Here is a 72,089-nt window from a genome sequence, read left to right on the forward strand (position 1 = left end):
TGGGTGATGGGTATTGAGGAGGGCACCTGTTGGGATGACCACTGGGTGTTGTATGGAAACCAATTTAACAATAAATTTCATATTAAAAAAAAAAGAAAGAAAAAAATTCCTTTAACCCCTTAAAACTCTCAAGAGAGAATTATCTGCTAAACAGAGGAAATTACTAAAGTTTTCTCCAAGTGGTTAACCTTTTTCTGTCCTTAATCAACTTCATAGGACATTCTCCACCACTCCATTGAATCCTCTCTGTCAAGGACAAAAAAAAGACTATTAATTTCCCTATCACACCATACTCCCCTGGGTGTTCTACCTCTTTTCTATTCCCTTATTATCACCACTTCTTCCACGGCTTGGCATTTATCCATTGAAATATTTTGACCTATTATTTAGTTCTTTCTTTTGTATGTATTCAGTCCCTCCCTAGTTGATCTCCTAATCATTATGTACCATCTGCTTATCAATGACTCCTAAAATCTATGTTCACACTTAACTCAAATGATATACAAACTAAAATATCTAGCTTCTTTTCTGAAATTTCCACTTATACATTCAATAGATATTTCAAACTTAATATTTCAACTTCACTGTCCAGTCTTCTGAATACACCTTCCCCATTTCAGCACACCTGTTATTCTGCCTACCTGGAAGCCTCTTTACCTGGATTTTCCAATGCCTGGCTCTTTTAATGCCCAAATAGAGTCTCCCCTTAAAGGGAGAGAGTCTCCTTAAAGGAAGAGAATAGTCTCCTTAAAGGAAGGAAAGTCCTTCCTTAAACATGGTAGCTTCAGTAGTCCTCCACTGATGTCCATTATCACACTGTGTTATTGTATTTCTTGTCTACACTTCATTATATCACGTTATATTTTCTGAGTTTTAAGACATAATTGACATATAGCATTGTATTAGTTTAAGGTGTACAACACAATGAGCTAGAACTTTGCCCTTGTTAAAATGGCTGTCATCAAAAAGACAGGAGATAACAAGTGTTGTCAAGGGCACCCTTGTGCAGTATTTGGAGAATGTAAACTGGTTCAGCCACTGTAGAAAACAAGATAAATTTCCTCAAAAATTAATACAATAATATTTCCATTTCCACTTCTGGAAACATATCTGAAGGAAACAAAATCACTGATGTGGAAAAGAGCCCTGTATCTCCATGTTTATTGAAACATTGGTCACAAAACCAAGGCATGGAAGCAATTTAAGCGGTCATTGATGGATTAACGGATAAAGAAAATATGATATATATTTAATATGACTTATATTTTAACTTTTTTGAATATTTATTTATTTTTATTTAATTTATATCCAAGTTAGTTAGCATATAGTGCAACAATGATTTCAGGAATAGATTTCTTAATGCCCCTTACCCATTTAGCTTATCTCCCCTCCAACAACCCCTCCAGTAACCCTCTGTTTGTTCTCCATATTTAAGGGTCTTATGTTTTTGCCTTCTTCCCTGTTTTTATATTATTTTTGCTTCCCTTCCTTTACATTCATCTGTTTTTATCTTAAATTCCTCATGTGAATGAAGTCATATATTTGTCTTTCTCTGACTGATGAATTTCGCTTAGCATAATGCCCTTTAGTTCCATCCACGTAGTTGCCAATGGCAAGATTTCATTCTTTTTTTCTTTTTTGAGATATATTTTTATTTATTTTATTTTAATTTTTAAATTTACATAAAAATAGTTAGCATATAGTGCAACAATGATTTCAGGAGGAGTAGATTTCTTAGTGCCCCTTACCCATTTAGCCCATCCCCTCTCCCACAACCCCTCTAGTAACCCTGTTTGTTCTCCATATTTTTGAGTCTCTTATGTTTTGTCTTCCTCCCTGTTTTTATATTATTTTTGTTTCCCTTCCCTTAAGTTCATATGTTTTTTCTCTTAAAGTCCTCATATGAATGAAGTCATATGATATTTATTTTTCTCTGACTGACTAATTTCACTTCACATAATACTTTCCAGTTCCATCCACGTAGTTGCAAATGGCAAGATTTCTTTCTTTTTGATTGCCAAGTAATACTCAATAGTGTGTGTGTGTATATATATATATACATACATATACATATATATATACATACATACATGTGTATATATATACATACATACATATATATACACACACAAAAGTATATATATATATATATATATATATATATATATATATGATGTGGTGTGTGTGTGTGGGTGTGTGTATATGTATATATATCTATATCTATCTATCTATCTATATATATATATATATATCACATCTTCTTTATCCATTCATCCATTGATGGATATTTTAGCTCTTTCCATACTTGGCTATTGTTGATAGTGCTGCTATAAACATGGGGGGGTGCATGTGTCTCTTCAAAACAACACACCTGTATCCCTTGGATAAATACTTAGTAGTGCAATTGCTGGGTCATAGGGTAGTTCTATTTTTAGTTTTTTGAGGAACCTCCATATTGTTTTACAGAGTGGATGCACCAACTTGCATTGCCACCAACAATATAAAAGGTATCCTCGTTCTCCGCATCCTTGCCAACATCTGTTGTTGCCTGAGTTGTTAATGTTAGCCATCCTGACAGGTGTAAGGTGGTATCTCATTGTGGTCTTGATTTGTATTTCCTTGATGATGAGTGATGTCGATAATTTTTTCATGTGTCAGTTGGCCATCTGGATGTCTTCCTTGGATAAGTGTCTATGCATGTCTTTTGCCCATTTCTTCACTGGATTATTTGTTTTTGGGGGTGTTGAGTTTGATAAGTTCTTTATAGATTTTGGATACTAGCCCTTTATCTGATACGTCATTTACAAATATCTTCTCGCATTCTGTCCATTGCCTTTTAGTTTTGCTGATTGTTTCCTTCACTGTGCAGAAACCTTTTGTTGTGATGAGATCCCAGAAGTTCATTTTTGCTTTTGTTTCCCTTGCCTCCAGAGACGTGTTGAATAAGAAATTGCTGCAGCCATGATCAAAGAGGTTTTTGCCTGCTTTCTCTTCGAGGATTTTGATGGCTTCCTGTCTTTCATCCGTTTTGAGTTTATTTTTGTGTATGGTGTAAGAAAGTGGTCCAGTTTCATTCTTCTGCATGTTGCTGTCGTTTTCCCAGCACCACTTGCTGAAGAGACTGTCTCATTCCATTGGATGTTCTTTCCTGCTTTGTCAAATATTACTTGGCCATACGTTTGTAGGTCCATTTCTGGGTTCTCTATTCTGTTGCATTGATCTGAGTGTCTGTTCTTGTGCTGGTACCACACTGTACCAGCTTTGTAGTATAGCTTGAAGTCTAAGATTGTGATGCCTCCTGCTTTGGTTTTCTTTTTCAAGATTGTTTTGGCTATTCAGGGTCTTTTCTGGTTCCATACAAATTTTAGGATTATTTGTTCTAGCTCTGTGAAGAATGCTGGTCTTATTGTGATAGGGATTTCATTGAATATGTAGATTGCTTTGGGTAGTATCGAAATTTAACAATATTTGTTCTTCCTATCCAGGAGCATGGAATATTTTTTTTTCTATTTTGAATGTGTCTTCTTCAGTTTCTTTCATCAGCTTTCTATAGTTTTCAGTGTATAAATTTTTCATCTCTTTGGTTAGATTTATTTCTAGGTATTTTATGGTTTTTGTGCAACTGCAAATGGGATTGATTCCTTGATTTCTTTTACTGTGGCTTCATTTTTGGTGTATAGGAATGCAACCGATTTCTGTGTGTTGATTTTATATCCTGATTTTGTATGTGGTGTATATATGTATATACCCCATATACATATATACATAACATCTTCTTTATCCATTCACCCATCTATAGATATTTGAGCTCTTTCCATACTTTGGCTATTGTTTATTGTGCTGCTGTAAACATTGGGGTGCATGTGCCCCTTCGAAACAGCACACTTGTATCTCTTGGAAAAATACCTAGTAGTGCATTTGCTGGGTCACAGTGTAATTCTATTTTTAATATTTTGAAGAACCTCCATACTGTTTTCTGGAGTGACTGTACCAGTTTGCATTCCTACCAGCAGTGCAAAAGAAATCCTCCCCCCACCCCCACCGCATCCTCGCCAACATCTGTTGTTCCTGAGTTGTTAATGCTAGCCATTCTTACAGGTGTGATGTGATATCTCATTGTGGTTTTGAGTTGTATTTCCCTGATGATGAGTGAAGTTGAGCATTTTTTCATGTGTTGGTTAGCCATCTGGATGTCTTCTTTGGAGAAGTGTCTCTTCATGTCTTTTGCCCATTTCTTTACTGGATTATTTGAGTTTGATAAGTTCTTTATAGACTTAGGGTGAAAGATCTCAATATTTCCTCATTAAAGATAATATTAGTATTGGGTTGTCATATATGGCTTTATGATTGTGATGTATCATCCTTCTATCTCTACTTTCTTAAGGGTTTTTATCAAGAAAGGATGATGTATTTTCTCAAAAGCTTTCTCTGTATCTATTGAGAGGATCATGTGGTTCTTGTACTTTATTTTATTCGTGTGATGAATCACATTGATTATTTTATAGATATTCAAACAGTTCTGTATCCCAGATGTAAGTCCTAGTTGGTCATGGTGAATAATTCTTTTAACATATTGTTGGATTTTGTTGTCTAATATCTTGTTGAGGATTATTGCATTCATGTTCATCAGGGAAATTGTTTTATAGTTCTCCTTTCTAGTGTTTTTTTTTTTTTGGTCTTGTTTAGGAATCAAGGTAATTCTGGCTTCATAGAAAAGATTTGGAAGTTTTCCTTCCATTTCTATTTTTTTGGAACAGCTTCAAGAGAATAGGTGTTAACTCTTCCTTACATGCTTGATAGAATTCCTCTGGAAAGCCATCTGGTTCTGGACTTTTGTTTTGGGGAAATTTTTTCATTACTAATTCTATTTCTTTACTTGTAATGGGTGTGTTCAAATTTTATATTTCTGTTTCAATTTTGGTATTTTATATGTTTCTAGGAATTTGTCCACTTTTTTCAGATTGCCCATTTTATTGGTGTATAACTGCTCACAATATTCTCCTATTGTTGTTTTTATTTCTATCCTGTTGGTTGTGTTCTCTCCTCTTTCATTCTTGATTTTATTTATTTGAGTCCTTTCTTTTTTCTTTTTGATCAAACTGGCTAGTGGTTTATCAATTTTATTAATTGTTTCAAAGAACCAGCTTCTGGTTTCATTGATCTGTTCTACGGCTGCTTTATGTTTGTTTGTTTGTTTTTGTTTTTGTTTCAATAGCATTGGTTTCTGCTCTAATCTTTATTATTTTGTGTATTCTGATGGCTTTTGGTTTTATTTGTTGTTCTTTTTCCAGATCTTTGAGGTGTAAGGTTACGTTGTGTATTTGAGACATTTGTTCCTTCCTTAGGAAGGCCTGGATTGCTATATGCATCCCTCTTATAACCGCCTTTCCTGAGTCCCAGAGGTTTTGGGCTTTGGTTTTATCATTTTCACTGGGTTCCATGTACTTTTTAATTTCCTCCTTAACTTCCTGGTTAACCCATTCATTCTTTAGTTGATGTTCTTTATTCTCCAAGTATTTGTTACCTTTACAATTTTTTTCTTGGGGCTGATATCGCTTTCATAGAGTTGTGGTTTGAAAACATGTGTGGTATGATCTTGATAATTTTTTACTTGTTGAAGGCTGATTTCTGTCTCAGTAGGTGACCTATTCTGGAGAACTTTCCATGTGCACTGAGAAGAATGTATATTCTGCTGCTTTATGAGGAAATGTTATGAATATATCTGTTAAGTCCATCTGGTCCAGTGTGTCATTCAAAACCATTGTTTCCTTGTTGATTTTCTGTTTAGATGATCTGTCCATTGCTATAAGTGGGGTGTTGAAGTCCTCTACTATTACGGTATTACTATCAAGGAGTTTCTTTATGTCTGTGATTAATCGATTTATATATTTTGGTGTTTTCACGTTTGGAGCTTAAATGTTTGCAATTGTTATGTCTTCTTGGTGGATAGACCACTTATATGATAAAATGCCCTTCCTCATTTCTTATTACAGTCTTTATTTTAAAGTCTAGATTGTTTGATATATGTATGGCTACTCCAGCATTCTTTTGTCGACCATTAGCATGAGAGATGGTTCTCCATCCCTTTACTTTCAATCTAAAGATGTCTTTGGGTCTAAAGTGGGTCTCTTATAAACAGCATATAGATGGATCTTATTTTCTTATCCATTCTGTTACCCTATGTTTTTGATTGGAGCATTTGTCATTGACATTTCAAGTGAGTACTAAAAGGTATGAGTTTATTGCTATTATGTTTCTTGTAGAGTTGGAGTTTCTGGTGGTGCTCTCTGGCCCTTTCTAGTCTTTGTTGCTATTGTTTTTATGTGTTTTTTTTTTCTCCCCTCAGAGAGTCCCCCTTAAAATTTCTTGCAGGGCTGCTTTAGTGGTCATGAACTCCTTTAATTTATCTTTGTCTGGGAAACTTTTAATCTTTCTTTCTATTTTGGATGACAGCCTTGCTCAATAAAGAATTCTTGGCTGTATATTTTTCTGATTCAGCACATTGACTATTCTGCCATTCCTTTCTGGCCTGCCAAATTTCTGTGGATAGGTTTTGCCACAAACCTGATCTGTCTTCCCTTGTAGGTTAGGGACTGTTTTTTCCTTGCTGCTTTCATGATTCTCTCCTTGCCTGAGTATTTTGTGAACTTGATTATGATATGCCCTGTTGATGGTTGATTTTTGTTCAATCGAGTGGGGGTCCTCTGTGCTTCCTGGATTTTGATATCTGTGTCTTTCCCCAGGTTAGGAAAGTTTTATGCTATGATTTTCTCACATAACGCTTCTATCCTCATTTCTCTCTCTTCCTCTTCTGGGACCCCTATGATTCTGATGTTGTTCCTTTTAATGAGTCACTGATTTCTCTAATTCTTAAATCACGCTTTTTTGCCTTCATCTCCCTCTTTTTTTCTGCTTCATTGTTCTCCATAATTTTGTCCTCTATATCACTGATTTTCTGCTCTGTCTCATCTATCCTTGCCACCATGGCATCAATTCGAGATTGCAGCTCAGTTATAACATTTTTTATTTCATCTTGACTAGTTTTACTTCTTTTATCTCCTGAGAAAGGGATTCTAATATATTTTTGACTCCACCTAGTAGTATTCTTATCGTGATTCTAAATTCTGGTTCAGATTTCTTGCTTGTATCGGTGTTGTTGAAGTCCCTGGCTTTCGTTTCTTCCTACTCTTTCTTTTGGGGTGAATTCCTGTTTCATTATTTTGAAGGAAGAAGAGAAATTGATAAGGTAAAAATATAAAATTAAATTAAAAATTAAAAACAACACACACACACACACACACACACACACACACACACAGTCAAATAAATGATGCCAGATTCTAGATGGGTCTGTGTCTGGTTATTGAAAGGAGTTTGATAGATTAGAGAAAAAGGGGAAAAAAGGAAAACATTTGAAAATTTGTGAAAATGAATGCAATGAACTAGAATAAAATAAAATGTTGGACGTAAAACAGAACTTGAAAAATTTACAAAAAATAAAAAATATAGTAGAAAAAATAAAGAAAAATGTTTTGAATAAAAATTGAAAATAAAAATAATTTTCCTCTTTCTGTATTCAAGAAGAAAAGAAACAATAAAGAAAAAAAATGAATAGATGAACTAGCTAAAAGACTGAAATACAATTGAAATTATGTCAGGTTTATTGTATGTCACAATTTATTTATCTATGTCACCACCAGTGAGCTTTTGAATAGCTTCTATTTTTTTTTTCTGTTACTATATATCTTTTGGTAAAGATTATGAATACATGTTTGTTAGAAATTCACCTGAGTGTATTTATTCTGTGGTGCAGAGAACAGATATGTTCAGCTTTAGTCACTGTTGCTTCATACCATGTGGTAGGGATTCAAGCTGTTTGCTTGATTGCTTGTTTGTGTTTTACTTTTATTGCTTTCCCCCATTGGAATGTAAACTTTTTTGAGTATAGGTGCTTTATCTATCTTGCTCACAGCTATGATGAACAAATGAATGCCTGGACAAATGAGTGAGAAAGCTATATCTGAAAGATATAGTGTTCAATCAACCACACTTCTTTTTTGCAATCCAGTGAACTAATTTAAAATGTTACCATACAGAAGTCCCTCACTTCCCTGAAACTCACTGTTATCATCTGTAATTACAACTCTTAGTATGTGCTTTATTTTTATGAAGTTATTAGATGATGATGAATGTATGTGAATTTTTAAGTTTTAGAGAGATTAGTATGATTGATTATGATTATTAATAATTTCATAAAGTAACCCCTATGATACTTAAGCAAACTTCTTATATAATCAAATGCAACATTGAACATGATTTGCTATACACTTATTGTCCTCAATTCTTGGATCATGGGGAGCATGAATATGGAATATAAACAAACTTCTACTATCCAACTGTTGTATGGTTAACCCTGATGACATTGTGACATATTTGAAAATTCACTTTAGTATCCTCCCAAACCATACTCCTGTATGTTTAGTAAATGTTTAGGCATATAATATCCTCATGTTGCCTTTTTTGGGCGAGGTTCTTTGCTCTCATCCATGAATGTTAACTTATCTGACAAATAGTTTTCACTTATGTGTTGCAAATAAAAGTTAAATACTACATTTCTACTTAAAGTAAAACATGCCTAATTATTGCAGGAGTATAATGGCTATTAAAAAAAAACTATATTCAGTGACTCTTCCTACCAACTGAAAAACTGGAACAAACAGAGCTTCACAACTATCTTCCTAAAGGCTATGTCAGGTATTAGTCTTCAAAATAGAGAAGATAATATTTCTCTTATACTTAGATGGTAAGTATAATTATACAGGATTATCACATATACAGAAATTACCATCTTGCCTCCTGCACTCTTCAACACAATTCATGCAATTTAAAATTGCATGCAATTTATTTTTATCTCTAAAACGTAAAAACTTCAAGCAAGATTTTTTTTATTTCTTAAAAACACTGGGCATTTATTTTGAATGCAAGTGAACAGGTCATAATAAATGGAAGATAAGAAAGGAAAGAAGAGATGAAGGAATGAAGACTAAGAGGATACATTTCTTATATTGCTCTTTTTCTTTTCCTTTTTCTTCTTCTGCACAATTAAATCTTCCCTCCAGGTTAATCCTTCATTAAGAGCATGGCCACAATGTCCACAAAGGCTCCTATTTGTCATCCACATGAGAAGAAGACATTGTCAAAACACATCTCCTGACACTTTTTGTGTACATTTGAACCTGCCCATTGCCCTCTTCAGAGCTCCAGTCACATCCTTGTTCCTCAGACTGTAGATGAGTGGATTCAGCATTGGTGTAAGGATTGTGTAGAACACAGAGAAGACTGTATCCTGGGCTGGGCTATGGTAAGAGTGTGGCAGCATGTAGGTGTACATGGCAGCCCCATAGAACAAGGTCACTACTGTCATGTGAGATGAACAGGTGGCAAATGCCTTCTTTCTTCCCTCAACTGAACTCATGTGGTGGACTGTGGTCAGGATTTGGGCATAAGAAGCAATCACCACAGAGAAAGGAATCAGCAACATCAGGACACAGCACACATACATTACTGTTTCATAGAGGGCTGTGTCTGCACATGCCAAACTCAAGACTGCAGGTGCCTCACAAAAGAAATGGTTAATTTCCCGGGAGTTGCAGAAAGGAAAGGTCATGGTTATGGGAGTTAGAAGGAAGCCATCCAAAAAGCCTCCAAACCAGGAACCTGCTATGATCATCCAACAGACCTGGCGACTCATAAGGACAGGGTAGCGAAGGGGGTTACAGATGGCCACATAGCGGTCATAGGCCATGAGGCCCAGTAGGAAGAACTCAGCTCCCACAAGGGTGAGGTAGAGGAAGTGCTGAGCTGTGCACCCCATAAAGGATATGGTTCTTTGACCCAGCAGATAATCAACCAGCATCTTGGGCACAATGGTGGAGATGTACATCATGTCAATGAAGGAGAGATGGCTGAGAAGGAAGTACATAGGAGTGTGCAGTCGAGAATCAGTGTGGATCAGGAAGATCATAATCCCATTGGCCATCAATGCAGTGAAAAAGATGATAGAGACAATGGCAAAGAGAAGGCCTGAGATGTCCTTCTTGTTGAACAGTCCCATCAAGGTGAAGTCTGTAGAGGATGTGTTGTACACTTCCATGGATCCCATGATGGTGCTGCTGTGACCTAGAATCTTCCAAATAAAATGAGAATATTCGCAGGGAATTAATATAAGGACATATAGGTTGATTGTTAAGCAAAAACTTGTAAAAGTCTGAAGAAAATACCTAAAAATATTTCCTTACAATTTTGATGCTGGTATCTATCATTTAATCTATTATAGAATGTTTTTACATAAAATTGATCACCTTAAATCAATAATTCTTTAAATACATTTGACAAGATTATGTCAACAGATGCTATTGTACTATAGTGATACATATAACAACACATAGTGTATAAACCATATTGTTATTCTGTTAAACATACCCTAGTCTGGTGTGTGCATGTGTATGTGTGTGCGTGTGTGTGTGTGTGTGTGTGTGTGTGTGTAACTACTATGTTAGTTTAAATCGGCGTCCTTATTAAATGAATCTTTTTTTTAAGTTTATTTATTTATTTTGAGAGAAAGGGAGAGAGAGAGAGTGAGCAAGGGAGGGGCAGAGAGAGAAGTTGAGAGAGAATCCCAAGCAGGCTCCACATTGTGCAGTGCCTAATGCATGGCTCCATCCCACAAACCATGAGATCATGACCGGAGCCCAAATCAGGAGTCAGACCTTCAACTGACTGAACCACCCGAGTGCCCCAAAGGAATCATTATCATAATCAACAATACCACCATCTTAAAAATATCCCAGCACTGACGATAAGTAGTCTATCTCTGCCATTTAGCTACAAATGAGTGATTGTCAATGTGGACTGTGAGAATTTGAGAATTATGAGTATTCTTTTGATACCATTTCATCTGTGTTGCAGACAAAATTGTATGGGAGAAAATGGGAAATAGAAACCACTCTTGCAAACTCAGAAAAAAAAAGAGGCAATCACTCTTATAGAATTATTTTTGTTTATTTTTAAGAAATAAATTTAAATTTAGGATGATGAAGAATTGGCATTAGGATTATGTACTAGCATCAGCATTTGCTATTTATTAGTATTTAGTATTTGCAATTAGGATTCAGAGGAAATAACACAGGGACATACATGGTTAGCCATAAACCACCTGCTATTTTTGGAGATTGAATTTTTTTCATATAGATTGGTAATTAAAAATACTGATCATATTTTACTTAATTTCAAGTGGTGATAAAAGAAAAAATCTACAAGCTTTTTTGAAAGTTAATTATTATTTTTCATATGTTTAACATTAAGTATGTCAAGGTAAGATATATTTTACCAATGTGTTTTAAGGTAGATTGACCAAACTAATCCATTCCTGTAAATATTATGCAAATATGAGCATTTGAATTAATTGCACAGAAAAGAAAATGCTATTAAGAATAATTACAGGGGCACCCGGGTGGCTTAGTCAGTTGAATGTCTGACTCTTGATTTTTGGCTCAAATCATGATCCAAGGGTGGTGGAATCAAGCCCCACATCGGACTCCATACTGAGTATGGAGAGAGATTCTCTCTCTCTCTCTCTCTCTCTCTGCTCCTCTTCCCTGTTGTGCACACTCTCTCTACCTATTCTATCTTATTTAAAAATTTAAAAAGAATAATTAGAACAACACTGTGAAGAGTTTACTTTGTGCCAAGTGCTTTATTTCGATTGACTTGTTGAGCTTCACAATAAACCTAAGAAGTGAGGAACTATAACCCTCATATCACTGATGGCAGAATTGTGAATAATGTTCTTCTGGTCACACATACTCTTAATATCAGGGATGTTTGGACCAGGCAGCCTCAAATCATTCTGTGCTCTTACCTACAATCAAAAAATTAGGCATTTACATTATCTGTCAAATTAAATGTGCCAACAATGTAAATTTGTGAATTTTTTAACTATATGCAATAATTAATATTGCTAATGAAAATATGTCATAATTGAGAACATACCACACAAATTATTATACTCAAGACTGCTGTTTTTAATAGAATAAACTCCATTTTTTCTCTTTTATCTTTTTATGTGTATGAATTTCAAACTATTTGAAACTCATTTTATAAATTTCCCTGACACCATATACCATGTCATCATCATTTCCAATCGGCCTCATTTCCTTTACCTTTCTAATTAAAATATATATCTAAAGGGAAACTGCTGTCAAGTTTATGGAATAGCCTAAATATAAGTTGTATTCTGTTTCCACACCTTTCACATTTTCAGTCTAACTCTTATGATGCACGAAATTCCCAGTAACAGAGGCAAAATTATGTATTCCTTTACAAGGTCAAGTAGTTTTCCCTGTTCATCATTCACATGCATTCCAAAATATTTTAAAAATATCTATCTTTTTGTTTTTTTTTTTCTCTATCTCATCCTATAGTCCTAGCATAACAAAGGCAAACTCTAAAGTCTTCTCTATTTTGCATCTGGCTGGCCTTACTCTCCTTTTTGCACGTAAAAGTTCTAAATGGTCAGAGAGCAAGTCCTGTTTGGTTAAATCTGCTATTTTACTATGAGGAAATATGATGAGAAGGACCCATACTTATTAAATTTCTGCTGAGAACAGATTGTATTACTTTGTTATGGTTAGTACAAATGAAAATAATCAGAAAATGTCTAGAATAATTATGTGACCTTATACAGGAATTTCCTTCTGCAATATTATAGTAGACATAGAGTAAAGCAAAATTTAGAATCAGATGAATTGAGTTCTTCTACTCATGTTAATGCTGTTACCTTGGATTCTCTCCCCCAAACACTCTGAGCCTCAGTTTCCATTTATATTAGATTTATTTTTTTTAATTTTTTAATGTTTATTTATTTTCAGAGAGAGAGAGGGAGAGAGTGAGGAGACAGAGTGAGTGAGGGAGGAGCAAAGAGAGAGGGAGACACTAAATCTGAAACAGGCTTCAGGCTCTGATGTCAGCAAAGAGCCCGATGTGGGGCTCAAACTCAGGAACCATGAGATCATGACCTGAGTTGAAGTGGGACACTTAAATGACTGAGCCACCCAGATGCCCCTAGATTTAGATAATATAATATACAGGGCTACTCTATGGATCAAATGAGAAATTCTTAGATGATAATATTTTATACAATGCAAAGTAAAATGCCAATGTTTTACCCATATATGTTAGTTATTTCAAAACTATTGGTATGTGAGAATCTCCAATTTCTAATTTAAGTAGTCCACATATTCAACTAAAATACATGGATTTGAATTGCAAAATAGTCTTTGAATTCAATTGTATGGGCTCTGGAATTCCTGGAAAAACTATTTCAGCCATTAAATTCTATATTTTTTCTCTAATTATGTCTTCACTTGAAGGAAATCTCCTTTAGCATAAATTCTCAGAAATATGTACATCACATTTAAGCCTGAAGAGAATCTGAACATCTATGAAAAGCGTATATATGCTTGGGCTGGAAATTATGAGAACATAAGAAAAAAGTTATTAAGTAGCACCAGAGTGGCTCAGTAAGTTAAGCATCTGACTCTTGACTTCAGCTCAGGTCATGATCTCATGGTCCATGGGTTCCAGCCTTGCATCGGGCTCCATACTGATAGTATGGAGCCTGCTTGGGATTCTCTCTCCTCTCTCTGCCTCTCTCTCTCTTTCTTTCTCTTTCTCTCTTTCAAAATAAATAAATAAATAAAATTGAAAAAAAATATTAAATGAAATTGACATGACTTTATTGGATGAAATTGTCTTCAGAACTTACTTAAATTATATTTGTTACACTATATCACAAATTTTTAAAAAATGTAATACATTTATTTTATCTTGACATTTGCAAATATTCCCTTATTTTGTAAGGAGTACACATTTGATTGAGTAGAGATGTTTGAAATTACTTCTCCTACCTAACTTGAAGTCAGGATATGATTCTTGCTCAGGCCTGGGATGATCACTAAGCCCATCCTTTTAATAAAATTGCAATGGAATCTCTAAGTTGTAAGTTGCAGCCTTTCCCTGATTCTATATGACCACTGGTGAACTTTCTGCCAAATGAAAGAACATACTTCATGTTCTTTCAGTGCAACAGGTCCATTGCTAGGAAGCTCTGTGCTCACTTGCATTAAGAATTGCCTCATGAAACTTCCATCTTTGGCTTCTAGATCTGCTCAGAAGCAGCTTCTTCCTTTTTTAACTTTCAGCCTTTCATAATGTGAATATGGTTATAATCTTTCTTCATGCTTTTCTGTGTCAAGCTTCCTGATTACCATATGAATGCACTCATGAAGACCTTGCCAAAATGCTCAAGTTTCAGACACTAACTTGAGATGGTCTTTGACAATGTCCATTTTAAAACGCAATATCTCAATTTCAGCGACTACTTCATGTGAAGCTTTTCTGATGCAGAATACACTAAGAATATTACTTTTATATTTTTATATCAGATTAATCACACTGTTGACACATTATGTACACATTAAAACTCTTCTGGTTGAATTATTATATGAGAGTTCCCCAGCCAGGTCAATTCTTAGTTGTGCAGTTTTTTTTTTTTTTAATGTTTATTTATTTTTGAGAAAGAGAGAGAGAGACAGACAGAATGCGAGTGAGGGCAGGGCAGAGAGAGAGAGAGAGAGAGAGAGAGTATCTGAAACAGGCTTCAGGCTCTGAGCTGTCAGACACGGAGCCTGATGTGGGGCTCAAATCCATGAGCTGTGAGATCATGACCTCAGCCCAAGTCAGATGCTTAACTGAATGAGCCATCCAGGAACCCTCATACTTGTGAAGTTTTTAAAATAAATGCAAAACCTTACATTTAACCCTGAATCTTCTTTATATTTCTAAATTCTGAAAAAATTGTAATCATCCATAATCAAATCAAATTGAATAAGAAAGACATAATTATTAGACAGTAAAATGTCAATGTAATCAGACAATTTTACCAAGTGTCTATTATTGTTTACAACATCAATCCAAGAAGTGACTTAGAACTATATTCCTTTGTTGACCATGTAGTCCTCCTGCCAGAACCTCTAAAGAGATCACACACTTGGATAACCATTGGATAACCATAATTAGAGAGACCCACTCTTTCTGATTAAAGTTTATTCCATGGTATGGTGGACATTTATAAAAATGTTTCGGAACCACTATCAGAGTGGAACTGAAATATACAAGTATCTGTACAACCTTTAAAATCATTATGGAAGAGTGATATGTAAAATGTTTGCATTACTGACAATGCAAGAGCTCTGGGCTTGAAGTCAGAGGACCTACAACTGAAATATACAGTTGCCTGTATGACCTTTAAAATCATTATGGAAGAGTGATATGTAAAATGTTTGCATCACTGACAAGGCAAGAGCTCTGAGCTTGAAGTCAGAGGACCTACAGGAGTCTGTCTATGTGTCATTAAGGCAAGTACCTCCATCTTCCAAACTTCAGTTTTCTTTTCTGTAAAAAGAGTGCAAGGATACAAAGGCAATCATGCCAGTGCTGGTGGTGATGGGAGCTCCAGCAGGGAATTAGGAAGACTTTTCATAATTGATGCCCTATAAACTAAGACTAAATGCAACTTTTTCATTTAAATTTTCTGTGTCTTTCCAATAATATTGCCCTTTTCCCATCCAATTAATAAGGTCAATTTTTGCTTAAGTCATTAAAAAAGAAAAAAAAGAGAAAAGGAAAGATTTTGCTAAGATCATGTACACACAGACATAAACAGGTATTATTAGGAAAGAATATTCTTTGCACTGTTCCACTCAATAGCACCATTACAACTGTATATTTGAAATGCATTCTCTAGATAATTTCCAGAAATAATTAAACAAGCAGTCTGCTTCTCAATGTATTTGAGGTGGGGGACGTGGGGCAGTCATCACATCACTAAGTTTCCACCTGAGATTTGCATCCCGTGAGTTGTAGACAGCCCTGTCTCCATTTCCTTAAATTTAACTTGCATAAGTCTTTGATTTATTGAGACCCTTAAAAAATGTTGTGGAAGCTCATTTATTTCCTTATTCAACAAATATTTAAAGTGTCATTTGAAGAGCCAGGCTATGTGCTCATCAGCATTTGATTAGTCACCTGTGATCTTGGTGGACACCTTCAATAGACCTGGATTTTCATTAAAGAAATAGGAATTAACAATAAACAGAGTTGGTCTAGTATTTCAGCAGCCCCTAGATAATCACTAAATTGCTTAACTTTAATAATGAATTTTGCATTGTGCAGAAAAACTTCAAACTATTTAATCCAACCATTTAATTTCCAAAGAGCTTCAAAATGATTTATTCATTTACCCAATATCTTCCCATTTTAACCCCATCAATTTACAATCCTCGATACTTTTCTCAGGCATGCAATTTGACTGCTATGTATTAAAAGCAGCTTGCTACACACATTTCTTGGTATGCATAAAAGAAGGGAATGCACATCATCAATATAAAAAATCACCTGATGCCTAAGTTTATACTAAACTTAGGTTCAACTAAGATAATCTCTGTCACTTACTTAGAGGTGAATCCTCTCCACACAGTCATTCAGAGTAGGGTGCGTTGTTCAAAGGTAAAGACGGTTATACAAAATTTGTTAAAAATGAATGAATGAATAAATGAATGAATGAATGAATACATAAGTACAAAAAAAAAACTCAGCAGGAAAGCATAAGAACTTTATATAACTAAGAAAGAAATGGGAATTGAACAAAGACTTCAGAAAACAGAAAGTGATCTGTTACTAGAAGAGAAATTATTGTTTAATGGATTTGATTTATCCTCTAGTTTATGTTAACAAATTAAAAACACAAAGCTATTCACAGTCATAGGTATCCATGGTAGGAGAGATTTCAAGATCTGGCCAGTCGGTATGCCCAGATGTCTGCTGCATGAAAATCCAGCACACAGAGGTTTTTAATTTGTATTTATGAACTTGCATTTTCTGAACTATAGACTAAAAGTATCCTTAGCAACTGGTGATGGAATTAGCACAAAGAGATATGCACAGCAAGTTATCAAGAGCTATTTTGCAATATAACTCTGCAGAAGGAAGTATCATTAAAAGAAAATTTCCATACTAAAACTCCTGAGACATTTTGCAATGCCAGGACAAATCATACAAATTTTCCATTCTTCTATAAAGGTGTGTTAATTCTTGCATTCTATCTTTACAAGAAAATAGCTAGAAACCAAAAAGAGACAATTATGAAAGATTAAGAAGGAAGAAAGCTGCAGACCATTAAAGAATGCTAAATCATCTCTGGGTGTTCTGTGTTTGGATTCCCTAGCACAAAGGGGAGCACCCAGAGTGAAAAGAGGCAGGAATGTAAATAGTTTTATGACAATGACAGAAAATGAGGTGCTCTTAAAAAGAGCACATCTCATCCCTATGGATTTCAGTATATATTAATGAGACAGATTTGTCACAGCTAATTAGAATTGTATTCATGGGGTGGAAGAGAGTGAGCCCTAAAGTCATATTGGGCTTTGAAAAAATGTTTCCAACACTTGGTTCCCAAGTGCAAGTCCCTGATATTCTGACCATTTCATCATAAATTTCCTCCAGCATCTTTTCCTACTAGAGAAATGTGGGAATTACCATGAAAAACAATAAAAAATATTAAAAATAGCCTAATTCATGCTATTTTTTAACATTTTATTGATGTAATCATAATTATTACATCTGTGTATTATGGCAATACATACCTTGAGGAAAATATGAATTGTTTAAAAATTTAGAATATTCCTTAATATCCAGAGATAGTTGCCAGAAACATATCATATAGAAAGTTATCTGTACAGGGGCACCTGTGTGGCTCAGTTGGTTGGGCTTTGTGGGTTCGAACCCTGCATCCGGCTCTGTGCTGACAGCTCAAAGTCTGGAACCTGCTTCGGATTCTGTCTCCTTCTCTTTCTGCTCCTACCCCACTCATTCTCTCTCTCTCTCTCTCTCTCTCTCTCTCTCTCTGTCTTTCTTTCTCTCAAAAATAAGTAAACATATTAAAAAAAAGATTATCTGGGGGCTCCTAGGTGGCTCAGTCATTTGGGCGTCCAGCTTCGTCTCAGGTCTTGGTCTCCCAGTTCATGAATTTGAGCCCTGTGTCAGACTCTGTGCTTACACCTCAGAGCCTGGAGCCCGTTTCAGATTCTGTGTCTCCCTCTCTCTCTGACCCTCCCCCATTCATGCTCTGTCTCTCTCTGTCTCAAAAATAAACATTAAAAAAATTATAAAAAAAATAAAAAAAGATTATCTGTACAAAATTGCATTTCCATTGTGTGTATACATACATGCATAAGTACAGTGTATGTGTGCATACACACACATACTGTATAATATTTATATACTAACACATATATATGCATGGGTATGTTTATGTATTACATATAGTTTGGCAATTTATATTGTTCACGAACTACTTCTTAAGAAGTGTCCTTCATGTGAAATACTCTTCCAAATGTAACAGTCAATGTCCACAGGATATTCTATCTTATGGATATACTCCATTATATTTAACCAATATTTCAATTTTGATGCACACATTGTTTTAACAGTGGCAGTAATAAATCATGTAATGATAAAAATTCTTATACTTAATTTTGAGTGTGGATCCTTGAGTGTTTTTTTTCACAACGTTTTCTTCCATCAGAACTATTTAATCATTTTGTGTAAATATATTTAAAGTTTTTATTTATTTTTTTAAGTTTGTATTTATTTTGAGATTGTATATATATGTATGCATATATATGTATATATATATACATACGTATGTATATATATATACATATATATGAGAGAGAGCACGCGAGAGAGAGAGCTAGTAGGGGAAGGGCAAAGAGAGAGGGAGAGAGAGAATCCCAAGCAGATTCTGCGCCGTTAGCTCAGAACCTCATGTGGGGCTGGATCACGTAACTGTGATGTCATGACCTGATCCAAAATCAAGAGTTGGATGTTTAACTTACTGAGACACCCAGGTGCCTCTTTATTTCACTTTTAAGTTTCATTTTTACAATTTCCCACTTTACTTTTCTACTGCCTATCAGTTCCCATTTCCCTGATGCATTCTCATAACACTGTAAAATTAAATAAACACACAAATTTACATGTCTGGTAATTCTGGCATAAGATGACTTAATATAATTATTTTTAAATTTTTTGAGTAAGGTTAAAACTTTGAATATCTGTCCATTTGTTTTTATTTATTATAAATGCTATTTTTTTAACTTTCTCTTTGAATATTTAAGTATGAATATGTGTCTTCCCTGTATGTCTCAAGTATTGCTTGCATTTTCTTGTTTTTTTTAAATTTTGTTATTGTTCATAGATTTTTTTTGTTAATCAATAATATTTTTTTAATTATGGAGTAAAAGTCATCATTACATCTGTAGTTTCTTCTGCTGATTCTATACTTTGAAATCCTTGAATAGCTTCATTGTGAGAAACTTGTTTTTTAACTTTTATCAGTTTTCATTTGTCTGTATGTGGGGATGTTTTACACTTAATTCTTCAAAGTCTAGAAATTGGAGATATGAATATGAAGCAGAGATTTACTGTATTGTCTCTGAAAATTATGTATTTGTCTTAAAATCAACTATTGATAATTTATTCCTTTATCTAGTCAGTTTCAATGTCATTTTTTTTCATATACTAAATCTTTATAATTTTCAGGAACTTAACTCTTCTAATTCTTAAAACTGTAACTAAAAACTAACATTTTATCAGATATGTCATTTGAAATATTTTTCCCCATTCTGAAGGCTGCCTTTTAGTTTTTTTATTGTTTCCTTTGCTGTGCAGAGATTTTTATTTTGATAAAGTCCCAATAGTTCATTTTTGGTTTTGTTTTCCTTGCCTCAGGAGACACATCTACAAAGAAGTTACAAGGCTGATGTTCTCCTCTAGGATTTTGTTTCAAGTCTTACATTTAGGTCATCAATCCATTTTGAATTTATTTTTCTGTATGGTATAAGAAAGTGGTCCAGTTTCATTTTTCTGCATGTTCCTATCATGTATGTTGGTTTTCCCAACATCATTCGTTGAAAAGACTGTCTTTTTCCCATTAAATATTATTTCCTGCTTTGTCAAAGATGAGTTGACTATATAGTTGTGGGTCTATTTCTGGGTTTTCTATTCTGTTCCATTAGCATGTGTGTTTATATTTGTGTTTGTACCCTGGTGTATGATCATTACAGATTTTTAATATAACTTGAACTCTGTTACATTGATCCATGTGTCTGTTTTTGCCTAAAGAAAGCAGAAGAAATAATATAATAAAGATTAGAGCAGAAATAAATACTTTTTTAGAAAAAAAATAAGTAATTGTATTAAAAAAAAACTAAGAGCTGGTTCTTTGAAAGACTTAACAAATTGATAAACCCTTAGCCAGACTCATCAAAAGAAAAAGAAACAGATAAAATCACAAATTAAAAAGGAGAGATCACAACCATCACCACAAAATGCAATTATAATAGCATACTACGAAAAATTATATGCCAACAAACTAGGCAATCTGGGTAAATGGACAAAATCCTAGAAACTCACTATTATTACTGAAACAGGAAGAATTAGAAAATTTGAACTGATCCATAACCATCACAGACATTGAATCTGTAATCAACAATCTCCCAACAAACAAGACTCCTGGATCTGATGGTTTCCCAGGGGAATTCAACCAGACATTAAAGGAGAGTTAATACCTGTTCTTCTCAAACTGTTCCAAAATATATAAATAGAAGGAAAAAGTCCAAGCTCTTTCTATGAAGCCAACATTACATTGATTCCAAAACCAAAGACCCCACTACACAGGATAACTGTAGGCCAATGTTCTTGATGAGCTTGGGTGCAAAAATTCTCAACAATTCAACAGTACATTAAGAGAATTATCCACCATGATTAAGTGGGATCTCTCCTGGGCTCTAGGGCTGGTTCAATATTCACAAATCAATCAATGTAGTACACCACATTAATAAAAGAAAAGATAATAACCTTATGATCTTGTCAAGAGATGCAGAAAAAGCATTTGACAAAATACAGCATTCATTCTTGATTAAAAAAAAAAAAACCTCAACAAAGTAGGGACACATAGAACATATCTTAACATCATAAAGACCATATATGAAAAACCCACAGCTAACATCAGTCTTAGCAAAAACTGAAAGACTTTCCCGGGTCAGGAATAAGACAGGGATGTCCACTCTTACCATTACTATTTAAGATAGCACTGGAAGTGCTAGCCTAAGCATCAGACAACAAAAAGAAATAAAAGGCATCCAAATCGGCAAGGAAGAAGTAAAAATTTCACTATTTGTGGAGGTCATGATACTCTATGGAGAAAAACCTGTAAGACTCCACCAAAAAATTGTAGAAGTAATACATGAATTCAGCAAAATCATAGATATAAAATCAATGTGCAGAAATCTGTTGCATTTCCATACACCAATAACGAAGCAGCAGAAATAGGAATCAAGGAATCAATTCCAATTGCAATTGCACTAAAAACAGTAAAATACCTACGAATAAACCTCACTAAAAAGGTGAAAGGTTTGTATTCCGAAAAGGATAGAACATTTATGAAAGAAACTGAAGAGGACATAAAGAAATGGAAAAGCATTCCATGCTCATGGATTAGAAGAACAAACATTGTTACAATGTCTATACTATCCAAAATAATTTACACATTTAATGCAGTCTCTATCAAAATACCACAAGCATTTTTCACAGAGTTAGAACAAGCAATCCCAAAATTTGTATGGAACCCGAAAAGACCCCAAATATCCAAAACAATACTGAAAAATAAAAACAAAACTGGAAACACCAAAATTCTAGATTTCAAGCTATATTACAAAGCTGTCGATGCACAGTACGATACTTGCCCAACAGATTTTTGTGTGTTGATTTGTATCCTTTGTGTTTACTGAATTCATTTACCAGTTCTTGCAGCTTTTTGGTGGAGTCTCAGATTTTCTATATAGAGTGTCATATGATCTGCAAATAGTGAAAGTTTAACTTCTTGTATTGGCCACCATTCTTTACAAACTATGTGTGTGTGTGTGTGTGTGTGTGTGTGCGCGTGCGCGCGCATGCAAGCGAATGCAAGTATGCGTGCACACGGGTGTGAATTCTCCTGAGCCTCAGAAAACACAAAATTTTATTTTTTTTCAATTGTTACTGAGTTTTCTCATCAACAAAAAAATGGTTCTATAGATAAAAACATTCGATGCAAGAGATCTGAATTTTTTGCCAATGCTGCTCTTGACAGCAGATTGTGTAACCCAGTATAGCTTGCTGGAACTCTGTTTCCTTATCTTTAGAATAATCATTTTGAACAAATCAGTAATAACAAATACAGGGTATTTGTGCCTGGCAACTACACCCTGGCACTCACCCCCAGGAGCACGCCTGTATCCATCCTGGTTGATGAGATTATACCACTCTTCTTACAAACCTTAACTCTGGCCTTGTCCTTGATGAAATTCTCAACACAGAAATCCAAGAAGCCACTGTCAATTGTTGAAATCAGCACATGTCATAAACCCATTGATCAGTCATTGTACTTACTCCCTTGAACTTTCTTCCTGTATGAAAGATTCCTCACATTTCCTTTGGACATCATCTACACAGTGCTTGCTGATTGTCAGGCCCTTGGCAGGTCCTGGAAGACCACTGGATTCCTTGTCTCACCACAGTGTTCAATTCACCTGTACTCCTTCCCATGGATGGTCTTGTTCTTCTTAGGGACACCAATTAATGCCAAAAATCACTCTATCTGCTATATACAGGTGAATTATTTTTAAGCAAATCATGTGTTCATGATGTTCTAAACATCAGAATAGAAACCACAGTTTAAAACTTTGGTCATATACTTCCTGAAGTTGCTGAAAGGGCCGGTGCACTACTCAAACTATTGTCAAGTGTTTTTTTTGAAATAATTAGCAATTATATCTGCAGGAATATTACCCATTTCATTTACGAAGAAGCAGGCTGAGATGGCAGAGTCATATAAGTGACAGCATGAGTGATTAGCAGGACTAAAAGTCAAATTAATCACTGTTCTAGGCATTACTAATTCTTCTACGAATACAAGTTATGTATTTTCCTTATAGGTTTCCACCAGAGGAAGCACAAATTCCTGACCTTATCCATTGGCTCTAGCACTGATGTTCAACCTGATTTTTCTGCTCCACGCCTGAACAGCTCACAAGTGGAGAAATGACTACATACTCCTTTAAAGGACTTAAAAAATTTGCACTATATTTGCACAGCTATTATGGTCTGAGCTACATAACTTTTAGTATTTGAAACTTGTATTGAATGATAAAATACTCTCTGAGAAGAAAACCATTCCACTCACTCTAATGAAGACTTTTCCTTGCAGTAACAACTTTCATTTGAGATTGTTTTCTCCTAGTGTGGAGAAGACAGAGATCAGGGAAATATTGACCATTTATTTCTCCTCCACACACAGATTCTGCATTACCAGTACCCTCTTACATATTCAGGAGGGGGAAGGAATGCTGACTTGAATTGTGGAATGCTAAGGAAATGTTACCTACCATATGCACAAGTGAAACTAAATGACATTTGGTCCAAGTTCTACTAATTATTCTTTCTAAAAAATATTATCCTCATTGCTACCCACTCCCAAAATGCACACAGCCAAATCCTAAAAGTAAGGCTAATAAAATTAACAAACTTTTATTATTTAATGCCCATCCCCACCCCACTTTTACCAGCTCCATTATATCTTGTGACAGCTTCTAGTGATTTCTTGAGTGAAATACAGTATCAGAGGGTTACATGGGTTTTAAGAAGGTTTTTATTAATAAAGTTTAAATCTTACTTTTTTTGGTTCACAGAAAGTTCAGCAGATGGTTCAGTGAGTTACCATATATTGCTTCTCTTTCTCCTATTATTTATATCCTGTATTAGTGTGGTTCATATATTATAATTGATGCGCTAATTTTCATACATTATTATTAGTTACGATCTATAGTTTATATCAGGATTCACTCATCCTGTTCTATGAATTTGGACAAATGCATGTCATGTAACTTCCACTACAGCATCATACAGAATAGTTTAACTGCCCCAAATCCTGCGTGTTCTCCCTATTCATCCTTTCCTCTCCCTAAGCCCTTGGCAGTCCTAATCTTTTTATTATTTCTATAGAGCTTCTTTTTCTAGGATGTCATATAGCTGGAATCATATAGTATGTAGCTTTTTCAGATTATCTTCTTTCACTTTGTCCTATACGTTGAAGATTCCTTCATGTCTTTCCATGGTTTGATAGCTCAATTCTTTTTATTGCTGTATCATATTCTATTGTCTAAATGTACTGTAGTTTGTCCATTCACCTACTAAAGATAACTTGATTAATTTTAAGTTTTGGGTGATTATGAAAAAAAATTCTATAAACATCCACTTGCAGGTTTTTGTATAAACATAAGTTTCCGAATCAGTTGGGTAAATCATGAGAAACACAATTTCCAGGTCATATGGTACGGCTATGTTTCATTTTGTAATAAACTACCAAACTGTCTCTTCAAGTAGATGTACGATTTTGCATCCCCACCAGCAATGAATGTGAATTCTTGTATTTTAGAATTTTGGTATTGCCAGCAGTTTGAATTACAGCCATTCTAAAATTTTTTTTAACGTTTATTTATTTTTGAGACAGAGAGAGACAGAGCATGAACGGGGGAGGGTCAGAGAGAGGGAGACACAGAATCCGAAACAAGCTCCAGGCTGTCAGCACAGAGCCCGACGTTGGGCTCGAACTCACGGACTGCAAGATCCGTGACCTGAGCCAAAGTCGGCCGCTCAACCGACTGAGCCACCCAGGTGCCCCAAATTATAGCCATTCTAGTAGGAGTGTGATTCAATATAATTGTAGTTTTAATTATTATATTTTGAAAGTATGCTTATTTATCCTTTTTCTAATCATTCTAATAACATTTACTTTCAATTCCTGTAGTTGGGATATTAAATTTACCTATTATCAATCCTTTGTACCTTAGTATAATTAACAAGGGAGTATGATTATGTAAGCTAAGGATAGAAAAAGGAAAATGGGGGAAGTAAGAAAAAAAAGCACGGATATTATGAAGATGAAAAGCAATTACATTTGTTAAAAATAGCTAAAATAATACTAACATTAATTACATTTTTCATATTTGATCTTTAAAATCTTATAAAGAAAAATATATATTAGCTAAAATGTCACAGGAAAGGAAATTTGGTTCCATTGATATTAAGTGATGGGCAGAGTTTCTTGAAAAAAATGGACCTGAAATTAATGCTCAGTTTTCAGGATCAGTCCCCTCTTTCTTTTCTGTTTTATGTATTGTGTTTCTTGTACTTCACCATCTTTGAGTTGGAAAGAAACTCCCTAATATCTAACACATGATGCTCCCCAAGCCAGTCTGAAAAGATCGAAGGATATGAGATCTTCCAGAAAGAAAGACTCAAAAAGATTAACTCTGGTTTGCAACTGATAGCCTTGCTGAATTAGATGCAAGCAGGTCTGTTTTCCTGATTAACTGGTAGTCCAATCCACAGTGTTCCAACATGTACTGTTTCATTGGTTAAATATTTTGTCTACCACTCAACAGCTTTTATAGTGCAGTAGAAGGCTTGGGTGTATTTACCTCACCCACCACAACAAGTGCCTGTCAGCAGCAAAACATCACTGAACCCAGTCAGGATTTTTTCAGACTGGTAAGAACACAAAGCCTGGCATAGCACCATGCAGAAATGGCCCAAGAGGTCTGGGATATGGTTCAAGTTCTTCAACTGGGTCTACAATTAAACCTAAACACATGCATTCTCTGGATTTCAGCTTCCTAAAGAAATTGTACTAAGTCATTTCCAAAGAATTTGCCAGCTCTAGCTTTCAAATGAAAAACTACTTCTTTTCTTCCATTTTGAAATGTTATCCAATGGAAAACCAAATGTTGCAACAAAGAAAAAGTGGGCTATTCACTTTTTCTTTGAAAGAGAAAGATTTATAAAAACATCCCCACACAACTTACATCTAGAGAGACATTCCAGAAATCTAATAATTTTAATGAATTGAAGACACTTAAAATGGATTAGTGAATTTGTGAATTAACTGAGCACTTTTTTCTCTCTTATCTCTCAATGTCTTCTGATGTAATAATTAATTACCATTTAACAAATATAACATCATAGAATTGACCTACAGAGGATTAGTCTGCATTTCTGCAATAATATATGATTCATTTTCTCCAGCTCTAAATTTACATAAAGGAAGAATGTTTTCAGTTGCTAATCAAAGAAAGATGTCTGGGTTTCTAAATACTGATTTGTGTGTACTTAAGTATTCCCTTTGAAGTGTTCTGACACTTTAGTCTCTTTCAAATGTATACACCTCTAACCCTTTCATAAACCCCATCAATATGCTTTTAAACAATGTAATAAACATCACTAATTTTTATGAGAACACTGACAGTGATCAGACTATGTAATATTAACCAGACATTTGGGAGCATTTATATAAATTAATTACAATCAGAGGAGTGGTGTGAGATAAGAATTGGAGTTGTATAGTTTGTTGTCACCTTGGTTTCCATACAACACCTAGTGCTCATCCCAACAAGTGCCCTCCTCCCCGCCCACCACCCACTTTCCCCTCTTCTCCAACCCCCCATCTACCCTCAGTTTGTTCTCAGTCCTTAAGAGTCTCTTATGGTTTGCCCCCCTCTCTCTCTGTAACTTTTTTCCCCTTCCCCTCCTCCATGGTCTTCTGTTAAGTTTCTCAAGATCCACATATGAGTGAAAACATATGATGTCTGTTTTTCTCTGCCTGGCTTATTTCATTTAGCATAATACCCTCCAGTTCCATTCACATTGCTACAAATAGCCAGATTTCATTCTTTCTCATTTCCAGGTAGTTTTCCATCGTATATATAAGCCACATCTTCTTTATCCATTCATCAGTTGATGGACACTTAGGCTCTTTCCATAATTTGGCTATTGTTGAAAGTGCTGCTATAAACATTGGGGTACATGTGCCCCTATTCATCAGCACACATATTTATTTCTATCAATGATCAAAGCAATAGAAAAGTAAAACAACAATTAAAAAAAAAAGAACTGGAATCGTAACCAGCATAGAGGGTTGCTCCAGGTGGTATGTAAAGTTTTTTCTATAAGATGTTTTTCAGGAACCCAACTCAGAAGACCCACATGAAAAGGCAAAGCACCAAGACCTTTAGAACAGGACATGATATGTGCAGACATGGGATTTAACACAGAACTATTTTGAGCCAGATCAGAGCTGAAGCATGTGCAGAATTCCCCTGAACTTCTCTACCTTTAACTTTAGAGGATTACAACACTAAAATCTGCTCTGGAGGCAGATCCTAGGCAATTTTTTGAACTTGAGACATATGCACTATCATGTAAATGTGGTAAGTATGCCTAAGTAATAGAATATGTATAAGTTCCCTAGTGTATATGCAAGCTTCTGGCCTCTGCCCCATCTGCATACTAAATAAAAGCTAATTGCACTATCCCCAAAGAGATACAATGCTTTAGGAAATATCCCCAGTATTCTCCTTAGTTACTGCAAGGAAATAAAAGCTTCCATACCAGACTGACTGTATGCCTTGTATGTGCTACTGGCTTGCATTCACCAAGCAAAGGGACCCATTGCGTCCAGTAACAGAATGGGAGGACATGGAGAAATAATAAACACCAGCGGTATTTAGGCACTCTGGCATTATTCATGTTACAAGGTTTCACATTTTTGACAAAATTAGTGCTGATGCACTTTTCAGCATAACTGGCATTAGCAGTTGCTGAATACATTAGTAATATTACCTATGGTATAACCCCAAGTAACAGCACCCATGCACCCCTGAGCAGATGTGGATGATTTAGACTGTCAGAATCCTTCCCGTGTCACACCATGAACTCCTTGACATCTTGCCAAGACCCTTTTAAAGGCCCCAGTTACATCTGTGTTTCTCAAGCTGTAAATGAGAGGATTTAACAAAGGAGTGAGAATGGTGTAAAAGGCGGAGAAGACCTTGTCTTTGATCGGTGTGTGGTAGGATTGGGGAAGCATATATGTATACAGGGCGGCCCCATAAAACAAGGTCACCACCATTATGTGTGATGAGCAGGTGGCAAAAGCCTTCTTCTTCCCTTCTGCTGACTTCATCTGGTGCACTGTGATGAGAATTCGGGCATAGGAAGCAATTATCACAGAGAAGGGGATCAGCAGCATCATGACACAGCAAACATACATTACCATTTCATAGGCAGCTTTGTCACCACAGGCCAGCCTCAGCATGGTAGGTGCTTCACAGAAGAAGTGATTGATCTTGCGGGAACTGCAGAATGGGAGACTCATGGTGATCGGAGTGAGGAGGAAGCTGTCCAAAGCACCACCAAACCAAGAGCTGGCCAAGATCATCCAACAGACCCGGTGGCTCATAAGAACAGGATAGCGAAGCGGGTTGCAGATGGCCACATAGCGGTCATAAGCCATGAGTCCTAGCAGGAAAAATTCAGCCCCCACAAAGCCCATGTAGAGAAAGTGCTGGGCTGTACAGGCAGCGAAGGAGATAGTCCCCTTGCCCACAAGATAATTGACCAGCATCTTGGGCACAATGGTAGAGATGTACATCATGTCAATGAAGGAGAGGTGGCTGAGCAGGAAGTACATGGGGGTATGGAGGTAAGGGTCTATATGGATCAGGAAGATCATGACCCCATTAACTATCATGGCCATGAAGAATACAGCACAAATTATGCTGAAAAGGAAGCCTGAGGTTGCACCATGAGTGAAGAGCCCTATGAGGGTGAAGTCACTGGAACAGGTTTTATTGTCTCCAACCATGGTGTTAAGTTGGACCTAGAGTGGTAAGGAAATAAGTGGGGGGTTAAAGAAAATTCCAGTAGATAATATGAATCATTTAAGATGTAAGTATAAGCATTAGTAAATTAAAATTACTTGTATAATATTAAACATTTTGTTCATGTGTATATGTTGTGGGGTGGATTTGCAGGTTCTTTCTTGGATATTTCTTCTTGTTGAGGAACAATTTTGAAGCTGAGTCTCCATGGCATGAAGACGAATGGATATTTGGCAATTGATCAGTTTAAGGGAGTGCAGTTATTATTGAAGAATGTGTGGACCCCACAGATCTTCACCTAGAGTTGGCTTCATGTTTATTTAAAACACAGATAGAGCTGTAAAACAATTGATTGAGTTAATTAAAATAACCAAATAATTTAGGAAGATGTTTTATTGAATTGGGAAGTTTATGGCAACTATGAAACTGACCTGCCTCATCTAGACATAACCATTAAGTTGTAGATATGGCTGAAAATTATGCAATATAGTAAATTGAATCACTGCATTGTCCATCTGATCATTATTCAACCTTATTTTTTTCTTCACTCATTTGTTGAATTAGTAAATTGTACACCTGAAACTACTATTATACTGTATGTTAACTAACTGGAATTTAAATAAAAACAAACCAACAAAAAGATAAAGTGATTCTATTATATAATAAAACACACTAAATAAAATTACAGGCATTGTTCATTAAAATATCAGAGAACCTGGGGTGCCTGGGTGGCTCAGTCAGTTGAGTGTCTGATTTTGGCTCAGGTCATGATCTCATGATCAGTGAGCTGGAGCCCCGCACTGGGCTCTGTGCTGACAGCTCAGAACCTAGAGCCTGCTTCAGATTCTGTCTCCCTCTCTCTCTCTGCCCCTCCCCCACTCATGCTCTGTTCTCTGTCAGAAATGAATAAACGTTATTTTTTTTAATATCAGAGAACCTGAAAAACGCACACACGCACTAATGCCCCATAATTATGAACTACTCTCAATTATAAATGTGGATTAAAATCTTCCCCAAATTAATATTAGTTATTAAACCCAGCAATGCATTAAAAAACCATATCTGCAAATCTGTTCATATAAACCCACTCCCCCTCTTTTTGTTAAAAAAAATGTTTATTTTTGAGAGAGAGAGAGAGAGAGAGAGAGAGAGAGAAAGAGGGAGAGTGAGCACAAACAGGGGCTGAAGCTCAGAGCCCCACACAGGTTTCAAACTCATGAGCTGTGAGATCATGACCTGATCCAAAGTCAGACGCTTAAGTGACTGAGTCATGGGCGCCCCTCCCTCTCCCTCCTAATATGCTTTAAAGTTCAGCATTATTTTTGGGCTAACGATAAAAGTCCTGAATGTGGTTTGCATGACCTTTGGTAGCCTGAATATTCAGGACTCTGTTCTCTAGTGCTTTGACAGTTTCTCACATTTGTCTCCAAGAAAATAACCAGACTCAAAAGTCCCCCCTGCCTGGAACACAATTATTCTCTATTTATGTGGTTTCTATAATCTTAGGTCTCAGCTCACATAACTTCCCACATGGACCCTTTCTGGTGTCAGTTATAGTGTCAAATACTCTCATATGTTAACATATTTGTTCATAACATCAACAAAATATTGATACACAATATCAACAAAAATGATGAAATAGCTGGTACTAAACTTGGAGAAAAGTGTAAAATTAACAAAATGCACCCTTAATTGAAATTCTAATAGGAACTTTTTTCTGGAGAAACTTGGTGAAATAATTCTAAAGTGTATCTGAAAGAATGAGCATATGTTAAATGTCCAGAGGGAAAAATGTTAAAAATTGACAGTACATTCACCTCTGTAACACCTATGCAAAATACAGAAGCTGAACAACTAGACAGAAAAGACGGATTAGAAATAAACATCCCTCACCACCACCACTCTCCAAAATATACAGAAAATCATAGCATGTAAATGGTTGCTGCACATAAGAATTCAAACAAATGGAAGGATTAATTTAATAATATATATATGGAAGTGAAGGAAAACCAAAAATATCACCCCAAACTCTTTCTCTGACATAAAAGTTATTTTGAGCTGAAGGAAATTAAGCAGAAGCAAACTCAGATAATTCTCTTTTCTACCTAAGGGCAGAATATAAATTATCCTTTTCCTAGAGACAGACTCTTATCAGCCCAGAGATGGCCCCTAATAAATCTGCAAAAAATCTTACTCTATTTGTTCCCTCCCTTATATTTACATTTCCAATGTGCTGCTCTTGGAAGTCTAAGAGTCCTATAATTTCTCTACAAACTCATTGTTCTTTTTTGAAGATGCTATATAAGTCTCAGTTTTAAGACATCACCTTGAGTTACTTTTTTTGTTTTGGTTTCTCCTAGGTGTTATACACTGCATGCATTAATAAGCTGTTTTTCTTTTGTTGATTTGTCATTTTGTTAAAGAATCTCACCTAAACATTACATGAATAGAGGTAAAATTTTGTCTCCCCTACAGATTAAAAAAAAAAAATTACAATTTAGAGTTAAAGGTTAAGACTTTTCTTTTAAACTCACAATCTTTACATCAGGTGGCTCAAAAGCTTGAGTAAAAAACATATTACATTTCTAAAAGAAAACTTTTAGACAAAGAAATATTATTTTTCATAAGAAAAAGGTATTTTCAAAGAATGACAGTAACACTTAGAATATTCTTTAAGATTTCATTTTTAAGTAATCTCTATACCAAACGTGGGGCTCAAATTTACAACTCCAAAATCAAGAATTGCACCCTCCACCAACTGAGGAAGCCAGGTACCCCATACATTTAGGATTTTCAGTATGAGAAAGCGGGTTCTAGAGAAAATTAAAAGACTTTCTCTAGATGTTTTTGGCAACATTTATTTTATATAAAACATCTTTTATAAACATCTACACTTTAGCTATTTTTACAAATTTATTCTGAGGAAAAAATAGTATGAAGATGTGAGTATATGCAAAGATGCTAATCAATCATTGCTTTTGACAGTAAAAATAAACTGGAAACAATCTAAATAATCAACATCACCAGACTGACAAAATTAAACTCTCTGCAGCTTACGTTGTACCTATTGATAATAGTGATGTAGTTTAGGGTTTCTGGTCATGTAAATATGTGCAGGATGTATTTTTTATTAAAAACACATACTACTACTCATTTACAGAAATACATATGTATAGAAAAATTATAATACTCTATACATAGTTTAGCAATTTTAGCACAGAGATAAGAAAGAATGAGCCCAAGGGCAGAGGCTCAAGAAACAGCAACCTTGAGGCTCTGCAGAATTGAATGGCGTTTGAGGAATCAGGAAGACACTTTACCAGAGCATCATAGAATCTGGTTTATTTTACTTACTGAATATTATAAACTTTATATTTAGTCCCTTTCCAAGTAAAATGGACTAGATCCTGATGGTAATCAGAGTCCCATAAACATATCTTGAATCTCTCCCTGATGCTCTCAATCTTCTGACCAGGGAGAACACCATCCTCTTACCCCCATGATAGCTTTTCCACTTGATTCCACAACTTGTAGCAGTGTGCCTAGGGTTTCTATTTGCTCCTTCTATCTTCCCAACTACAATGTGACATATTTGAGAGTAGAGCCATCATCTAAATAGTCTTTATATTTGCAGTTATTAGAACAGTCTTGCATATAACAGATGGTCTACATATCAATAGATTACTCCTAGAATTTAATGACTCCTATACTTAATATTTTCCCATTTCAAATGTGTACATGAGGGGACAATAAATATAAATATTTTCTTTTGCTACTCCCTGTGAAATCACACTGTACCAAAAAGGCTAACTTTGAAGACCTCTTAAGTCAGAACAAAACTGGGTCTCTGGGGAAGAAAGAAAGTGAATGATATCAGTCAGAGAGATGATGTTGTCAGCCATTGGTTCCCTTCTAACCACATAAATACATTATCCATGCACTTTCAACACAGCTTAACAGCATCTTTCCAACCAACAGCTACAACCATTAATGAAAAGCACTCCCACCTTTTGGATACTGCCTCTTGATGTGTCTAAAATGGGCCACAAAATGCAATACATAGAATCAGTTCATAAAATAGTTATTGGCTTTGTCACAATGCTACCAGAATGATTTTCCATTTGATTATCTTTATCCTAAGCCCTTCTGCAAGAAAGTGATATTTGTTTTAAACAAGTGAATGGATATTTGTAGTTGAAGCAACAGAAAATTTGCAGCCCTCTCTCAATGTTTCTATGATTATTATTACACTCTACCTATATATCTATATTATATTATAGCTATACAGCATATACACATATAGTATACCTATTATACTATATTTATATACCTATATTATACTATATCTATATATATATATACTATATCTATTATTATACTGATGATCCCATTTTAAGTATTCCATTTTCACCTGAAAAACCTACCTTTATGTGTGCTAAATGAGTAATGTGACAGTAGTCAGAAATAGTTAAATAATAGCCTATGTTTTAAGGTTTGAAAACTAGTTTTTAGTCTACAATTTGGGCTTTATTAGTTCAGTCAAAAATATTTGCCTTTGGACTCCTGGCTTGTGCTTCACCTACTTCCAGTCCATTCTTCTTAAGGTAGATCACCCTAATTCCTTAAACCTCCACCAAAATTTCTACTTTACAAACCTATTCAATTTAATTGTTTTGGCATCTTACTTAAGTCTTTATGTTTTAAATTTATATCAAGTTTGTTGTAAATGGAGGTGCAAAAAATATCTGAATTTTATCAAACCATTGACCTTTCTTATCCATTCTCCCGCCCATACCCCACCCTAGCCCCATGCACATTATTTAAGAGATACAAATGGTTTTCTTACCCTTAGAATGTAGGTGAAGAAGGTGATAACAGCAGATGACTTATATCTAGAAAAAGGTATATGAATCAAAAGCAAAACTAGTTACAGACAACATCACAAGAGATAAGACCTTAGAAAATAAGCAGATAAAATGGAACTTCCTTTGTTTCCTTATTTCTTATCCTCATAGAGGTCTCCTTCCTTCCTTGAAGTGATGGCAGGAGATTCAGGTTGAAAGACACAAACCATCAAAAAGAAGATTGTTGGAAGTATTTAAAGATGAAACCTTAACTGGAGCCATGGATTTTACACTTCAGTGCCACAAAAACTTTGGGGCTCATTGCACCAGAGAACCCAAGAGAACGTTTAAATAACCTGCAGAATGTCGTCATAATCATTCTGAGATTTCTTATGGAGACATCTCCTTCTAAGAATCCAAGGGTTATCAATTAAACTGGCTCTGGTTGGTATTGAACCAGACTGAGACTTCACTCAAATGTCTAAATTGTAAGCAAACGTTCCACAGCTAAAGTGATTGGGTTGAATTCTCTCCAGTATTTTTTTTTAATTAGTAGCTTGAGAACAACTATTTTATGGATGTTTCATCACCAAACACTTATGTCTTTTATTCCTCTAGAGAACAGATTAGTAATAATGGGAAAATTGCCAACGGAAGAAAAGAGAAGTTTTCATTTGGTCATTTAATTTCTCACTTCAAGAACAATTGTCAGCTCTAATCCTGTCATTTTTCTCTTTCAATAATCACCTTCTCATAAAGACCACTCATTAACTAAATGCCACCAAAATAACTTGTACAATCACCAATTTAATAAAAGTACTGGCCAATTTGATAAGAAAGTATGTTTTTATTTAGCCTATTGTCAGTGTAATGGATGTAAAAACCCAATTTAAGAAAGTGATTATTATGAAACTTTATTTAACATATGGTTAGAAAACAAAGTTGGTGAAAATACTTTATTCCAGATTGGTAATTCTTGGCTGGGGGATGGGCGAGGGAGATGGCGCTGGCGAGCGCCTTTGTTCCCCACCAAACTGAGCTCTGTCATTCGGGGGCTCAGCAGCTCTCCCTCCCTTTGTCCTCCATCCTTCCCGCTTTCCGAGCAGAGCTGTTAACTTATGACCTCCCAGACGCTAAGTCGCGCTTGCTGTCAGAACACACTCCGTCTGGCCCCTCCGCTTTTGCCAGCCAGACTCGGAGGCTCTGCTTGGCCGGCAGGCTGCCCCTCCGCCTTGGCTCCCTCCCGCCAATCCGTGGAGCGCGCACCACCTCGCCGCCCTTCCTACCCTCTTCCGTGGGCCTCTCGTCTGCACTTGGTTCCGGAGACTCCGTTCTGCTAATCCTCTGGAGGTTTTCTGGGTTATTTAGGCAGGTGTAGGTGGAATCTAAGTGATCAGCAGGACGCGCGGTGAGCCCAGAGTCCTCCTATGCCGCCATCTTCCTCAACCCCACAGATTGGTAATTCTTAATTCATGTACAAGCCACCTTTGTTTGAAAAAAAAAAAAGCCATTGCTTTCTTTTTTTAAAACAACAATTCATTTAAAAAATGCAAAAACATGGAAAATAGTTCATCACTACAAAAAGCAAAAAATGTGCTAGTTCAATCTGAAAACTTTGATATGTTCAATTTATCTCTGGGAACACCAGACTTTGTGGTTTCAGATTAACACTTCTTGTGATTATTTAGGTACGGCCAAGATGGCAGAACAGCATGGAAGTTTTGTTATTGTTCCTTTGTTGTTGTTGTTGTTGTTGTTGTTGTCGTTGTTGTTGTTTTGTTTTGCATCTCTCGTCTCTGACATGCAGCCAGATCAACACAAAACAATCTTGCACACCTAGAAAACTGATTTTAGGATTAACACAGCAATCTGCACAGCCTGAACCACAGAACTTGGCAAGTATGCAGTGCGTAGAGGTGAACTGGGGAGAGAGAAGCCACAGAGGGCAGGGAGCCCTTTTTGCTTGTGGGGAGAGGACGGAGATGGAGGTAGAGTACAGGATTTATTCCTCCCCCCCCAAAAAAAAAGCATCTGGAGAGAAAGTGGAAAAATAGAAGCAGCCACAGGGACTGAACAAAAACGGGAGAAAGGAGAGGGTTTAAATTCCATGAAGACTATAAACAGCAGGAGTGCAGAGTCTGAAACTCTGCAGCCCAATACCTGGAGGTGCTCTGGTGGGAAGGGAAAATCCCCGGGATCAGAGAGTGAGGCTCTCAGGGTCCTCAGGCTACATGGAGACAGGCGGCTCCCCTGCTGGGATGACATTTGGTACAAGTTGTATGGTCACCCCACAGGCAAAGTTCCCAGTGGGCCCCAGAGAACAACCACATTCGCTGGTGCTGGAACAAGGACATTAAGGGGGAAGCCTGGTGCCAGATGTGTGTTGCGATTTTCCATAAACCCTGAAAAGATGCTTCTACAAGATTGTGCAAACTTTTTGGCGGCAGCCTGGTCACCCAGCCACAGGTTCTGGGCATTGGTAGCAGTATGGTCTTGTGAAAGTTCCTGGGGGTGGGCCATCACCCAGCCATTTCTTAGCAAGACCCTCCCCCAGAAGGTCTGAGTGGGTCAAAATCACAGTCCCTCAGAAGTGAGGGGTTGGGAAACACAGTCCCATTTGAGATAAAACTCAGGACTGACGTGCTATCTGGCAGCCTGACAGCTTGGTCACAGTCAGTGTAGAAGCACAAAGTATACAGAAGCTGGAGACAAAGGAGGGGTGCTTGATTGTCGGTGGTGGATAGCACTAGAGACTAGGAAGCTGAGTGACACCATTTTCACTCCTTCTGCACATGCGCATACATGCTTATACAAGCCACAGCCATCTACTCCAGTAAGCTAAGCAGCACCAACTAGTGGAGAATGGATCATTACATTAAATCCAGCCCAAATGGGCCAACAGCACTCTTGACAAAAACAAGTCTCAGCCTGCTTAGTTTACGGACTATAAAGTGCTTCAGAACTTAACTTCTATGGGAAATCAGATGTAAATTCAATTGTACTTCATTCTGTTCTCTGGTCTTTTTATCCATTTTTTTTTCTTTTCTTATTCTTGAATATAGAAAGGAAAAATTCTATTTTTTTTCCATTTTATTAAAAACATTTTTGTTCCATTTTTTTTCTATTATATTTTTTCCTTTTTTGTGAATTTTTGAAATTGTTTTTTACTTTCATTATTTCATTTTATTCTATTGTATTGTATTCATTTCTTTCAAACTTTTGAAAATTTGAAAATTCAATGAATTAATAAAGTAAAAAAAATTTGAATTTCCTTTTTTTTCTTCTCCTTTTTTTTCTTACTTTCCCTTTTTTCTCTAATCTATCAAGCTTCTTTCAACAACCACACCAAAACATACCTAAGATCTTGCATCTCTATTTTGATTTCTTTGTGTTGTTTTTAATTTTTTAATTGTATTTTTTTACTTTATTAATTCATTTTCTTACTCCAAAATGATGAAAGGAAGGAATTCACCCCAAAAGAAGAAACAGAAAGAAATGACAACCAGGGACTTAATCAACACAGGTACAAGCAAGATGTCTGAACCAGAATATAGAATCATGATAATAAGAATACTAGTTGGAGTTGAAAATAGATTAGAATCTCTTTCTGCAGAGATAAAAGAAGTAAAAGCTAATCATGATGAAATAAAAAATGTTGTAACTGAGCTGCAATCTCGAATGGATGCCATGGTGGCAAGGAAGGATGAGGCAGAACAGAGAATCAGTGATACAGAGAACAAAATTGTGGAGAATAATGAAGCAGAAAAAAAAGAGGGAGACTAAGGTAAAATAACAAGATTTAAGAATTAGAGAAATCAGTGACTCATTAAAAAGGAACAACATCAGAATCATAGGGGTCCCAGAAGATGAAGAGAGAGCAAAAGGGCTGACAGAAAACTTTCCTAACCTGGGGAAAGAAACAGACATCAAAATCCAGGAAGCACAGAGAGCTCCCATTAGATTCAACAACAACAACAAAAAGACCATCAACAAGGCATATCATAGTCAAATTCATAAAATACTCAGGCAAAGAAAGAATCATGGAAGCAGCAAGGGAAAAACAGTCCTTAACTTACAAGGGAAGACAGATCAGGTTTGCAGCAGATCTATCCACAGAAACTTGGCAGGCCAGAAAGGAGTGGCAGAACATACTCAATGTGCTGAGTTGGAAATATATGCAGCCAAGAATTCTTTCCCCAGCAAGGATGTCATTCAAAATAGAAGGATAAATTAAAAGTTTCCCAGACAAACAAAATTAAAGGAGATCATGACCACTAAACCAGACCTGAAAGAAATTTTAAGGGGGAATCTCTGAGGGGATAAAAGACAAAAAATAAATAAATAAAATAAACCAAAAGCAACAAAGACTAGAAAAGACCAAGGACTGGAGAACAGTACCAAAAACTCCAACTCTACAGGTGATATAATGGCAATAAATTCATATCTTTCAGTACTCATTCTGAACATCAATGTGTGAAATGCTTGATTCAGAAGACATAGAGTAACAGAAAGGAAAGAAAAAGAATAAGATTGATCTATATGCTGTTTACAAAAGACCCACTTTAGACCTAAAGACAACTTCAGATTGAAAATAAGGTTATGGAGAACCGTCTATCATGCTAATGGTCATGAAAAGAAAGCTGGAGTAGTCGTACTTATATCAGACAATCTAGATTTTCACATAAAGACCGTAACAGGAGATGAAGAAGGGCATTATATCATAATTAAGGGGTCTATCCACCAAGAAGACCTAACAATTGTAAACATTTATGTGCCAAATGTGGCAGCACCCAAATATACAAATCAATCACAAACATAAAGAAACTCACTGATAATAATACCATAATAGTGGGGGACTTCAACACCCAGCTTACAGCAATGGACTGATCATCTAAACAGAAAATCAACAAGGAAACAATGTCTTTGAATGACACACTGGACCAGATGGACTTAACAGATATATTCAGAACATTTCACCCCAAAGCAGCAGAATACACATTCTTCTCGAGTGCACATGGAACATACAAACTGGCACACAAATCATCCATCAAGTACAAAAAGATCAAGATCATACCATGCACATTTTCAGACCACAACACTATGAAACTCGAAATCAACTACAAGAAAAATTTGGAAAGATAAAAAATACTTGTAGACTAAAGAACATTCTACTAAAGAATTAATGGGCTAACCAAGTTTTAAAGAGGATATTAAAAATAAATGGAATCCATTGAAAATGATAAAACCACAGCCCCAAATCTCTGGGACACAGCAAAGACGGTCATAAGAGGGATGTATATAGCGATCCAGGGCTTCCTAAAGAAGGAAGAAAGGTGTCAGATACACAACATAAGCTTCCACCTCAAAGAGCTGGAAAAAGAACAGCAAATAAAACCCAAAACCAGCATAAGACAGGAAATATTAAAGATTAGAGCAGAAATCAATGCTATAAAAACAAACAAATAAAACAAAACAAAACACATTAGAACAAATCAATGAAACCGATTCTTTGAAACCAATGAATTCTTTGAAAGAATTTACAAAATTGGTATCCCCTAGCCAATTTGATAGAAAAGAAAAAGGAAAGGAACTAAATAAATAAAATCAAGAATGAAAGAGGAGAGATCACAACCAACACTGCAGAAGTACAAAAAGAAGAAGAAGAAGAAGAAGAAGAAGAAGAAGAAGAAAGAGGAGGAGGGGGAGGAGGAGGAGGAGGGAGAGGATGAGGAAGAGGGGGAGGGGGAGGATGAGGGGGAGAATAAGGGGGAGGACGAGGGAAAGAAGAAGAGAATATTATGAGCAATTATATGGCAATAAAATGGGCAATCTGGAAGAAATGGACAAATTCCTAGAAGACTATAAACTACCAAAACTGAAATAAGAATAAATAGAAAGTTTGAACACACCCATAACCAGCAAAGACATGAAATTAGTAATCAAAAATCTCCCAAAAAACAAGAGTCCAAGGCTGGAAGGCTTTCAAGGGGAATTCTACCAAACATTTAAAGAAGAGTTAACACCTATTCTCTTGAAGCTGTTCCAAAAAATAGAAATGGAAAGAAAACTTACAAATTCTTTCTATGAAGCCAACATTACCTTGTTTCCAAAACCAAAGACCCCGTTAAAAAGGAGAACTACAGAGCATTTTCCCTGTTGAACATGTATGTAAAAATCCCCAACAAGATACTAACCAATGAATCCAACAATACATTCAAAGAATTATTCACCATGGCCAAGTGGGATCTATACCTGGGATTCAGGGCTGGTTCAATATCCAGAAAACAATCAATGGGATACAGCACAGCATTAAAAGAAAAGAGAAGAACCACATTATCCTCTCAATAGATGCAGAGAAAGCATTTGATAAAACACAGCATCTTTTCTTGATAAAAAAGAAAAACTGAAGAAAGTAGGGATAGAAGGATCATACCTCTAGATCATAAAAGCCATATATGAAAGACACATAGTTCATATAATCCTCAATGGGGAAAAACTTGGGAGCTTGCCTCCTAAGGTCAGGAATGCAACAGGGATGTCCACTTTCACCACTGTTATTCAACATAGTATTGGAAGTCATAGCCTCAGCATTCAGACAGCACAAAGGAATAAAAGACATACAAATTGGCTAGGAGGAAGTCAAACTTTCACTCATTGCAGATGACATGATACTCTATATGGAAAACCCAAAATATTCCACCAAAACTGCTAGAACTGACCCATGAATTCAGCAAAGTGGCATGATAAAAAAAAAATCAATGCACAAAAATCGGTTGCATTCCTATACATCAACAATAAAGCGGCAGAGAGAGAAATCATGGAATCAATCCCATTTATAATTGCACCAAAATCCATAAAATACATAGAAATAAACATAATCACAGAGGTGAAAAATCTATACACTGAAAATTACAGAAAGCTTAAGAAAGAGACTGAAGAAGACACAAAAAAATGGAAAAAGATTCCATGCTCCTGGATAGGAAGAACAAACATTGTTAAAATGTTGATACTACTCAAAGCAATCTACCTCTTCAAGGAAAATACCTATCAAAATAACACAAGAAGTCTTCACAGAGATAGAAAAAACAATCCTAAAATTTGTATGGAACCATAAAGACCCTGAATAGCCAAAGTAATCTTGAAAATGTAAACTGAAGCTGGAGGAATCACATTCCAGATATCAAGAGGTATTACAAAGATGTAAGCATAAAGACAGCATGGTACTGGCACAAAAAACAGACACTCAGATCAATGGAACAGAATAGACAATCCAGAAATGGACCCCTAAACATATTTTCAACTAATCTTTGACAAAGGAGGGAAAAAATATCCAGTAGAATAAAGACAGTCTCTTCAGCAAATTGTGTTGGGAAAAGTGGGCAGTGACATGCAGAAAAATGAATGTGGACCTCTTTTTTACACAATATACAAAAATAAGCTCAAAATGGATTAAATACCTAAATGTAAGAAATCCTAAATCAAATCCTAAATTAAAATCCTATAGAAGGAAACAGGCAAAAACCTCTTTGACCTCGGTGACAGCAACTTCTTTCTCAACACATCTCTGGAAGCAAGGGAAACAAAAGTTCGGACCTCATCAGAATAAATCTTCTGCACAGCAAAGAAAACAATCAGAAAAACTAAAAGGCAACTGGCATAATGGGAGAAGATATTCATAAATGACATATCAGACAGAAGATTCGTATCCAAAATCTATAAAAAAAATTATCAAACTCAACACCCAAAAAACAAACAATCCAGTGAAGAAATGGGCAAAAGACATGAATAGACACTTCTCTAAAGAAGACATACAGATGACAAACAGACACATGAAAAAATGCTCATCACTTATCATCAAGGAAATACAAATCAAAACCACAATGAGATACCACCTCACACCTGTCAGAATGGCTAACATTAACAGTACCTCAGGCAACAACAGATCTTGGCAAGGATGCGGAGAAAGAGGATCTCTTTTACATTGTTGGTGGGAATGCAAACTGGTGCAGCCACTCTGGAAAAGAGTTTGGAGTTTCCTCAAAAAACTAAAAATAGAACTACCCTACAACCCAGGAATTGCACTACTAGGTATTTATCCAAGAGATACAGGTGTGCTGTTTTGAAGAGTCACATGAATTCCCAATATTTAGAGCAATGCTATTGACAATAGCCAAAGCATGGAAAGAGCCCAAATGTCCATCAATGGATGAATGGATAAAGAAGATGTGGTACAAATATACAATGGAGTATTACTCGGCAATCAAAAAGAATGAAATCTTGCCATCTGCAACTACGTGGATAGAACTGGAGGTATTATGTGAAGCGAAATTAGAGAAAGACCAATATCATATGATTTCACTCATATGAGGAATTTAAGATACAAAACAGATGAACATAAAGGGAGGGGAGTAAAACATAAAAGAGTCTTAAATATAGAGAACAAACAGTGGGTTGCTGGAGGGGTTGTGGGAGGGGGGAGGGGCTAAATGGGTAAGGGGCATTAATAATCTACTCCTGAAATCATTGTTGCACCATATGCTAACTAACATGGATGTAATTAAGTAAAAAATAAATTAAAAAATAAAATAAATAAATAATTAACTAAATAAAAATAAGAATACTTCCTGTGATTATTTAAAATGAGAGTAAGTGACAGTAAATAAACATAGTAATACACATGTCACTCCACCAATAAAATAACCAGTGTTATAATTTGTGTATATAATTATGGATGGATCAAAGTGTGATAACTAAGTCATGTTAAGTATATTTACTTCATTATTTCACATCATAATATACTATAATTTCACAATTCTGCTATCTGATTTTACTTACCTCATGGTAAATTGCTATAAAGAAAAACAATTGTAACTTTTTTTTATGTCAGGTTAATTTTGGGCCATTATGCACAACAATGCAATGGATAACTTTGTATAGGAATATTCCTCTGAAACTCTACTTCAGAAGAGTTTTCAGGAAATGGAAATGCTACATCAAGGGACAAAAATCTGTATTGCCAAATAAACCTCAAGATTACTTTTTAACACTCTTGAGTAGCAATGTAATACAGTATATCTCTTTTACCACCCTTGTGTTTTCTGATATGTATGCATACATGTACATATGTTTTTTTTTATTTAAAAAAATTTTTTTTAAGGTTTATTTTTGAGACAGAGAGAGACAGAGCATGAACGGGGGAGGGCCAGAGAGAGACAGGCTTCAGGCTCTGAGCTGCCAGCACAGAGCCTGACGTGGGGCTCGAACTCACGGACCCTGAGATCATGACCTGAGCCGAAGTCGGACGCTTAACCGACTGAGCCACCCAGGCGCCCCTACATATGTTTTTATATTAAGATGACTATAAGAAAATTAAAGGAGCTGTATCAACTCCATCACCAGTAGCACTTTAATTAACACAGTCTGAACTTTCACTTAATTTTTTTTGTGTGTATTGTATTGTGAACAATTAGATAAAGAATATAGTTAAGATGATTTTAGATGTTGATAAGAGGGTACTACAACTTTTCTTGGTTACACTACATTCCATATATAAAACTAGTCAATTGGCATTTACTGATATGCTCTGTTTCTCTCTGGGGTCGTAAAATGAATTCCGAGTTGAATTTTTCCTGTGGCCGGGGAAAGTAAATACCCATTGGATATCATATGATGAACTATCATCATTTTATATGAAGACTTTTAGATTACTTATCTGAATAGACAAAAATGATTAATTCAACAAATGAATTTAAGTGCTTACTATAACCTAGGTACTATATTGGAAATGGTTAACACTATTAATCAAAATAGAAGATGTAATGAGACCTAAGAGTTAGGTTAGTGATAAGGATTATATGAGTTAATATATTCAAAGTGATTAGGTATCATTTTCATTATGTTATATTATTATCAATAAAATGTCTTCTGTTTTGTTTTCTGAAGAAAGTATGTGCTTATCAGTTTTTAGTTTAGCAAATTTAATAAGAAAACTTGAGCACTGCTGGTAATTTCTGTAAGATATATTGGGGTCACAGATGCTATTAATGACTTCAAGCAGAGTTTCAAATTTTCTGGCTTCTTTTTCCTCTCTCAGTAGTGAAACGTGGTTGGTTTGATGGAGGGTGATGGAGAGTGATGGAATGTGGGGAGGATAATAATAACAACAAGAACAGTAACAACAATAGCAATAATTCAAACTAGTGTTCTTATAAAGATAGGTAAGTTCCTGTACACAAGAAGAGAGCACAGGACAGATACTGTCAACCGTTTACAATTGTGCATTGATATGGCTTGTATTGTTTTTAAATGGCCTCAAAGTCTTTTCATGTGTATTATCAAATTAAATTCCCACAACAAACCTATACATTTACAGTTGAGGAAACTAATACTCAAGGAGGGTGTTTTTCATCCAATATTTGAGACCGAGAGGTCAAATGATTTGCAAAATTATCCAAAGAAGAATGCAGCGTTTTTTAATCCAAGGACATGGTTGGTTTAGTTATGAATTAAGGTAAAATACTTCTTTGCAACAATTGTAAAGTTAAAAATCAGAAAAAAAAAGAGAGAGAGAGAGAGTCATAGAACCAGAAAAGCGCACTTGCCCTTGCCAGAAGCATTTCCTCAAGAGAAACAGCAAGGCATCCTGAGGGGTTCCATAGGTTGGGCCGCCTGAAGCAGCAGCGGCAGTTCCCCCCATAGCCAGTAGGTGGCAGCATTGGTCGGCCTGCACAGGTCTCCTCAGGGCCCGAGGTGGCTGTCTTCCAACTTCCCAGAGACTGGGACCAGCTCTCACTCTGCGCTGCGCAAGGGGTGGTGGGAAACAAGAACAAACACATCCTCTGAGGTTCTGGACAGTAGTGCAGTGTCGATGCTCAGGGTGGTCATGTGTTTGCATTAGCCATATAGCTCAGAGCCCAGATCCGTTGCGTCCTGGACGGGCAACGTCAGCATCGGGCCTGGAGGGACATCCACGTAGCAACATTGAAAGCTGGGTGAAAGGAGGCACCCAAGGAAAGCAAGCATCCTTTTTGCTTAACTGAGAAGTCCTGCCCAAATGGAGGGCCACCCTAGTGCTCAGCACCCTGGGCTCCACCAAGGAACAGGCCAAAACACAGACACCTGTATAGTCAAGATGTGTCTAAGGGTGAGCTCAGGAAGACTGCTCTGAAAACAGACCCAGAGCCAGAGAACACACACCTTGTCCGAGCCCAGCAAGCTGCTGCACAGCCTGGAAAAGTGACCTCAAAGTCCCCATCTACAACAAGAGGGTGATAAAAAGCTATTAGATTCTCACAACTTTTTGACTTCCTCACTCTAAAGAGCAAGTTTGATGTGGACTTCAACCTAACACCATCTTCAAAACAGTGAGCAGGTGACTTTTAAGAAAATCAGTTGCCCTAGAAAGAGCAATTCCTTCATCCATTCAATAAACATTGAAGTAAGAAGCGGGCGAGATGCTGAGGTCAAAATGGAGAAAATGACTTACATGACCTCTGCCCTCTAGAGACTTGTTGGCAAGTGAGAAGATGCATAAAGAGGCAGTCAAGCAGCATGGAATTGGAACCCTTAGGGAGCTCTCTGGGGAGGTACATGAAGCTGACACCCGGCATCTGTGATAAGTGTTTTTGTGTGAAGAAGAGAACAGACAAGGACGGGAACTCCATGTGCAAAGAATGTGAAGGAAGCCCAGAGAGAAAGATGTGATGTGTTCCAGAAATTTGTAGAACACAATGAGGTTGGCATTGAAGGGGTGGGGCAATGTGACCTTGGTGAGGGGTAAAGTGGGCTTCAAGGAAAGGAAATCTACCAGTCATCTATTTAGGAACAATTGTAACAATTGAATTAGAAACCTATTTGTTTCAGCACCTGATCATTTCCCTGAAAAAACTTCCCACAGGCGGTCCTCTTAAGCAATGTCCTGTGAAAACAGTTCCAGGTCAGCTTTCTCTCTATGGGAGCTATTTCTGGGCTGTGAAACATCACTGGCAATTGTTGATCCCCAAAACCCATTTGAATGAATCATTTCCTCTAAAATTATTATCCCATTTTCTCTCCAATTGACTCCAATACAACTGTTGTTCCTTTTGAAACCAGGGATGCAAGACCCTGCAGACACCAAAGTTTGATATACGGCTACTAGCTGCTTCTGACTGGAATCATGTAGCCCCTAGTTGCTATCACAGGAACCTGTAGAATTGCCTCAGGAAATAATATAAAGTTGATTTCCAAAAGTTTGTGGGATGTTTTTCTTTCTGCTTGAGATAACAAACATAATGTGTCATGTTTGCAAGAAAAAAAAAAAACTAATAATAACTTTAAGCTTAGTAATAGTCACAGGATCCAGAACTTTTGCCTTTAGAGGTAACATGTAAATCTAGAGGTGACATCATAATGCTATCCGCCAAGAAATGTTTTGCAGTTCCGGGCCCTTAAAGTGGAACAACCGGGCCACTGAAACAGAATGGCCACCTCACCACCACCACACTGGAACCAGACAAGGAGTAGCCAAAAGGAACAATATGATCAGGAAATGAAATTTTATACCAGTCCTAATCTTCAATCACATTTATCCAGGACCCTGAAGTCTTTACTCTGAATTTTCACCCTTTAAAAACTCCTGCTTATAAGCGGTGCCTGGTTGTCTCAGTTGGTTAAGCAGCTGACTTTTGTGTTTTGCTCAGGTCATGCTCTCATGGTTCATGAGTTCAAGCCTCGCATCGGGCTCTGCACTCACTGTGTAGAGCCTACTTCAGGTCCTCTGTCTCTCTGTCTTTCTCTCTGCCCTTCCCCCATTCTCTCTCACTCTCTCAAAAATAAATAAATGTTAAAGTTAAAAACAAAAAACAAAAAACAAAAGTTCTGTTTGTAAGCCATCAGGGAGTTTGCGACTTTGAGCATTAGCTCCCCATTCTCCTGGGAAGTGCCACACCAATGTCAGTTTTTAGTGGCTTGCTGCACATTCGGTGGACAAACTCTTGTTTGGTTCAGTTACACCATCAGTCCTCTGAGGAAACTCCCCAGAGGCAACAATGACACCAACCTTTCCAAATATAATGATTAATTTTCAGTCTTCATTTTTCTCAATGACCAGAATTGGGTATCATGGATCTCTTTCTCTTGTTTTTCCTTCATCATCAGAGACTGGATACCTTTACTGGAAATTCTTCATCTCACTGCCCTCTTGCCTTTAGAGATTCCCACTCTCTCTGTTCAGATTTCTCCAGCATTTCATCTAGAGTCATAGTTGCAAATGCCAAATACCTCCTGAAAACCACCAAATGAATATTTCATACCTATCCTCTGTCCTGCACTCCAGACTAGGATATGGCTAGTAGACATACCACTCTTTCCTATTCTGAGGTGAGCCCTTGTCTCTCTTCCTCCTGTGTGCTTTCCTCAGCCCACCCCATATTAGAAAATGTAAACTCCATTTTCAATATCTTTGCCCAATTAAACTCAAAGCTAATACTTCACTTCTCCCATAAATCTAAAGGCATCATCAAATCCTATTGCCTTTCTGGTAGATAAATATGTCCTAAAACCACCCCATTTTCCACCCCATTACCCTTCTAACACACATTATTTCTCCCAACTTTTCACTCCTTCATTCTCCACGAAGACATTTGAGTAAGTCTTTAAAAATATGTCTTTCTCGAAACTCTCCCATTATTCTCCATGTCACTTGAAAGTACAATTACCTGGGACAACAAATAATCAAGCCTCATTGAACTCCCAGCCTTATTTTCACCATGTCTATTCTTCCCTACTCCACTGCAGGCACACAGAACACTTGGCTATTTTTCAACAATAATCCTTTCTCATAAGTTTCATACTTATAGTCATTTTTTTCCAGAAAACTTCTCTATTATTAGGGAATTTAACCTAACCACTATATGAACTAAACTCAAATCTTAGAGGCTTAACATCATAAAAATAAATTAATTCCTCTCTCAGGCAGAATAACATGTGATGGTTCCTAGTCAAGTTTTCTATAAGTGGTGCTTATCCAAGCAGTGACTCAGAGATCCAAGTTCCTCCCATTAAATGTCTCTTTTTATTTACAGCCAGGCTTCAGCCAAGGAAAAAGAGAGAAAGGGAGAGTTAAGTCTCATGTCCCAGAAGTAAATGATAGCACTCTTATTGATACTCCACAAGATGTTCTGCTCACATGGAATGCATTTGCAGTGACATCTCACTGAATGTCCTGTCGGTATAATATGACCCTCCACTTCTATTCCACAGGATGTCCTGTTCACATAGGATGTACTTCCATTGAAGTAATGAAACCATATCCACATGGTTTCATCCACTTGGGAGAATACTGAGACATAAAGCCCTAAGAGGGCAAACACATTTAGGAACATCTCTACCTAATGATAGGAAAGTATCCATCTCCAATAGAATACTGGCCATCTCTGCCACATTCAGTCACTTTGCTCACCAACAATTGCTAGATAGCCCTTTTTCCATGTATAGAATAAACCATCCTCATGAAAGAAAGTCAAAATCTGTCCAGTTATTGCAGCTCAAGTTCTCAGATTCCTGGAGGACTCAAAACAAAAGAGGGTCCTCTTGGCCTGCTCACTTACTAAGTAAAATATAAATAATTTCTGTCATCTGACTATCAGAGTCCAGAGGGCTAACCATTACACAATGGAACCGACTGTCATCTGACTATCAGGAGAACATAAAGGATACAGTTTATACAGTGGTAAAACTGAAACAAGATAATTCAAGAAATGTTTCTATTCAGAAAGCAGAGGAGAGTAATGGAGACAGACATAGTAATTCAGCAATAGAGACATACAAACATTGCTATAATGCAGATGGAGAAGCTTCTTCAAAAGGCCTTAGTTCAGATGTCAAGGAGAAAAACATTTAACCTTGTTGTTGGTAGCTCCCTGCTCCACCTTGTCAATTATTCTACCTTATCCATGCTGATTCCTAAATATATTTGATGTGAACATGGAAGATATGTCTTCTTTGAGGGATGTACTAAATGTACTTCTGCTCCAATGGCTTAAGGTAACCCAAACAATCAATAGAGATTGTTGTGTGTGTTTAAAAATTTCCTGCAGCTTATTTGTTTTTAATCTTCTGGATGTTTTTGTAATAAAAATGATATTCTTATTTGTATGCTTCCAATAAATTTTAAGTGCTAGTAAGCAAAGTTATTTTATATTTTAAAAAATGCTGAGAGGAATAACAAGATGGTGACAGAGTAACAGGACCCTAGGCTCATCTCCTCCTATGAACACAATAAGATAACTATCAAATCATTGTAAATACCACAGAAATAATCTTGAAGACTGAAGGAACAAAATCCACAACTAGGGGTGCCTGGGTGGTTCATTCAGTTAAGCCTCTGACTCTTGATTTCAGTTCAGTTCATGATCTCATGGTTCATGGGATCAAGCCCCATGTTGGGCTCCATGCTTACAGTGCTGAATCTGCCTGGAATTCTCTCCTCCTCTCTCTCTTCCCCTTATCTCTTCTCAAAATAAATAAATAAATTTAAAAGAAAAACCCCACAACTACAGACAGAGAATACACCACATTGAGGAAAGTGGGAAGTCCAGATGTATGCTTTAGGGGAGAAACAGATCACAGGTGCTGTGGATGGAAGAGAACTGTGGTTGTGGAGAAAAGTGAGAGAGAGAAGCACAGAGGGAAATGCAAAAGGAGAATATTTCCCCAAAAAACATAGGCTGGGAAAATGAAAGGTGCTTATTTTCATGAGTTTTTGCAGCCAGTGGGGCTCAAAGACTGGAGTTTTAAAGGTCAGTGGTGATAGAACCTGGAGGACACTGTGCTGCTCCTGGAGAAAAGTCAGTAAACAACTCAGGGTCAGATAGTGTGGAACAACAATGTGAAGATTGCTTGGCGCTCACTGGGGAGAGATTATTCACTCTTCTCAGAGTATGTCCCTGAGAGGCAGCGTTCCCCGAGACTCCTCTCTAAGAATAGGGAAGCTTGCCTGTGCCATTTTCCTACCCTGTCATTCAGGATAAACACAGAGCCACCTCAGGGAAGTAGCTCAGCATGAACACTGGCTGCCTAAGTTGCTACATCAAGCCCCACACTTGGTGCTCTGGTAGAACTGTCCTTGTCAGTCAAGCTTGTCGCAGACCCAGTGTGGTGATCCCAGAAGTATGTATTCTTTCCCTAGAGACTAGCCCAAAACTCTGCCCACACCATGTATCCCATGGCCAGAGAGTTCTGCAGGGCCTCAGTTCAGGGGAGTTGGTGTCAGGGCTCATTTAACATGCAGACCAGAGCACACTTGGCTAAAAGTCACCACATTCAGGCCAGGGACCAAACGCACCACACACAATAGGCAAGGAGAGACTCTGCAGATGACTGCCCTGAAGGATAGAACAGCTCAAACACAATGGCAGAACACACACAGCAAACACTGAAGACAGTGCCTGAAGTGCCAGACCCTGGTCACCACATGACCTTTTATTCATAAAGCCATTACTTTCAAGAGCAGAAGACATAAATTGCTCCGCTCCTACATACAAGAAAGGAGACACAGATGAAATGCCAAGCTGGAGGAATTTATCCCAAATGAAAGAACAAGATAAGGCCACAGCCAGAGGTCTGAGCAAAACATATAAGTAATTGTCTGATGGAGAATATAAAGCAACATTCATAAGCATACTCACTGGGCTTGAGAAAAAAAATAGAAGACATCAGAGAGATCTTTACCACAGAAATAAAAGAGTGAAAAAAAAATCAATCAGAGATGATGAGTGCAATAAACAAGATTGCAAACAGGCTTCAAGCAATTAACAGCAGGCTGGAAAAGGCAGAGAAATTAATGAGTGACATAGAATATAAAATAATGGAAAATAATGGCGCTGAAGAAAAAAAAAAGAAGAAGAAGAATGCAACATGAGAAAAGACTTAAGGAACTCTGTGATTCCATCAAACATAAAAAAATGTATTATAGGAGTCTCAGAAGAAAAATAGAGAGAATTTATTTTGAGAATGATATCAGAAAACATCCCTAGCCTAGGGGAAAAAAACCCAGACATCCAGATCCAGAGGACTAGGAGAACTCCCATCAAAATCAACAAAAGGGGGCCAACACCAAAACACATTGTAATTAAATTTCCAAAATATAGTGATAAAGAAAAAAATTATCGTAAACACAGGTAGGACAAAAGAAGTCTTTAACTTACAAGGGAAAACCCATAAGTCTAGCTGGAGATTTCGTAATAGAACCTTGGCAAGCCAGAAAGGAGTGACATGATATACTCAAAATGCTAAATGGGAAGAAGCTACAGCCAAGAATCCTCTATCCATCAAGGTTGTCATTCAGAATAGAAGGAGAGATAAAAAGTTTCCCAGACAAACAAATATTAAAAGAGTTTGTGATAACTCAACCAGCCCTGCAAGAAATATTAAAGGAGACTGTGAAGATAGAGTCCAAAAGTGGCAAAGACAAGAAAGGAACACAGAAAATCTCCAGAAACAATGACAAAATAAGTGATAAAATGGCACTAAGTGCATATCTAAGATAATTATTTTGGGGGCACGTGAGTGGCTCAGTTGGTTAAGCATCTGACTTTGGCCCAGGTTGTGATTTCATCCCACATCAGACTTTGCTGACATCTTACAGCCTGGAGCCTGCCCAGATATTGTGTCTCCCTCTCTCTCAGCCCCACCCCCACTTGCACTGTGTCTCTCTCTGTCTCTCAAAAATGAATAAACATTTTTTTAAAGAAAATAGTTATTTTGAATGTAAATGGACTAAATGCTCCAGACAAAAATCACAGGGTGTCAGAATAGATAAAAACAAAAACAAAAACACAAGACCCATGTATATGCTGCCTACAAGAGACTCATTTTAAATATAAAGACACCTGCAGATTGAAAGTGAAAAGGTAAAGAAACATTTATCACAAAATAAATGTCAAAAGAAAGGCCAAGTAGCAATACTTATATTGGACAAACTAGACGTTTTTGTTCTTGTATTGTTTTTATTTTGCTTTGGTATCAGGTTAGTACTGGCCTCATAGAATAATTTTGAATGTGTTTTCTCTATTTCATTATTTTCAAGATTTTTTATTAAGGCTGTCATTAATTATTATTGTGTTTTATTGTTTGATAGAATTCTCCAATGAAACCATGGGATCTTGGACTTTTCTGAGCTGGGAGATTTTTTTATTCCAAACTCCACTTTCATTTCTGTTATTGGTCTGAGATTTCCTACTTGTTGGATTCAAAATCCATGATTCAAACTTGATAACCTTTGCATTTAATAGGAATTTTCTTTTTTTCCCTAAGTGATCTGATTGTTAGTATATAATTGTTTCGAGTAATCTGTTACCACGCTATGTATTTCTGTGGTTATCTGTTGTATTGCTTTCTCTTCCGTTGTCAATTTTGATTTTTGAGTCTCCTGGTTTTCTTTTCTTAGTTAATGTAGTTAAAGTATTGCCAATTTTGTTCATTTTTTGGGGGGAAAAGTGGTTATTATTTTCAATGTTATATTGTTGTTTATTCTGGTCTCTATTTTATGTATTTACTATTTTTATTTGTTGTTTCTTTCCTCTACTAAGTTTTAGCTAAGTTTCTTTTTCTAGGTCCTTGTGGTGTAATGTTAAGTTGTTTGTTTGCAGTTTTTTGTTGTTGTTGTTGTTTGCTTATTTATTTTGAGAGGAGAGAGAGAGAGTGAGTGGAGCAGAGAGAAAGGGAGAGAGAGAATCCCAAGCAGGCTCCATCCACACTGTCGGTGCACAGGCTAACATTGGGTTTGATCTCACCAGCCGCGGACTGAAACCAAAATCAGGAGTTGGATGCTTAACCAACTGAGCTACCCGGGCACCTCTAAATTTTTTTTCTTAATGAAATCATTTATAGCATATATTTCAATCTAACATCTGCTTTTGCTGCTCCCATAGATTTTGTAATATCGTTTTCCTTTTGTTTTGAGACATATTTTGATTTGCCATTTGATTTTTTATTTGGTTTATTGCTTGTGCAGTTTTGTACTATTTAATATTTACATATTAAATATTTACATTGTAGGTTTTCCAGCTTTGTGGTATAGTTGATCTTTAGTTTTGTAATATTGTGGTTGAAAAATATACTTGGTATGATTTCAGTCTTCTTAAATTTGTAATATTTGTTATGTCTCTTTTTGTGTGATTTAACCAGGGCATTTTTCTGTGCGTAAAGAAAATGTGTGTTCCATTTTTCGTAGAGAGAATGCTTTATATATGTCTTTAGAACCATGTATTATGAAGGATGCTTTAGGCAAAAGATATTCTTGTTGAAAAAAAAATCTTTAACTGAGGGCACTTGTTTAAAGTAAAACACATCAGAGGGTAGGTGTGTGGGGGGCTGGGTGAAATAGGTAAGGTAGAGTGAATGAAGAGTACACTCATCATGGTGGGCACTGAGTAATCATGTATAGAATTGTTGAATCACTGTATTGTACACCCTAAACTAATAAAATACTGTATATTAACTATACTGGAATTAAAATTTAAAAATTTAATAAAGAAAAACAAGTGCTGAATCTTGGCTTATTTAATCATCATCATCTGTGTTTCTCTCCATATAAACTATTACTTTGAAATAATCTGAAACAACAGATGTAAAGTACACAATCTGAGCTTTGTCTGAGAATTATAACTTGATGAGGTTTTTTTCTGATATAATTATTCAGCAAAGTCTTTAAAAAAATTCCTTCATTCCTATTTGGAGTGCAATAGTATCAGATTTTTCAAATGCTACAAGGACTTTCATTTCTGGCTCTGTCTGCTCTGTTTCACTTTGGCACATATTGACCAATTATATCCTGCGCTCCACTTTGTTTGAACCCTTTGCCAAAGGTAACTAGCAAAAAGAAACATATTCCAATTGAAGTTTTGATTTGCATTTCCCTGATGGTGATTTTGAGCATCTTTTTATGTGTTTGTTGGCCATTTGTATGTCCTCTTTGGAAAATTGTCTATTCAGGTCCTCTGCCCATTTTATCAGAGTGTTTCTTTGTTTAGTGCTGAGTTTTATAAGTTATTTATACATTTTGGATGTTAACTGCTTATTGGATATGATATTTACAACATCTCCTCCTATAAAGTATGTTGCCTTTTTGTTTTGATGATGGCTTTCTTCACTGTGCCAAAACTTTTTATTTTGGTGTAGTACCAATAGTTTATTTTTGCTTTTGTTTTCCTTGCCTGAAAAGACACATCTAGAAAAAAATGCTTCAATAGTTGATATTAAAGAGACTACTGCCTATGTTTTCTTCTAGGAGTTTTATGGCTTCTGGTATCACATTTAGGAGAAACAAACAAACAAACAAACAAAAGATTCTTAAATATAGAGACCAAAATGCTGGTTTCTGGAAGGGAAATGGCTGAGGAGATGAATAAAATAGATTAAAAAAAAAAAAAAGGTTAACAGTGCAGTTATCTTGATGAGCACTGAGTAATGTATAGAAATGTGAATCATTATATCCTACACTTGATATTATATAAGACTGTATGTTAATTATACTTTAATTTAAAAAAAAAAGTTACAGGGGCACCTGAGTGTTTCAGTCAGTTAAGCTTCTAACTCCTAGTTTTGGCTTAGGTCAGGATCTCATGGTCCCTGAGTTTAAGCCCTGTGTTGGGCTCTGCACCTCCTATGTGGAGTCTGCTTGGGATTCTCTCTCTCTCTCTTTCTATGACCTTCCCCTGCTCATTCTCTCTCTCTCTATTTCTCAAAATAAATAAATACTCTTAAAAGAAAGAGTTACAAATATCCAGGCATAAAGTCATGTATATGAAAAGCACAATATAGGGAACATTGTTAATAATATTGTAAAACATTGTATGGTGACAGATGGTGATTATACATATCATAGTGAGCATTGAATAATGTACAGAGTTGCAAAATCAATATATTGTACACCTGTAACTAATATAACATTATATGTTAATTATACTTCATTAATAAAAATAAAGGAATACCATTATTGCTTTGTTTTCTATCCAGCTGTCCTAGAATCATAAACTCTTCAGCTTCTCACAGGAACAATTTTACCAAGTGCTTAGACACTACATAATAGTGATAGCTATCATTTCAGCCATTAACCCATTTCTCACCATCTACCATCAGACTAGCCAAGAATATAGTTTTTAGGCTTCTTAATGTTAGTACCTACTGAAGTTACAAGTTCCAATATTAGATAATATCATCGATTCTAACTTCCATAGCAACAACAATAACAACATCAGCAACACCAACACCCTGAAATTTTAGTGACTATGTAAAAAGTTTATTTCAACCTAGGCAAGTCTCACTGTGAATATTCCTAGGTGAATAACTAACATTTGAATCTGTCCTCTATGGAAAGACTCATGATCTTAACTTCTTCCCTTTAATGAGAGTCTTGTAAATAGATGATGTAAACTTATAGTATCTATAAGTACCGTGCAGTACTTATTTTCTATTGTAAGGGTTAAATTGTAGTGTAGGGCTAACGCTTAGCTTGAAAAATAACAGCTTTGTGTTGACACTGAAGGCTAAGAGATAACAGCCTTGCTTTGCTCTTGTAAACTATGCCTCATACTCTTGTAAATTAGGCTTCACCAATTAAGGAAACAAAAGTTCAAAGAAAAGAGCATTAGAGGCAGGGTCAAGGAGATCCACTGGTTGCAACTTAGAGGCAGAAAGTCTAAAATAAACACCTCATTAGGCAAATGTTTCTAACTCATCTGGCAACTATTTCTAACTCATCTGGGAACTGTTTCTTTGTTCTGTTCCCAGGTGATGATAAAACGATGAGATTGGTTATAAAACTCTGTACCCCAGCTGTTTGAGGCCGCACTCTTATCAAGAGTGTTGGTCCCAATCGGTCGGCCTTGCCTCTCATTGTAATAAACTTTGTTGTGACTGTCACTGGTGCCCGTAGCATTCTGTTTCAGGAGTCGTGTGGATGCAACACTATTCTTCATGATTTTCTTAATAATATTTTATCTCAGGGATGCCTGAGTGGCTCAGTCAGTTAAGCATCTGACTTTGGCTCAGGTCATGGTTTCATGATTTGTGAGTTTGAGTCCCGCGTCAGGCTCTGTGCTGACAGCTTAGAGCCTGAAGCCTGCTTCAGTTTCTGTGTCTCCCTCTCTCTCTGCTTCTCCCCCACTCATGCTCTGTTTCTCTTTCTCTCAAAAATAAATAAACATTAAAAAGTAAGAATAATATTTTATCTATGACTTACTTTATTGTAAGAATACAGTATATTGTACATAAAACATGCAATATATTTGTTAAGTGTTTGTGTTATAAATAAGGTTTCTAATCAACAATAGGCTGTTAGCACTTAATTTTGGGGGGATTCAAAAGTTATATGTGGACTTTTAAAAATTTTATTTATTTTGAAAGAGAGGGAGAGGAAGCGCAAACAAGAGAAGGAGAGAGAGAGAGAGAGAGAGAGAATCGCAAGCAAGCTCCATGCTGTCATGCTCTCAGCTCAGAGCCCCACATGGGTGTTAATCTCATGAAGAAAACATTTAACTGATTGAGCCACTCAGGTGCCCCTATATGTGGACTTTTGACTGTATGGGGGGTTGACACTCCTACACCTCATGTTTTAAACATGTAATGTTCTAAAAATCCCGGGGTAACCACTTCGTTGTTTTTTTTTTTTTCTTTAGTTCTTAAATATACAACAGTGCATCTCACTTCTCGTACTTTGTAATATTTCTGGGACACATATGTAGTAGAAAAATTTTAAATATAAAACATTTTGGCAACCTCTAATAACATTGAGAAGTGTATGGCTAATAACAAAATCTACTTATAACTACATACTAAAAATAATCTTACTTGTTATGTTTATATGTATACAGAGATTAACAATGATATATATTTCACAATATTTTGTTGTAGCAAAAAGAGACATCAGTTTTTAATAATGAAATAATTAAACAGAATTCAAAGTAATGGAATGAAATTATGAAATTAATTTCTGGTCAAATTATGAAGTTATATTTTGGAGTAAATTGAACTGTGTATTTCTGAAAAGATAAACTTTCAAATATAATCATGTTAATGGACAATAGGTTTGGAACAATCTGTGGAATGAATGTAAATTTTAATAAGTTTTATAGACCCTGTCTTGATTCCCACTGACCTTCTCTCTCTTCTTCCCTGGCATGGACCTCTTAATTTCCCAGCATCCTTTGGTGTGGCTATGTGACTTAGTTGTGACCAATGGTCTGTGAATGAAATTGTGAACCAATGCCAGGGCTGACTATTGAGAATCTCCCAGATATTCTCTTCCATGATTTAGGATTTATGTTAACTAGAAATGGGCCTCCACTGTTTGCAGCATTATGTATTTTAAGGTTTGCTACAGTACTCACTTATGTAGTGAATATACATATATTTACATCAATAAAATATTTGTTATTTGGAGACATATATGAATGAAAATAACTTATGGGTTGTATGGTTCTCAAGATTGATGCTGCTTCTGTGAAAGGGATAAAGGATAGAGACACAGGGTGATTGACATTTTTCTTGAAATGATCTTTTTATTCTCTGTGAAGTCACACCTGACTTTACAGCACATTATAAGGTTGGGAAGGGGAAATTAATTTTAAAATTACCTGATGATGATATCTTAGGCTATACTTATAGGACTATCTTAAAAAAAATCTTTGTTTATGCACTTATTTATTTTCTTATTTTTTTCAACTTTTTACTTAAATTCTAGTAAGTTACCATATATTGTAAATTGATTTCTGGTGTAGAACTTAGCGATTCATCACTTACATATAACACCCAGTGCTCATCACAAATGCCCTCCTTAATACTCATCATCCATTTAGCCCAACCCTTCACCTCCCCTCTAGCACCCTTCAGTTTGTTCTCTGTATTTAAGAGTCTGTTTTTTTGTTTGCCTCTCTCTCTCTCTCTCTCTCTCTCTCTCTTTCCCCTTTGTTCATTTGTTTTGTTTCTTAAATTCCACATATCAGTGAAATCATATGGTATTTGTATTTCTCTGACTGACTTATGTTGCTTAGGATAATACACTCTAGCTCCATCCACATCATTGCAAGATATAACTATATTCTTTCTGATTACTAAACCCCATTCTGGGATGGGCTTAGTATTTCAGAATTCTAGCTGCCATTTACTGCTTTCCATGTATGTTCAGGGGATTTTATATGTCCTATGGTGGAAGTTAGCAAATGGCGTTAGATAAGCCAGTGCCTATTTGTGCCTCACTGGTTTCTCAGCCAGCAGAGTTAGTCTGTGTTACCCCTAAATTGGTTTCTGCTGAGACAAGACAGCTGCTATTTAGAATTTGGGATGCCATGTTAGCATGCTCATGTTCTTCCCAGTATGCAACTGGCTGTGAAGTTCTTTAACCCAGAAACCTCTTCTTTGTACACCTAAGACTCTTTAAATTCACAGTTATTTCTAAATGTCCCCAATTAGGAAGCTCAGTAAATAATACTGAACTTTATTTGCCACAGCATTTTTTGAAGAAACCTGAATATGTCAATGTGTGTATGTGTTTTACGTAGTATGTAAATGTTAGTTTTAATGTATATAATTATGTTTAAGAAGTCTCATTTTTAGTCATCTGTAGAAAATGGTTTTGTTCATTATATTTCTTCAACTGTTATTTTTTAACAGATTTAAGAAGGCAGAAATTTTATGAAAAAATAATGCAAGCTTTTCTACCTAATGCATGTTGGTTAATTCTAAATTTGGATGAAGAATTCCAATAAAGGTCCTTACTATTGTCTGGAGGTTGTAGAAACCTGAAACCTTGTTACTATGGGTTAGAAGTGATTAATTTGGCCAAATGCTGGTTGTATCACTATTTTTATACATTAATAAAAAATTTGAAAATTTTAGACTATTTTATAGCAGCTACTTATTTGATACTAATAAGAAACTGCATTTGAGTGCCTATAGCCCATCTATTTCAGTTTTTAACTCTAAACGAAAGGAATTTGGAGCAGCAATTGTTCCTCCCTGTCTGGGAATTCTTAGTATTAGACACTATATATAATTTGATAAATAACTTTCCCAACTGCATAGCTCTTGTAAAATCTTATTAGTAGAGACTATGGAAAATTATATTTTAGATACATTACTTAAAAGGATAGTCATTCTAAAAACATGTTTAAATAAATATTTTTGGTTCAAGATAGAGTAATCTTTAAAAATCTTTAGAATAGGGGCATCTAGGTGGATCAGTTGGTTAAGCATCCAACTGTTGGTTTTGGTTCAGGTCATGATCTCATGGCTTCATGAGTTCGAGCCCCATGTCAGGTTCTGTGCTGGCAGTGCAGAGCCTGCTTGGAATTCTCTGTCTCTCCCTCTCCATGCCCTTCCCCCACCCACACTGTATCTGTCTCTCTCAAAATAAATACACAAACATGAAATATCTTTGGAATAAAAAAAGCATATTTTATTTTATTTTATTTTATTTTATTTTATTTTATTTCATTTCATTTTGTCTCATTTTGTTCTCCATGTTTAGGGTGTTATAAATGGAATCATCAAATGTATCATTATAGTCCAGAAAATTGAGGGATGATACATACAATTTTCAATTACTTTAAAGTATGCATATTGTATTAATTCAGTTTTACTGCAATAAAAATTTTGGAAATTGGTTTTCTGATATTGTTTCTCCAAACACTGCAAGATCTTTATTTAACAGTTATGAACTAATCCAGTGTGTCAAGAGAAAAAAATGATCCATCTGATTCTTCACCAGTTGGACATAGCCCATTATATAATTGTAGACATGCATCCATGTCTGTGTTTTTATGGAACAGGTTCATCAAGGACTCACATACTCCAAATATCCCCCTCCTACCTCCAATCCATCCTGGTGTCAAAGTATGGCCCGTTCCATTTAGATCAACACCATTTAGTTCATTTTTACTCACTTGGTCTCTCTACTTGTCATGCTGCTGCACTTCCCCAATTGACCACTAATGTAACATTTCTAAAATGCATATCTAAACATTCTACTACTGTTTGTAAAACTCTGGGTCACAGAAGGAAAAGAAACTGAAGGAAAAGAAGTGCCTTTTCTGTGGTATCTTGCCCCTGAGAAAGCCTCCTCTGCCCCAGCCTCCCATACTCATCAGAGAGCACATTTAGTCAACATTCAACATAGGGCCCCAGATTCTGACCTCAGTCCCCCTTTTTTGACCAAATTTGTGCATCACAGGTAGAACAGATGTGTCATTGTGAGCTGTGCACTCTCACATGAGCATCAAGGCATATCATATACTGTATGGCACTTGTTTGCATATCAAACTATGCAGGCTCAAATTCCTTGAAAATAGCAACAATGCAGTATTCAGATTTTAATCTCATTTAGCTATTTTGAAATATAATATACTATAAAATATCTATTGAATAATTGAATAAATGAGTGAATATTTGATATCCTGATTATCTCTTCTCTCTCCCTCTCTCTTTCTCTCTCTCTCTTTGCCTAATAAATTACATACTTCAAAACTTGGCTCAGATGTCACTTGAAGCAAAGAATCTCTCCTAAATGGAAGGAAGCTTCCATTCTGAGTTCATATTTTTCCTACAGTTTCTTATACAGTAGGGATGCAAAGCCCATCATTTGGTGGGGCTTTTAACCACTAGATGCCTGCAGTTTTGGACCATGTACACTTAATGTGCATTATCATGGTATAGCAAATTAAGGGATGATACAAAGTAGGAAGAGACAGGATTGTCCCAGTGATAATTAGTCACATTTAAATGAGCATCTTTTATAAGATATTATGTGATTTACACTACCATCAAACAGAACACAAACTAAAAAAGGGAGGAAGACTGACATTTTAACTGCTTGTGTGCGATAATTATATATTTACAGAAAATTAGAATGAATAAGAATGGTACAAACCACATTCACATACCTTTTACCATGACTCAACAATTCTTAACACTTTTTACCTCTTTTTCTTCATCACCTTTCTTCTTCTTTCACTTTAAAATGGATTTTATAGACTCAGATGAACTTTTTTTCTTTAAATATTTTAATTTATGTATTTTTAAGAATATGTAAGTTCTTCTACAGAGTCAGGATGCAGTTCAGTAAATACAACAACTCAACAACTTCAGTAAATATAACATCAATATAAGATAATTATATAATATATTTTGAAAGGAGAAGAATTAGAAAATTTAAGAGTTTTATAGTACAGGCAGGCAATTCTTCAAAAAAATGTAAAAGTGAGATAAGACGCCATGGTATAAAATTCTAAGAAATAAAGTTGACATAAATTTCTGAACTTACAATGTGTAGAGAAGGAAAAACAATAATGTCAAGGTTTTCTACTTTTAAGTTTTGTGAAAGACAGGTTCCACATTCCACATTTTCTTCAGAGCCCCCATAACATCCTTATTTCTTAGACTATAGATCAAAGGGTTGAGCACAGGAGTGAGTATTGTGTAAAAGACAGATACCATCATGTCCTTCTCAGGTGTATGGTAGGACTTGGGGAGCATGTAAGTATAAATGGCAGCCCCATAGAAGAGGATGACCACAGTCATGTGGGAAGAACAAGTGGCAAAGGCCTTCTTTTGGCCTTCTGCTGAGTTCATCCTATGGATGGTGATGAGGATAAAGTAGTAGGATCCTGAAATGACTGTCACAGGAATGAGAAGCATGAGGACACAGCACAAGTACATGAAAATCTCATAGATGGAGGTGTCTGAACAAGACAGTTTCAACACCGCTGGGACTTCACAGAAGAAATGATGGATCTCCCGAGATCTGCAGAAGGGGAAGGTCATGGTGATGGGAGTGAACAAGAAGCCATCCACTGAACCCAGGAACCAGCAACCAGATGCTAGAAGGAGAAACACCCTAGGGTTCATGAGGACTGGGTAACGGAGGGGATGGCAGATGGCTACATAGCGGTCATAGGCCATAGAGGCTAGAAGAAAAAATTCTGAACCTGCTAGTGTCACATAGAGAAACATCTGTATCCCACATTCTGTGGTTGAGATCTTGTTCATACCCATGACTTGGTCCATGAGCATCTTTGGCACAGTAACAGAAATGTACATTATGTCCATGAGAGACAGCTGGCTGATGAAAAAGTACATGGGGGTGTGGAGGTAGGCATCAGAATGTATCAGTAGGATCAGGATGGTGTTTCCAGTCAAGGCCATCAGGAAAGCCACAAAAATCACCAAACAAAGGAGAGCTGGGTGTTTGGATTCATTGAAGATTCCTACCAGGATGAAATCTGACCTCGCAGTGTAGTTAGCCACCCAGTTGGTTTTCTCCATGAGATTTCACTTGGAAAACATAGGAAACCTTTAGGATTAATGAATCACTCATGGGACACCACACACTTAAATGAATGTTTAGTGGGAGAGAGAGAGGAAAAAAAATGATTATGTTGACAGAAAGAAATTCCATGGTCCTATAGATTTGTAGATTAAAATTACCTGTAATTCCATAAATATACCAGAAAACTAATAATACACAAATATGAGTAAAGAGAATTTATAACATATAGTGAGGTTGCATTGTTAAAAGTCATGAGCTTACTTTTTGATACAGTCTCCTTTACCAGTAGCCATGTAAATTTGTTTAGCTATTGCCCTAAACAACACCAAAGATGAATATATATATATATATATATATATATATATATATGTCACTCTTCTAGAATATATATATATATATATATATAATCACTCTTCTAGAATTTTTGTTGTAGATCTCAGAATTTCATTAACCTCTTTTGTCTAAAGATCCAACTGAGATCTTGAATACTCTCCAAGGTGTATTCTGTACAAGAAAATTTTAACATTTTGCAGAGCATAGACATATCAAATCATTGCATTTTACAACTGAAACTGATAGAATATTATAAGTCAATAGTATGCCCCCCTAAAAGAGAACAATCTAAAAAGTAACCATGACACAATTTGGGGAAAAATCTACATGAAATGTTTGAACCCCCTTTTTCCTATAAGAATGAATCACACTGTGAGGCACTGTGATTGTATGGAGTAAGCCACAAATCCTCCAAAACAGGTCATGGTCATCACCAATATACCAATCCCTTAGATAGCCTAGGGACATCATTTTGGAGTCCAGACTCTGAGGCCAGACTGTGGCTGTGGGTCCAGCTTATCCTCTACACCCTATTGCTCCATCTGCTCTACATACAGAAAAAGATGATAAGTATAATGTCTTGCCTTATGTATAGTTAGGAGTAAATGATGAAGTGCTTAGAATATTACTAGTTACAGATTAATAAGCATATAGTATATAGTGTTAGTTTAAATGATTAACTATAGTAATAATTATGCAGAATCTATGTAGGAGATGGGTGTTACTATTATCATTTGATAATATAAGATCCATTTTGTCAGTTCACCAGTTTAATAACTATCTATGCATTTAAGAATTTGATTTGATCATCTTTTTAGTCCTAGACAACTAGTGTGTGTATATACGCATATATGTATTATACACATTCTTATTATGTATGCATATAATTATTTGATATAAATATATAAACTTTAAATGATATATAGGGGCTCCTGGATGGCTTGGTCAGTTAAGTGTCTGAATTTTGATTTCAACTCAGGTCATGATTTCACAGTTCATCAGATTGAGTCCTGCGTTGGGCTCCACACTATCAGCACGAAGCCTGCTCGAGATTTTCTCTCTCCCTCTCTCTCTGCTTCTCTCTCTCAAAGTAAATAAATAAAAGAACTTAAAAAATGAAAATATGTATATATTTCTTATCTTAACCCTGATTAAGCAGAGTTTTATGTAAAAATCCATCCAATTTGTATCTAGTACATGTTTTTCCAAGTTGAAATTCATCTCCTTAAAGTTTCTACCATTTGCTTTAAATTTCAGAGGACAAGAAATAGGATTTAGAGGGGCATTGCCATTTTTCAGAGAAGAGTTTACTTTTTTTCCCAAATGCTACCTACTTTAATGCACAAAGCAATTAATTGTTCATGAAACTGACATGCAGAGAGGAAAACTGAACAACACTAAGATATTTCTGACTTCAATTTACTGTTTCTTCTCCTATCTTGCTGCTCATAGCCAGCCTCTCTATCAGACACTGAGGATGAATGAAAACCTCATTAAACTTAGCTAAAATTAATGGAGGTCATAGTCAGTCTGTTCAGAAACTAAAATAGAAATGTGATTTACAACAGAATTCTAAAAAATCTATAAAATAAGTAAAACAATGAACACAAAATACATCTGACCTTTATTAAGAGAATAAGTATTACCTTCTTTTACACTTTCTCTTATTAAATTTAAATCTATACAACTTTTTAATTTCTGACATATTAAGTGTCAAAGTTCAAAATCCCTTCAAAGAGGAAGGAAATATTGGCTCCTTTTTCTGGGAAGTGTTTAGAGGCAGTTATGATATCTGGATATTTCAGGAAGTATTTCCAAGTTTCAAATGAATTTTATAGTTGTGTAAAAATTCTAAAGCTAATTAAAAATAAGATGTTAAAGCAGTTGAGAACACGGAAAATGATTTTGTTTTCTTAATAAAAATATACAACAAAATTTTGACACATAGCATCAAAAAATATAGTCTTTCTATGATATCCCACCCTCACTGATAGATGATATCTGAGCATTCTGAAAAATAAAAAACAACAGTCTGGTAAACTACAAAACACACCTGCTGACAAAGTCTGTATTTGTGGTCAAAATAAAGTGAGGACCAGCATAGGGAGCAACAAATGTGAAGAACTTGAGGCTGCTTGCTGGGTGAATGGAGGGAGACAAGAAGGTTACCAGGGAGAGGGGGTCACTGGGAAATTTCTGCTGCACTTTTGTACTGTGGGTCACTGAACAGCCCACCTGGGATACCAGACACAAAAGGGAACATGGTCTGTACCGTGCATGGCAACTGGCCCCTCTGTTCTTTGTTACTCTTCTCTAATATAATTCCTTAAGTTTAATGTAAACAACTTAGTATATATTAACACAGAAAATTATTGACAGTGGTGGTGGATTAATATCAAACCTTTATTTGAAGCTCACAGCATCCTAGAAATTGTTCTAATGCTTTATTATATTTTATCTTTCCCAAGTCCCTATGAAGTACATATTCATCTTATTTTCTCCTTTTACACATTAAAGAATTCAGATTTTGAGGATCTGCTTAACACCACACAACTACACTGAGTGAAAACTAATGTCTCAGACCAATTTGAGCCCACAGGTTGTAACTATGCCTCAGATTTTGGGAGGAGGTAGTCTTCTTTCCATAGTATAGATAACTTGGGTATTAGGGCACCCATTGTCAGTTTCATTAGAAAATATAAATATGGTTGAGATATTTCTTTCTACTAGTTTCTAACCCAGAAATGATGCCCGCTCAAAGTAAAATCAGTAGCTCTTCTGTAGAATTTCAGTCTCAGGAGAAAAAAATGCATTAGCCAATCATATAGCAAAACTGTATCTTCTTCTGGCCACAAGTAATTGGAAAGCAAAAACCCACTTTTTTCAAATGTGCTATACAAAAATATTCAAGAGAAAAGTACATTTTTTTTCTACTTACAAATAGATAAAAAAAAATTTAGGACATTTATTCAGCAACCAATGGAAAATATCAGAAACAGAGGAACAAATCAAGATAGCTAGAAAATAATCACCCTTTTTGCACTTGTAGATCTGTTTGTCTGGTTGAATCCACCATCAGATGATATAGCCAGTCTCATGCAGATGGACTAATGGAGTGTGACCAGGTTAAGTGTACAGAGAGAGGTAGGAGATCTTTACTATGCCCATTAAGCAGGTGGATGATTTCCTTTCAATAAATCCCCTCTGAGACTATAAAGAAGAATGCAATTATAAGAGCTAAAAAAAAAAAAAAAAAGCTAATAGATATCCCGGTTGCGCTAACCTGATACTTTTTTTCTGTTTTAAGTCTTTTATTGTTAATGTCAATACATATCAAAATCTTAAAGACCGCTAATACTACTCAAAAATCACATCACTAATGAATCCTCAGCTATGACATATATGAGATAGTTTTCATGTAGCCTTTTAATTTTAGAAAATAAATATTTCATGTAAGTGTAAATATATATATGTATATATATAAGTAAGTGTATATATATATAAGTGTATATATATATGTAAGTGTAAATATATATATATATAAGTGTATATATCTGGAAAAAGAACAACAACAACAACAAAAGCCCAAAACCAGCAGAAGGGAAATAATATAGATTAGAGCAGAAATAAATGATACTGAAAAAAAAAAAAGAACAGTAAAACAGATCAATGAAAGTAGCAGCTGTTTCTTTAAACAAATGAACAAAATTGATAAGCCCCTAGCCAGATTTATCAAAAAGAAAAAGGGAAAGACCAATAAGTAAAATCACAAATAGGAGAGAAGAGATCACAAACAGTGCAGAAATGTAACCAACAGTAAAAGAATACTATGAACAGTTATATGCCAAAAATTGGGCAATCTTGAAGAAATGGATACATTTTAAGAAACATTAAAAAACAAAACTTAAATAGGAAGAAATTAAAAACATGAAAAGACCCATAACCAGCAAAGAAATTGAATCAGCTATCAAAAAAATCTCCAGGGTCGGATGCCTTACCAGTGAAATTCTACCAAACTTTTAAAGAAGAGTTAATACCTATTATTTTTAAGCTGTTGTAAAAAAAATAGAAATGGCAGGAAAATGTACAAACTCATTCTATGAAGCCAGAATTACCACGATTCCAAAACCAAAGACCCCAGTATAAAGACTTACAGACCAATTTTGCTGATGAACATGGATGCAAAAAATATCAACAAGATACTAGCAATTCAAATCTGACAAACATTAAAAGAATTATTCACCACAATCAGGTGGGGTTTATTCCTAGGATTCAGGGCCAGTTAAAAATCTGCAAATCAATTTACATGATAAATCACATTAATAAAATAAATAATAAGAACGACATGATCCTCTCAATAAATAAAGAAAAAGCATTTGAAAAGCTACAGCATAATATCTTGGAATAAAAAAAAAAAACTCGAGAAAGTAAGGATAGGAGGAAAATACCTCATCATCATAAAGGCCATACATGAAAGACCCACAGTTAATATGTTCTTCAACGGGAAAAACAGAGCTTTCCCAAGGTCAGGAACATAATAGGGATGTCTATTCTCACAATTGTGTTCAACATAGTATATAGAAAGTCCTAGCCACAGCAATAATACAACAAAAACATATAAAAGACATCCAAATAGGCAAAGAATAAGTCAAATATTCACTCTTCACAGATGACATAATACTCTATGTGGAAAACCCAAAAGACTCCACCAATAAAAACCTGCTAGAACTGACACATGAATTTATCAAAGTCACAGAATAGAGAATCAAAGTACAGAAATCAGTTGTACTTCTATACACCAATAATGAGACACCAGAAGGAGAAATCAAGGAATCAATCCCATTTATAATTGCACCAAACATATAAAATAAGTAGAAATAATCGTCACCAAAGAGGTAAAGGATCTGAACTCTGAAAAAAAAAAATAGACATTTTTCCAAACAAGGGGTAGAAATGTCCAACAAACTCCTGAAACTCCTAAAAACATCCTCAACATTACTAATCATCAGAGAAATGTAAGTCAAAATCTCAGAGATACCACCTGACGCTTGTCAGAATGGGTAGAATCAAAAAGACAGGAAATAACAAATGTTAGCAAGGATGTGGAGTAAAAGGAACCCTCTATGGGTAAAATAGATAATGGGGACTGAAAGCAAACTTATTTTGATGATCACTGATAACTGGATAAAACTGTTGAATCATTCTATTGTACACTTTAATATAGCACTGTATATTAATTATATCTTAATAAGAAAATATACAGGAAATGTAGAAATAATCAATATTAATATCTATTTATTGAAAACATTTCAAAATATAAAATTGAAGGCAATCAATATGTTGCAAATGATTAGTCCAACATCATTTACCAAAAATCATGCCACATATCATTACATTTGGAAAACTATATCAATAGCAATTGATGTACAAAAAGGATACACATAAACTATAATGAAAGTGCTCTAGTAGAGAACAATGAAAAGATAGATCACCTGGGGCTATATACACCTCCAATGCATAAATATTCTTAAGAGTAAAATAAATAATATCTTTGACTATATTATCTACGTTGTCTTTTTCCTCCATGACTTATTCATTCCATAACTGGAAGGTTGTATCCCCCACTCCTCTTAATCCATTTTCCCATTTCCCAAACCATCTCCTTTCTGGAAATCATCAGTTTGTTCTCTGTACTTTTAGGTTGTATGATGACAGTATGACTATTGTGGTGACAATAATATGGACAGAGAATTTGTTTAAATCTCTTTTAATGTTTATTTATTTTAAGGGAGAGAGACAGAGTGAGAGAGTGCATGAGCTGGGAGGGACAGAAAGAGAGGAAGTCACAGAATCCAAAGCAGGCTCCAAGGTCCAAGCTGCCAGAAGATAGCCCAACGACGGGCTCACACTCAGGTGAAATCATGACTTGAACCCCACCCAGTCAGCCACTTAACTGACTGAGCCACCCAGGCGCCCCATGGATGGAGAATGTGAATAACTATGTTGTACATTTGAAACTGAGGTAGCATTGTGTCAACTACACTCAAATATTTAAAAAGTTAGAAATAAAAAAAGGAAACAAACCCAACAAAAGAAAAACAATTGGTTTTGCTAAATTTGAGACATGTTTTGTGCTATATTAATTGTGTATTTTTATTCATCTTTGAATTAATTTATAATAAATTACATTAAATAAAATTATTCATGTTTAGCTGATCTGAAATATATGTCTTCCTTCCTTTTTCCCCAGATTTATGGATATTTATTTCACTAAGCATATTATCCTCCATGTTTGGTCATGTTTTTGCAAATTGAAATATTTTATTCTCTTTTAAGGCTGCAAATTATTCCATTATTTAAATATTTATTATATCTATCGTATCTATTATATCTATCTATCTATCTATCATCTATTTACCTACCTATTTATCTATTATCTATCTATCATCTATCTATCATCTACCTATTAGCTGTCTATTTCATATTTTCTATAACCATTCATCAACGGATACTTAGGTTTTTTCATATCTTGGTTAAAGTGAATAATGCCGCAAAGAACACTGGAATGCAAATATCTCTTCAGGGGAAAAATTTTATTTCCCTTGGCCACATACACACAAGTGGAATTGCAAGATAAAGTGGTAATTCTATTTTTAAATTTAGAAAAAAAAAATGTTTTTATTTTTTTTTACATCCCCACTAACAAAAGTACAAGTAATCTCTTTTCTCCACATCTTTGCCAGAACTTGTTATCATTTGACTTTTTATAATCAACAACCTAAAAGGTGTCAGAAAATATTTTACTGTGGTTTTGATAAGCATTTCTATGATAATTAGTGATGTTGAGCATTTTTTCATATACCTGTTGGCCATCTGTAAGTCTTCCCTTGTGAAAAAAAAAATGTCAATTCAAGCCTTATAGCCATTTGTAATTGGGTTTTTATTTTTTTGTTACTACTGATTTGTATAAACTATATGTAAACTCTACAGTAAATGTATACAATAGTAATCACTTATCGGATATATGTTTATAAATATTTTCTTCCATTCCATACATTGCCTTTTCATTTTGTTGATTATTTCTTTTGCTGTGCAGAATATTTTTAGATTGATATCATCCCAATTACATTTTTGTAAACATTTTCTTGTCTATACTTTTGAGTCAAATAAAAAGCAAAAAACAAAACAAAACAAAAAAATCATATTGCCACTGTAAAGGAGTTAACTTATTTTTTTAGGATTTAAGTCTTGTATATTTTTCAATTTTTTATTCATATTTTCATTAGTTAACATATAGTGTAATATTGATTGCAGGAGTAGAATTCAGTGACTCAAAACTTACATACAACACCCAGTGGTCATCATAGCAAATGTCCTCTTACTCATCACCCATTTAGCCCAACTAACACCCGCCTCACACCATCAACTCTCAATTCTTCTCTATTGTTACGAGTCTCTTATGGTTTGTTTCTGTCTTTTTCCCCCCTTGCCATATGTTCATTTATTTTGTTTATTATATTCCACATAAAAGTGAAATCATCTGATATTTGTCTTTCTCTGACTCAATTATTTTGCTTAGCATAGTACACACTCTAGCTCCACCCACAGTGTTGCAAATGACAAGATTTAAATCTTATTGATGTCTGAGAAGTATTCCATTGTATATTTATATACCACAACTATTTTATCCATTCATCAATCAATGGATTTATGGGTTCTTTCCATAGTTTTGCTATTGTTAATGATACTGCAATAAATATCAGCATTCAGGTATCCCTTTTAATTTATATTTTGTATCCTTTGGGTAAATACTTAGTAGTGCAATTACTGGGTCATGGGTAGTTCTACTGTTAACTTTTTGAGGAACCTACATACTGTTTTCCAGAATGGCCGCACCAGTTTGTATTCCCACCAACAATGTAAGAGGATTACAGTTTCTCTGCATCTGCTGCCAATACCTGAGAGGTGTGAGGTGGCATCTCATCCTGGTTTTGATTTGTATTTCCCTGATGATGAGTTATGTTGAATATCTTTTCATGTGCCTGTTAGCCACATGGATTTCTTCTTTGTAAAAATGTCTATTAATGTCTTCTGCTCATTTCTTCACCAGATTATTTATTTTATTTGTGGTGAGTTTGATAAATTCTTTATAGATATTGGATACTAACCTTTTATCAGATATGTCAAATTCAAATATCTTCTCCCATTCCATTGACTGCCTTTTAGTTTGGTTGATAGTTTCCTTCGCTATGCAGAAACTTTTTAACTTGATAAGGTTCCAGTAGTTCATTTATGCTTTTGTTTCCCTTGCCACCAGCAGCATGCCCAGTAAGAAGTTGCTATGGCCAAGGTCAAAGAGGTTACTGTCCGTGTTCTCTTCTAGGATATTGAAGGTTTTTCCTGCCTCACGTTTAAGTCTTTAATCCATTTTGAATTTATTTTGGTATATAGTGTAAGAAAGTGGTGAAGTTTTATTCTTCTGTATATGGCTGTCCAGTTTTTCCAATACCATTTGTTAAAGAGATTGTCTTTTTTTCCATTGGATATTCTTTCCTGCTTTGTTGAAGATTAGTTGGTCATACATTTGTGGGTCCACTTCTGGATTTTCTATTCCATTCCATCAATTTATGTGTCAGTTTTGTGCCAGTACTATACTGTCTTAATGACTACAGTTTGGAAATATAGCTTGAATTCTGGAATAGTAATACCTCCGGGTTTGCTTTTCTTTTTCAAGATTGCTTTGTATAGTTGAAATCTTTTTCAGTTCCATACAAATTTTAGGAGTGTTTGTTGCTGCTCTGTGAAAAATCCTGGTGATAGGAATTGTATTGAATGCGTTGATTGGGTAGTATAGACATTTTCACAATGTTTGTTCTTCCAATCCATGAGCATGGAATATTTTTCCATTTCTTTGTGTCTTTAATTTCTTTCATATATGTTCTATAGTTTACAGAATACAAATCTTTTACTTCTTGGTTGGGTTGCTCCAGATTTCTTATTGTTTTCAGTGCAATTGTAAATGGGATAGACTCCTTGATTTATTTTTCTGCTGCTTCATTATTGGTGTATAAAAATGAAAATGATGTCTGTACTTTGATTTTATATACTGTTACCATGACAAATTCATGTAATAGCTGTAGCAATTTTTTCACGGAGTCTTTCGGGTTTTCTACGCAGAGTATCATGTCATCTACAAATACTGAAAGTGACTTTTTCCTGCTGATTTAGGTGCCTTTTATTCCTTTTACTTGTATGATTTCTGAGACTAGGACCTCTACTATTATGTTAAATAGTAATGGTGAGAGGGAACATCCCTGTTGTGTTTCCTGAGGGAAAGCTCTCAGTTTTTCTTCATTGAAGATATTAGCTGTGAGTCATAAATATGGCCTTTATGATGTTGAGGTGTGTTCCATCTATATCTGTTTTGTTAAAGGTTTTTATCAAAAATGGATGCTGGATTTTGTCATTGTCTTTTCTTTATATATTGAGAGGATCATATGGTTCTTATCCTTTCTTGATTGATTTATGAATATTGAATGACCCCTGCAGACCAGGAACAAATCCAACTTGATCATGATGAATAATTATTTTAATGTACTGTTGCATTTGATTTGCTAGTATCTTCTTGAGAATTTTTGCATCAGTGTTCTTCCAGGATGTTGGCCTGTAATT

General features: G+C 35.6%; 2 protein-coding genes across 4 annotated transcripts; both read right to left on the bottom strand.

Moving 5' to 3' along the window:
- Nucleotides 1-8,970: 8,970 nt before the first annotated feature.
- Nucleotides 8,971-34,110, bottom strand: LOC102951318 (olfactory receptor 2T1). 3 transcript variants are annotated; one of them, XM_042980926.1, is made up of 4 exons: nt 33,784-34,110; nt 29,036-29,274; nt 28,331-28,936; nt 8,971-10,186 (listed from the first exon to the last, which is right to left on the bottom strand). In XM_042980926.1, the coding sequence occupies exons 2-4, from the start codon at nt 29,144-29,146 to the stop codon at nt 9,197-9,199; spliced, it is 1,707 nt and encodes a 568-aa protein (XP_042836860.1). In that variant the 5' UTR covers nt 29,147-29,274; nt 33,784-34,110; the 3' UTR covers nt 8,971-9,196. The 3 variants fall into 3 exon arrangements, with proteins under 3 accessions (XP_042836860.1, XP_042836866.1, XP_007092997.2); XM_042980932.1 differs by lacking the exon at nt 29,036-29,274 and having other exon boundaries at nt 33,893-34,110; XM_007092935.2 differs by lacking the exon at nt 29,036-29,274.
- A 27,013-nt stretch (nt 34,111-61,123) lies between these two features.
- Nucleotides 61,124-62,080, bottom strand: LOC102951612 (olfactory receptor 2T4-like). The gene has a single exon (XM_007092936.1). The coding sequence runs from the start codon at nt 62,078-62,080 to the stop codon at nt 61,124-61,126; it is 957 nt and encodes a 318-aa protein (XP_007092998.1).
- Nucleotides 62,081-72,089: the final 10,009 nt, after the last annotated feature.

Source organism: Panthera tigris, chromosome A1 (genome assembly GCF_018350195.1).
Source record: "Panthera tigris isolate Pti1 chromosome A1, P.tigris_Pti1_mat1.1, whole genome shotgun sequence".
Taxonomy (NCBI): domain Eukaryota; kingdom Metazoa; phylum Chordata; class Mammalia; order Carnivora; family Felidae; genus Panthera; species Panthera tigris.

Bases quoted from the DNA above. Each gene is read 5' to 3' on its own strand.
- LOC102951318 (XM_042980926.1), bottom strand. From the start codon at position 29,146: ATGGAGACTCAGCTTCAAAATTGTTCCTCAACAAGAAGAAATATCCAA. The intron at 28,937-29,035 runs GTAATTTTAATT...TTACCACTCTAG, and splicing joins AAATGTTTAATATTATACAA to GTCCAACTTAACACCATGGT. The intron at 10,187-28,330 runs GTAATGTATGTT...TTTATTTGGAAG, and splicing joins ACAAAGCTGCCTATGAAATG to ATTCTAGGTCACAGCAGCAC.
- LOC102951612 (XM_007092936.1), bottom strand. From the start codon at position 62,080: ATGGAGAAAACCAACTGGGTGGCTAACTACACTGCGAGGTCAGATTTC.